Source organism: Pseudochaenichthys georgianus, unplaced genomic scaffold (genome assembly GCF_902827115.2).
Source record: "Pseudochaenichthys georgianus unplaced genomic scaffold, fPseGeo1.2 scaffold_887_arrow_ctg1, whole genome shotgun sequence".
NCBI classification, from domain to species: Eukaryota; Metazoa; Chordata; class Actinopteri; order Perciformes; family Channichthyidae; genus Pseudochaenichthys; species Pseudochaenichthys georgianus.
The window spans coordinates 1-59,107 of NW_027263422.1; the positions used below are offsets into that span (position 1 = coordinate 1).

The window sequence follows — 59,107 nt, forward strand, 5'->3', positions numbered from 1 at the left end:
ACGTAGAAAGTACAGGTATTTGGGTTCAACATGTAAGAAGTAGAAAGTACAGGTATTTGAGTTCAACATGTAAGAAGTAGAAAGTACAGGTATTTGAGTTCAACAGGTAAGAAGTAGAAAGTACAGGTATTTGGGTTCAACATGTAAGAAGTAGAAAGTACAGGTATTTGTGTTCAACATGTGAGAAGTAGAAAGTACAGGTATTTGAGTTCAACATGAGAGAAGTAGAAAGTACAGGTATTTGGGTTCAACAGGTAAGAAGTAGAAAGTACAGGTATTTGGGTTCAACAGGTAAGAAGTAGAAAGTACAGGTATTTGGGTTCAACATGTGAGAAGTAGAAAGTACAGGTATTTGGGTTCAACAGGTAAGAAGTAGAAAGTACAGGTATTTGGGTTCAACATGTAAGAAGTAGAAAGTACAGGTATTTGAGTTCAACATGTAAGAAGTAGAAAGTACAGGTATTTGGGTTCAACATGTAAGAAGTAGAAAGTACAGGTATTTGGGTTCAACATGTAAGAAGTAGAAAGTACAGGTATTTGTAGTTCAACATGTGAGAAGTAGAAAGTACAGGTATTTGAGTTCAACATGAGAGAAGTAGAAAGTACAGGTATTTGGGTTCAACAGGTAAGAAGTAGAAAGTACAGGTATTTGAGTTCAACATGTAAGAAGTAGAAAGTACAGGTATTTGGGTTCAACATGTAAGAAGTAGAAAGTACAGGTATTTGGGTTCAACAGGGGAGAAGTAGAAAGTACAGGTATTTGGGTTCAACATGTGAGAAGTAGAAAGTACAGGTATTTGGGTTCAACAGGTAAGAAGTAGAAAGTACAGGTATTTGAGTTCAACAGATAAGAAGTAGAAAGTACAGGTATTTGAGTTCAACACGTAAGAAGTAGAAAGTACAGGTATTTGGGTTCAACATGTAAGAAGTAGAAAGTACAGGTATTTGGGTTCAACATGTGAGAAGTAGAAAGTACAGGTATTTGAGTTCAACATGAGAGAAGTAGAAAGTACAGGTATTTGAGTTCAACATGAGAGAAGTAGAAAGTACAGGTATTTGGGTTCAACATGTGAGAAGTAGAAAGTACAGGTATTTGGGTTCAACAGGTAAGAAGTAGAAAGTACAGGTGTTTGGATTCAACATGTGAGAAGTAGAAAGTACAGGTATTTGAGTTCAACATGTAAGAAGTAGAAAGTACAGGTATTTGTAGTTCAACATGTAAGAAGTAGAAAGTACAGGTATTTGAGTTCAACATGTGAGAAGTAGAAAGTACAGGTATTTGAGTTCAACATGAGAGAAGTAGAAAGTACAGGTATTTGAGTTCAACATGAGAGAAGTAGAAAGTACAGGTATTTGAGTTCAACATGTAAGAAGTAGAAAGTACAGGTATTTGAGTTCAACATGTAAGAAGTAGAAAGTACAGGTATTTGAGTTCAACATGTAGAGAAGTAGAAAGTACAGGTATTTGAGTTCAACATGTGAGAAGTAGAAAGTACAGGTATTTGAGTTCAACATGTAAGAAGTAGAAAGTACAGGTATTTGAGTTCAACATGAGAGAAGTAGAAAGTACAGGTATTTGAGTTCAACATGAGAGAAGTAGAAAGTACAGGTATTTGAGTTCAACATGTAAGAAGTAGAAAGTACAGGTATTTGTGTTCAACATGTAAGAAGTAGAAAGTACAGGTATTTGAGTTCAACATGTGAGAAGTAGAAAGTACAGGTATTTGAGTTCAACATGAGAGAAGTAGAAAGTACAGGTATTTGAGTTCAACATGTAGAGAAGTAGAAAGTACAGGTATTTGAGTTCAACATGTAGAGAAGTAGAAAGTACAGGTATTTGAGTTCAACATGTAAGAAGTAGAAAGTACAGGTATTTGAGTTCAACATGAGAGAAGTAGAAAGTACAGGTATTTGAGTTCAACATGTAGAGAAGTAGAAAGTACAGGTATTTGAGTTCAACATGTAGAGAAGTAGAAAGTACAGGTATTTGAGTTCAACATGTGAGAAGTAGAAAGTACAGGTATTTGAGTTCAACATGTAAGAAGTAGAAAGTACAGGTATTTGAGTTCAACATGTAAGAAGTAGAAAGTGCAGGTATTTGTGTTCAACATGTGAGAAGTAGAAAGTACAGGTATTTGAGTTCAACATGTGAGAAGTAGAAAGTACAGGTATTTGAGTTCAACATGAGAGAAGTAGAAAGTACAGGTATTTGAGTTCAACATGTAAGAAGTAGAAAGTACAGGTATTTGAGTTCAACATGTAAGAAGTAGAAAGTACAGGTATTTGAGTTCAACATGTAGAGAAGTAGAAAGTACAGGTATTTGAGTTCAACATGTGAGAAGTAGAAAGTACAGGTATTTGAGTTCAACATGTGAGAAGTAGAAAGTACAGGTATTTGAGTTCAACATGTGAGAAGTAGAAAGTACAGGTATTTGAGTTCAACATGTGAGAAGTAGAAAGTACAGGTATTTGAGTTCAACATGTGAGAAGTAGAAAGTACAGGTATTTGAGTTCAACATATAAGAAGTAGAAAGTACAGGTATTTGTGTTCAACATGTGAGAAGTAGAAAGTACAGGTATTTGAGTTCAACATGTGAGATGTAGAAAGTACAGGTATTTGAGTTCAACATGTGAGGAAGTAGAAAGTACAGGTATTTGAGTTCAACATGTGAGAAGTAGAAAAGTACAGGTATTTGTGTTCAACATGTAAGAAGTAGAAAGTACAGGTATTTGAGTTCAACATGTGAGAAGTAGAAAGTAAAGGTATTTGAGTTCAACATGAGAGAAGTAGAAAGTACAGGTATTTGAGTTCAACATGAGAGAAGTAGAAAGTACAGGTATTTGAGTTCAACATGTGAGAAGTAGAAAGTACAGGTATTTGAGTTCAACATGTGAGAAGTAGAAAGTACAGGTATTTGAGTTTAACATGAGAGAAGTAGAAAGTACAGGTATTTGAGTTCAACATGTAAGAAGTAGAAAGTACAGGTATTTGTGTTCAACATGTAAGAAGTAGAAAGTACAGGTATTTGAGTTCAACATGTGAGAAGTAGAAAGTACAGCTATTTGAGTTCAACATGTAAGAAGTAGAAAGTACAGGTATTTGAGTTCAACATATAAGAAGTAGAACGTACAGGTATTTGTGTTCAACATGTGAGAAGTAGAAAGTACAGGTATTTGAGTTCAACATGTGAGATGTAGAAAGTACAGGTATTTGAGTTCAACATGTAAGAAGTAGAAAGTACAGGTATTTGAGTTCAACATGTGAGAAGTAGAAAGTACAGGTATTTGAGTTTAACATGTGAGAAAAAATTAACCCATTTCAACATCTTTGCCTTAAATGAAAGCCCAGCGTTTGCTGGACAAAAATTGGGGTCCAAGCTCCGTGTAATAAGGACACTAAAACCCTGCTGCCCTCTTCAAAGCACACTTTCTTAAGAAACAGGGGTTGATATTGCGCTGTAACACGAGAGCTGCTCTGAGAGCGATGTCGTTCTGCAGACATTTGATGGAAAGGGCGTTTGGACTCTACAAAGGTGCAGGGATGCATCGGTGCGTGTCCCTATCTGACAAAGGTCAATGTGCAGGAATTAAAATGTGTAAAGGTCGTGGTATTTTGATCAGAGAGACGGCGTAACATTAGACACTTCACACACACACACACACACACACACACACACACACACACACACACACACACACACACACACACACACACTCATTAGACTCAATTAGACTCAATCAATCCGTCGATCAGTGTGTCTGCGAGTCCAATTTAGCGCGGTGTCACTGACATTAGGCCGGTTACCCTGATGCGACTGAGCTGTCTCCTTAGATTAGCGTCAATAATCTGAGTCACAGCGTGTTGTGGTTTGATGACACTGGAATACACAATGTTTTAAAGTTGTGAATAAAGCAAATGTACTTTCCTCCCATAGGAATGAATGGGGAATCGACCTGGACCAAGCTCAACATCACCCAACTTTGAAGTCATACTGATTCGCCATACTTTATCGTAGGTGAGAGATTAAACGTTTAAACCGCTCTCCAGACTCTCCGCCTTATTGGACGAGAAGGGTTTTATGATAGACTGAACAGTTCTCCTAAAATCACAGTTTAAGTGTTGGTACATTTCACTGTTTCAGATGTTACAACGGGTGTGTGTGGGACGCCATGTTCGGAGTGATGACTGCAGAGGGTCTTTAAATCCCCTGATCTCAAACCTGCTCTAAAGGCCATGATATCAACTCTTCTTCACATCATTTGAAATTATTCTAGAAGCTAAATGAGTCGGCGATGTCTCGATGCGATCACGATATCAAACTGACTTACACATCTGGCACACAAGTGTCTTTGAATGATAAAAACTCTGGTGTTAAACTTCTGAAGGAGACAGAGGATACTTTCTCTAACACCCTTTTAAAATAAGATAACACCGATGCCTCCATACCGCTGGCAATAAGAGCATCAGGCCCGACAACAAGTGGTGGAACACAGCGACGGGACGTTCTAGGTATAATTATTGATTAAAAACATTGATATTGATGATTTAAAATCCATTGAGAGTATATTTACAGACCTGGAAGTGGTTTGCAATGCCTATAAACATTTCTCCTCGTCTCCATTTGTTCCCCTGACTTCCAGACTGAGACCAGACCTCATGAGTGGAGTTTCCGTACTTCAGCAGCACCTGCAGAAAAACACACACAACAACAACAACAACAACAGATTCTGAGTAAATCCCTTCAACACGGATCATTGTCTCCTGTTTTCCCTCCTCGTACCTGCAGTGATCCCACGGTGAACCCGCTCATGTGGTACCAGAAGACCAGAGTGCATTGTGGTCCGTTGGAGGTCATAACAGGTGTTTGGAGGTCGCTGGTTTGACCGTATCCTCCGTTTGAGCTGTCGGCGCACAGGTACCATCCCTCTGGACCCCCGCTGGCAGAGAAACACGGATTCAAACAGAATCGTGGCCCAAAAATCAAGTCCAAACGTGAAACAGCGCCACCTTATCCTCCGTTAGTGAGCTTCCAACGTGTCTCATTGTGTGTGGTGCTCCCAGGTAAAGCCTAATTGCTCATACGTTGCGTTAAGTCCCAAGCTATTTCACTTTACTTTCCAAATAATTAACTATTATTAGGTATTACCACTTAAACACTTACCATCTGATTAGTTTAACCAACTAACACATATTCAGGAGATGACGGGATGTCTGGGTCTGTGCGGAGCTGCGAGCTTCACACACACATCCACAACGTTTATATGAGATACTACAGATAAGGTTATTCTTTGCCTACGTTTATTATCAGTTTGGAAACCGGAGCTAACAACGGTCTGATCAAAGTTATTGAGCTCGACATCCAGCGAGCTTTAAACATGTGATACGAGTTCTGCTGTAATTGCACTTAACCTTTTTTACGCTTCACTTCTTTAATTCCTCACAAGACGTGCAGCTCTCCCTCGGGTTAAATAAGACTCCACTTCACTCACGCTCTATTGATCTGGGTTGCAGCAGAAGTGAGGAGGAGGAGGAGGAGGAAGAGGAGGAGGTTATGAAGGAAGATATTGACTGTGATTCAGGCGGAGCAATGATCGTACTGAAACGTAATAGTCAGGGTGTGATTTTCTGCTCTCACTGGAACGGAGATACTGTAAGGAAAGTTCGGTCCGTTAAACTGCAGATTGGACGAGTTCATTTTGATTATAGTGAAGTAGAAAGGGATCAAGTTGCTTCTCAATTTGCAAGGAATTGGACAAGTAGAAGTACAGATACTCGTGTTTAAAAATACTCTGGTGCAAGTAGAAGTACTGACTAAACTTCTTTCCTCAAGTGAAAGTAAAGAGGCTTTGAAGTGTCCTTCAGTAAAAAGTACCCCTTACTAGCAGCTGCTTTAAAGAGTACCTGACCTCCCTTTATATCAATAGAACAATAATGTCATTGTTAGCTAATGAATGTTTCCATGGTGACCAACGGCAACATGACAACGTTTCCATTGGTCCCTCTTCTTCAGAGAAGACCAGGAAGTGATGGATACACGGATCGTGTTCCAACCAATAGGCACGCAGTGACTCTAAAGAATAATGACCACGCACCAACACACATTCAGACTAAAGGAACCAGCTGTTTGGGAAATGAGAGAAGTAGAAAGTACAGGTATTTGAGTTCAACATGTAAGAAGTAGAAAGTTCAGGTATTTGAGTTCAACATGAGAGAAGTAGAAAGTACAGGTATTTGAGTTCAACATGTGAGAAGTAGAAAGTACAGGTATTTGAGTTCAACATGAGAGAAGTAGAAAGTACAGGTATTTGAGTTCAACATGTGAGAAGTAGAAAGTACAGGTATTTGAGTTCAACATGAGAGAAGTAGAAAGTACAGTAGAAAGTACAGGTATTTGAGTTCAACATGTGAGAAGTAGAAAGTAAAAAGTCGTCAGAAAAATAAGTAGTGGAGTAAAGCACTGATACCAGAACAATGTAGCTAAGTGCAGTAAGGAAGTATTTGTACGTGGTGTGGTCGTTGATGGGTCTGTGGCTCTGCTCTCCATCGTGGATGCTCTCTCCTTGAACCGGTGACCAGCGAAAAGCATGAGTGGAGACGAGAGAGGAGTCGTTGCTCTGCCAGCCGCAGGTGTCCCCGCCCTCGAAATCACAACGCTCCCTCACTGGAGGAAGAGGAAGAGGAAGAGGAAGAGGAAGGAGAGGGTGGGAGACATTAGACACTGTGTGGTTATTATGCGGAATAAAAAGTCAGAAAAAAGTCAGGATTATGAGAAAGAAGTCAGAAAGATATTAAAATTGTGAAAAAAAATCTGAATAAAGTCAGATGGATTCATCTCCATAATCTTTTGTCTATATAATGTCAGTAGAAAGTGAAAATAAATCCCATTATAATGCCACAGATGGTCAGATGGTGAAACAGTAGAGAGGGAAACATTACACACAGTGCAGTAAACATGAAATCTGTACCACAGTATAACTCGTCCGACCCGTCAGAACAATCCAGACTGAAGTCACACACTTTGCTGTCGGGAACACACTCTCTAAAACTCCCACAAGCAAACTGTCCACCAGGGCAGACGTGGGGCCGAACAGTGGGTGGGGGGGTCGTCACCGAGGGGGTCGTGGTGTTAGCATCCGGGAGATCACCTGGCGGAAAGAACGGCGGAAAACACAGGTGGGAAAAAACGAGCAATTCTTTTCTGACTTTGTTTCAGAATTCAGTTGACTTTTTTCTGCATTTCTTGTCTCATATATTCTAACCTTTTCTAACCTTTTTCTCATAATAGTATTATTGATGGAGTCATTTATTTTTACCGTCGTGTGGTTCACAGTCCAGGAAGGAGAGGTCATCGATGGCGATGTCTCCGTTAAAGTCATCCCCGACGGTTCCTTCTATCACGATCTGACAAAGAGGAGAGGAGAGCAAGAGAGAGGCTTTATAAGCTGTACGACATACACTGCATCTTAAGCAATTTGGACATTGGCTTTAAGGGCAGAACATGTCGGACTTCTGGGCAATAAAGTCTGGGGAATAAAGTCTGGGGAATAAAGGCAGGGGAATAAAGTCAGGGGGATAAAGTCTGGGGAATAAAGTCTGGGGAATAAAGTCTGGGGAATAAAGGCAGGGGAATAAAGTCAGGGGAATAAAGTCAGGGGGATAAAGTCTGGGGAATAAAGTCTGGGGAATAAAGGCAGGGGAATAAAGTCAGGGGAATAAAGTCAGGGGAAAAGTGGGAATTCTGAGAAAAAAAGGCAGGAAAAGTTGTAATTATAAATAGATAAAATCCCCACATGCCCCTGACCCTCTTCCCGCTGCAGTTACCTGGAAAGGCCTGGCGCTGGACAGGTACAGGGTCTTCCGGTGCCAGAGGTTCCCCTGATCTCCGTATCGGACCCACAGCATGTGACCTCGACCCTGAAGAGGCGGTCCTCATGAACACACCCAGGCAGAACACGTGGGACCCGAACATGTGGTAGTGGAACCGGAAGACGCAGTGTTTCCTTCCCCCCCACTGCACGGTGGGTCTGAAAGCCCGGCTCAGCAGAACCGCAGAATCTTTGAACTCCTGAGGGCCCGAGGACTCGATGTAAAGGTAGTGTCCGGCGCTGGTTCCCAACGTGTGGTCCTTCCAGGGTCCGGTGTTCAGGGTGGGGGTCGGGCCCTGGATGAGGGTCCAATCAAACACGTCCCCTCCGCTCTGCTCCTGCTTCCAGCTGCAGAGGCCGTGCTCAAAGCTGCACTGAAGCTCCGGAGCTGTGAGGGAAACGAACAAAGGCTTATTGAAGTTTAAAGAAGATACTGAGAGGAAATCCAATCAGTCTTCCCTTCGCTGGCCGCAGCCTCAAATTCACCGCCAATGTAAACTTCTTTATCCACTCCACTTCTGACTCATCAACTATTACCACCTGTGCGAGGACATCAACTCTGCTTCTAATCAAGGACCCTTTCCGATGATTATCTTCAGCATCTGAGCAGCCGGCAGCTTCCTTTCAGCTCTCAAGACATTCCTCTCAAACATTACAACAGAATTCAGATTCTAGATGGATTTGGAAAAGCCAAAATGTATCAGTACTTTTCTCAAACATTTCAGACTCTTTTGGTTCCAATTATAGACGAATATCGTTAAAATACAAGTCTTAAAGCTTTGAGTGCAGGTTTCGATAGTTCAGGTACTTAATGTGTATAACAACAAAGTTGTTCGCTTGGATCCATGGTTTGTTTTCATGGTAATTGCATCAGCTGATAATTAAAAAAGAACCCTTGAAAGCCCGTATTTACTGTTCATACTGTATATACTTATATATATCTGTTTATTCCTATATTATACTTTTGCACTTCCGGTCGGATGTGACTTCATTTGTTGTCTCAACACTGTCAATAAAGTTGAATGTAATCTGTATATTTACTACATTTTAAAGGAAATATAGTCCTTTTTTTGTGCACTGCAGTTATTTCACATATTTAGGATCCAGGTATAGATAGATTTTGAAATGTAATACTTCCGGAAGTAAACTATGTAGCGCCTCTTAAGGTGAAGAACATTATATTCTGAATATCTCAAATAAAAGTCACTCACAACACCCCTCCTATGTTTATTCTTATATTATACGGTCAGATGCTACTTCATCTCGTTGTCTCAATACTGTCAATAAAGTTGAATCGAGGCGTTTAAGGCAAACAAATGATAAAGCCTCTTGAAGTGAAGAGCCGCGTACTCAAAGTCCCACTCACAGCAGCCCTGCTCGTCCGAAGCGTCTCCACAGTCGTCCGTGAGGTCGCAGCGCTGCATCTGCTCCACACACGCCTTGCTCTCTGCGCAGTGGAAGTGCGTGTGAGCCGGACACTCCTTCGCCGCAGGGGGCATGGAGCAGTTCCTGAAGGTCACGTCGTCCAGAGCGGAGACGCCGTCAAACACCCCGAGGCTGATCTTACCGAGGGCGATCTGGAAAGGCTTGGTGATGCGACCCAGCTGCACGGAGACGAGGTTCCACAGAGAACCCTGGTCGTAGAACGTCTTCCAGATCACCGTCTGGTTCCGCTCTCCGTCCACCCGGAGGTACATGTCTGCAGCGCCCACCGAGAAACCAGAGTTATAGTGCCTGGAGAGGAGGAAGGGGAGATGGAAGTTCAAGTTTAAAAGACAAATATGCAGCGATGTGGGCTTTCTGTGGCGCAGAGAGGTGCAGGATGAGTCTTCAAACCCAGACATCGGTTATAGTGCCTGGAGAGGAGGGGGGGATGGAAAGTTACATGTGACAAATAGGCCAAAATGTGGGAGATCTGTTCGTCTTGTTCCAACAAGCACATCCTCCTCTCACCTCTCTGTTCAACGAATGGATTGATTTCCTCACAGCAGATTCTGTAACCCTCAGATTCCTCTTCTGTTATATTCTTGCTGGATTTAAAACATGAAGGATCCTGACATATATAAACCTCCCTGCTAAAAAGATACCGCTCCAATCGTCCAGTGGGAAATAAAACCTGTCATTACACAAACTTTTAGGGGCCATAAGGCTGTCAGAACGAGAGGGATTTCAGGAGCGTTTCCTCTGAGAGAGAGAAGAGAGAGAAGAGAGAGAAGAGAGAGGAGAGAGAAGAGAAGAGAGAAAAGAGAGAAGCTGAGAGAGAAGAGAAGAGAGAAGAGAAGAGAGAGAAGAGAGAGAGAAGCTGAGAGAGAAGAGAGAAGAGAGAGATGGAGGAGAGGGACAAATACAGAGGTGGGAAGAAGTGGAGTACAAATACTTTGTTACTGTACTTAAATACATGTTTCTGCCAGTACTTTACTCCATGACGACTTTTAACTTTGACTTCTTACATTTTGAACACAAATACCTGAGTAAAGGATGTGTGTACTTCTACCTGGGTAAAGGATGTGTGTACTTCTACCTGAGTAAAGGATGTGTGTACTTCTACCTGAGTAAAGGATGTGTGTACTTCTACCTGGGTAAAGGATGTGTGTACTTCTACCTGAGTAAAGGATGTGTGTACTTCTACCTGAGTAAAGGATGTGTGTACTTCTACCTGGGTAAAGGATGTGTGTACTTCTACCTGAGTAAAGGATGTGTGTACTTCTACCTGAGTAAAGGATGTGTGTACTTCTACCTGAGTAAAGGATGTGTGTACTTCTACCTGAGTAAAGGATGTGTGTACTTCTACTTGAGTAAATGATGTGTGTACTTCTACCTGAGTAAAGGATGTGTGTACTTCTACCTGAGTAAAGGATGTGTGTACCTCTACCTGAGTAAAGGATGTGTGTACTTCTACCTGAGTAAAGGATGTGTGTACTTCTACCTGAGTAAAGGATGTGTGTACTTCTACCTGAGTAAAGGATGTGTGTACTTCTACCTGAGTAAAGGATGTGTGTACTTCTACTCGAGTAAAGGATGTGTGTACTTCTACCTGAGTAAAGGATGTGTGTACTTCTACCTGAGTAAAGGATGTGTGTACTTCTACTGAGTAAAGGATGTGTGTACTTCTACCTGAGTAAAGGATGTGTGTACTTCTACTTGAGTAAAGGATGTGTGTACTTCTACCTGAGTAAAGGATGTGTGTACTTCTACTGAGTAAAGGATGTGTGTACTTCTACTGAGTAAAGGATGTGTGTACTTCTATTGAGTAAAGGATGTGTGACTTCTACCTGAGTAAAGGATGTGTGTACTTCTACCTGAGTAAAGGATGTGTGTACTTCTACTGAGTAAAGGATGTGTGTACTTCTACCTGAGTAAAGGATGTGTGTACTTCTACCTGAGTAAAGGATGTGTGTACTTCTACCTGAGTAAAGGATGTGTACTTCTACCTGAGTAAAGGATGTGTGTACTTCTACCTGAGTAAAGGATGTGTGTACTCTCTGGAAATAGATGGAGACAAAGACAGAGACAGAGGGCAGACGGTGTGAAGAAGCTTTAGATGAAGAAGCGACAGGGTGATTCTCACCAGAAGGTCATGGTACACCCGGAGGCCGACTGCTTGAACCAAGGTCCTCTGAGAACTGCTGCTGGATAAAGACTGCTGCTGTTCTTCAGGATGAACATGAAATGGCCTGCAGAAACACAGGAGGCATTACTATTCACACCATGTAGTTCAGCCAGAAAGGGAATCAGTTACAGACAATCAAGAAGAACATAATCTGCAAAACGCCCTCGCTCATTTCTGTTGTTCTGGATCAGTTTAATCCTCTCGGAAACATCCTTTCTCTTTGGGGGTTTGGTGCACAACAGTGTAAAGTTAGTAAGAATCATGAGGTAAACACACACATGAGGGTGAACCGCCTTCAGAGCTGCGTCTAACTTCTGAAAAACTGCCACCAAAACAGGTCATAATGGATCAAAGTCATTGCTAACCCTATATCGCCGTAGAACATATTTTACAGTAATTTAATCCTTAATTTATTCTACAATTTATATATAACAAGTGCTTTTACTTTACGCGTAGAGTCATCAGCTTTATCAACCCTTTACTCGCAACTCTTAAGCTTTTTAAGGACTAGTTAGCATGTCATAAAGGTGGCTAACGTAAGCTAGCAAACTAGTTAGATAGATAGCAAACGTTATCTAGCTTGTGAAGTAGATAGCTAATATCATATGAGGTTTTGGGCTATTTTCACAAGTAACCCTGTTAGTAACTAACCATTTTTACTTGCCTGACAATCTCCAAATATATAATGTCGCACTAAATAAAACACGGAGTTGTTGCTACTCTACTTAGCTAGTTAGCGTTAGCAGGCCTTTAGCTTGATTAGTTGTACTCCCCTTTACTGTATTTAATAACCCCCCCCCCCCCCCCCCCCCCTATTTCTGTGTGAAACAACATGCTGAATGTACAGGGTACAGTTCATTAAAAAGGATATGTTTTGTTAACACAGAGAAAAATGAAATAAGAAGATTTATATAGAGAATTTTAAACCCATCAGCTAGCTCGCCAATAGCAGCTTTTTGATAGCATATTTTTGATATAGTAAAATACACAGTTTATGGGTCAAATGTAAAAAACTGCTTCCTGTGTTAGCTAGATTATGACGTCGTATGTAGGTAAGATGACAAAATGATTATTATTATTATCTATTTTATTCTATTTCAATTTCGTTTTTTGTGGTTATGGTCCTTTTTTTTGTTTGTTTGTTTTGCCCTGGTAGAATGGTCTCTTTTACTCCCTTTATCGTACATGTGAGGGTGTATGTATGCTTTGTGTATTGGACAATGTCCCACATAAATCATATATAAAAAAGATGACAAAGTGAAAAGTACATTTACATTGGAGGCAGTTCTGTGTTTTGGCGGTGTTTATTCTGCACAGTTTGAGATGTTGTGCTGAAGTTTAACTCAGCTTGAACACGACCAGAAACCTGCACATTGTTCTGAATCTTGAACGGTCACAGTTATATTTTCCAAACCCCCGAACAGATGCTACGTGTCATTTCACACAGACTGAAGCGTGTGAAGAAGATTCCCAGAAACATAACAGGGCCTTCAGTTCATCGTCTCCAAATCCGAGCGTCTTTCACAGCAACAACAGATGGTGCTGCTATAAAAAAACCCTGTTATTAAATTAATTTACAGGCAGATTTCTTGTTAAATCCATAAATCCAACCCTAAATATGTAGTGTTTTCTGGGAATGAGATCGAGAAAGTGGATATATTGATATAAACCTAGCATAGTATTGAGTATTCTAGAGAGGAATAGGGTTTTAATATGCAGAACGGGTACAGCATCAATTTCCTTTCTATTATTCAGCTGGCTGAGAATCCTCCATGAAGAGCTTTATCTCTCATAACACACAGACCAGGGATTTTTCTTCCCTTCCACGAAACCTTGATTCGACCCACAGATATCGTCTTATCAGCTTTTGATAGAAGGATGATGGAATATTGCAGAGGTGGGAAGTAGTGGAGCACAAATACTTCGTTCAGTACATTTTTCTGGTATCAGTACTTTACTCCCCTAATTACTTTTACTTCTTACATGTTGAACTCAAATACCTGTACTTTCTACTTCTCACATGTTGAACCCAAATACCTGTACTTTCTACTTCTTACATGTTGAACCCAAATACCTGTACTTTCTACTTCTTACATGTTGAACTCAAATACCTGTAATTTCTACTTCTTACATGTTGAACCCAAATACCTGTACTTTCTACTTCTTTCATGTTGAACCCAAATACCTGTACTTTCTACTTCTTTCATGTTGAACCCAAATACCTGTACTTTCTACTTCTTACAGGTTGAATACAAATACCCGTACTTTCTACTTCTTACATGTTGAACACAAATACCTGTACTTTCTACTTCTCACATGTTGAACCCAAATACCTGTACTTTCTACTTCTTACATGTTGAACCCAAATACCTGTACTTTCTACTTCTTACATGTTGAATACAAATACCTGTACTTTCTACTTCTTACATGTTGAACACGAATACCTGTACTTTCTACTTCTTACATGTTGAACTCAAATACCTGTACTTTCTACTTCTCACATGTTGAACCCAAATACCTGTACTTTCTACTTCTCACATGTTGAACACAAATACCTGTACTTTCTACTTCTCACATGTTGAACCCAAATACCTGTACTTTCTACTTCTCACATGTTGAACTCAAATACCTGTACTTTCTACTTCTCACATGTTGAACTCAAATACCTGTACTTTCTACTTCTTACATGTTGAACTCAAATACCTGTACTTTCTACTTCTTACATGTTGAACTCAAATACCTGTACTTTCTACTTCTTACATGTTGAACACAAATACCTGTACTTTCTACTTCTTACATGTTGAACTCAAATACCTGTACTTTCTACTTCTTACATGTTGAACTCAAATACCTGTACTTTCTACTTCTTACATGTTGAACTCAAATACCTGTACTTTCTACTTCTTACATGTTGAACTCAAATACCTGTACTCTCTACTTCGTACATGTTGAACCCAATTACCTGTACTTTCTACTTCTTACATGTTGAACTCAAATACCTGTACTCTCTACTTCTTACATGTTGAACCCAAATACCTGTACTTTCTACTTCTCACATGTTGAACTCAAATACCTGTACTTTCTACTTCTTACATGTTGAACTCAAATACCTGTACTTTCTACTTCTTACATGTTGAACTCAAATACGTGTACTTTCTACTTCTTACATGTTGAACCCAAATACCTGTACTTTCTACTTCTCTCATTTCCAAACAGCTGGTTCCTTTAGTCTGAATGTGTGTTGGGGCGTGGTCATTATTCTTTAGAGTCACTGCGTGCCTATTGGTTGGAACACGATCCGTGTATCCATCACTTCCTGGTCTTCTCTAAAGAAGAGGGACCAATGGAAACGTTGTCATGTTGCCGTTGTTCAGCATGGAAACATTCATTAGCTAACAATGACATTATTGTTCTATTGATATAAAGGGAGGTCAGGTACTCTTTAAAGCAGCTGCTAGTTATGGGTACTTTTTACTGAAGTACACTTCAAAGCCTCTTTACTTTGACTTGAGTAAAGAAGTTTAGTCAGTACTTCTACTTTCACCAGAGTATTTTTAAACACGAGTATCTGTGCTTCTACTTGAGTAGGATGTGTTTTTACCTTCAGTGCTGTTGGTGGAGTGGTCCAGGATGGTAGTCTGGAGGAAGTCTGGAGGAACTTCCTCAGAAGAACCTCTAACCCAATCAAAACCATCGCCGAGGGTGAGCTCGTACCATCCACAAGATCCACCCTCAAAGTCACAATCAGAGGCTGAATGAGCAGAAAAAGAGAACATTATTTATATTATTTGGAGACATATTTACTTAATAAAGGCTAAAAAACAGTCTTTGTTTACTCCTGGAATATAGTGACATCATTATGGACCGTCACACTCCTATTGGCTAGTGCTCCAACACATTGCACGTGATGGTTGACCAATCATAACAGAGCTACTTTAAAATAGAGCCACTACATACTGATATACACCTGAACATCAGCTGGAGAGGACTCTTTAAAGTAGAGACACTACATACTGATATACACCTGAACATCAGCTGGAGAGGACTCTTTAAAGTAGAGACACTACATACTGATATACACCTGAACATCAGCAGGAGAGGACTCTTTAAAGTAGAGACACTACATACTGATATACACCTGAACATCAGCAGGAGAGGACTCTTTAAAGTAGAGACACTACATACTGATATACACCTGAACATCAGCAGGAGAGGACTCTTTAAAGTAGAGACACTACATACTGACTATACACCTGAACATCAGCAGGAGAGGACTCTTTAAAGTAGAGACACTACATACTGACATACACCTGAACATCAGCAGGAGAGGACTCTTTAAAGTAGAGACACTACATACTGATATGCACCTGAACATCAGCAGGAGAGGACTCTTTAAAGTAGAGACACTACATACTGATATACACCTGAACATCAGCAGGAGAGGACTCTTTAAAGTAGAGACACTACATACTGATATACACCTGAACATCAGCAGGAGAGGACTCTTTAAAGTAGAGACACTACATACTGATATACACCTGAACATCAGCAGGAGAGGACTCTTTAAAGTAGAGACACTACATACTGATATACACCTGAACATCAGCAGGAGAGGACTCTTTAAAGTAGAGACACTACATACTGATATACACCTGAACATCAGCAGGAGAGGACTCTTTAAAGTAGAGACACTACATACTGATATACACCTGAACATCAGCAGGAGAGGACTCTTTAAAGTAGAGACACTACATACTGATATACACCTGAACATCAGCAGGAGAGGACTCTTTAAAGTAGAGACACTACATACTGATATACACCTGAACATCAGCAGGAGAGGACTCTTTAAAGTAGAGACACTACATACTGATATACACCTGAACATCAGCAGGAGAGGACTCTTTAAAGTAGAGACACTACATACTGATATACACCTGAACATCAGCAGGAGAGGACTCTTTAAAGTAGAGACACTACATACTGATATACACCTGAACATCAGCAGGAGAGGACTCTTTAAAGTAGAGACACTACATACTGATATACACCTGAACATCAGCAGGAGAGGACTCTTTAAAGTAGAGACACTACATACTGATATACACCTGAACATCAGCAGGAGAGGACTCTTTAAAGTAGAGACACTACATACTGATATACACCTGAACATCAGCAGGAGAGGACTCTTTAAAGTAGAGACACTACATACTGATATACACCTGAACATCAGCAGGAGAGGACTCTTTAAAGTAGAGACACTACATACTGATATACACCTGAACATCAGCAGGAGAGGACTCTTTAAAGTAGAGACACTACATACTGATATACACCTGAACATCAGCAGGAGAGGACTCTTTAAAGTAGAGACACTACATACTGATATACACCTGAACATCAGCAGGAGAGGACTCTTTAAAGTAGAGACACTACATACTGACATACACCTGAACATCAGCAGGAGAGGACTCTTTAAAGTAGAGACACTACATACTGATATACACCTGAACATCAGCAGGAGAGGACTCTTTAAAGTAGAGACACTACATACTGATATACACCTGAACATCAGCAGGAGAGGACTCTTTAAAGTAGAGACACTACATACTGATATACACCTGAACATCAGCAGGAGAGGACTCTTTAAAGTAGAGACACTACATACTGATATACACCTGAACATCAGCAGGAGAGGACTCTTTAAAGTAGAGACACTACATACTGATATACACCTGAACATCAGCAGGAGAGGACTCTTTAAAGTAGAGACACTACATACTGATATACACCTGAACATCAGCAGAGAGGACTCTTTAAAGTAGAGACACTACATACTGATATACACCTGAACATCAGCAGGAGAGGACTCTTTAAAGTAGAGACACTACATACTGATATACACCTGAACATCAGCAGGAGAGGACTCTTTAAAGTAGAGACACTACATACTGATATACACCTGAACATCAGCAGGAGAGGACTCTTTAAAGTAGAGACACTACATACTGATATACACCTGAACATCAGCAGGAGAGGACTCTTTAAAGTAGAGACACTACATACTGATATACACCTGAACATCAGCAGGAGAGGACTCTTTAAAGTAGAGACACTACATACTGATATACACCTGAACATCAGCAGGAGAGGACTCTTTAAAGTAGAGACACTACATACTGATATACACCTGAACATCAGCAGGAGAGGACTCTTTAAAGTAGAGACACTACATACTGATATACACCTGAACATCAGCAGGAGAGGACTCTTTAAAGTAGAGACACTACATACTGATATACACCTGAACATCAGCAGGAGAGGACTCTTTAAAGTAGAGACACTACATACTGAACATTCTGGTAACTGACACCATTTAAAACCATTCCCTTTTGTATCCTGGGTGTATTCTGCATTTTGATGTAATTTACTCGATAGCTGTCAGCCGTTACAGCCCCACGCGCAGGTGAATATATTTGTTCTCAGTCTGCGCTCAGTCACTCGTACAAACAGGTTTCTTTTGAAGTGGTTACTTGGCAACGAGGGTCTTACGGCAGCTTTCTTCGTCCTCTCCTCTGAGACAGTGAGGGGTGAAGTCACACACTTTGCTCTCATCGATACACTCTCCATCGCTGCAGGAGAACATGGAGGACGGGCAGGAAGCAGGAGGAAATGGAGTGGTTTCTGAAACAGGAAACAATAGTGAAGGATTAATACAATCTATATTACATTGTTCAGTTGTTCTATCACACGTGCTGCTATATAAGATGGATGGATGGATGGATAGTTGGATAGATGGATAGATGGATAGATAGATGGATGGATGGATAGATAGATAGATAGATAGATAGATAGATAGATGGATAGATGGATGGATGGATAGATAGATAGATAGATAGATGGATAGATAGATGGATGGATGGATGGATAGATAGATGGATAGATAGATAGATAGTTGGATGGATGGATGGATAGATAGATGGATAGATGGATGGATGGATAGATAGATGGATGGATAGATGGATAGATGGATAGATGGATAGATAGATGGATGGATGGATGGATGGATAGATGGATGGATGGATAGATGGATAGATGGATGGATAGATAGTTGGATGGATGGATGGATAGATGGATAGATAGATGGATAGATGGATGGATGGATAGATGGATAGATAGATGGATAGATGGATGGATAGATGGATAGATGGATAGATGGATGGATGGATGTATGGATGGATGGATAGATAGATGTATGGATGGATGATAGATAGATAGATGGATGGATGGATGGATGGATAGATGGATGGATGGATGGATAGATGGATGGATGGATGGATAGGTAGGTAGATAGATAGATCATCTATGTTTCCTGTAGTTATTGAATTGCTCTTTTTACTGAACTGTTAGTGTACAGTTTTATTATTATGCTGCTGTGTTTATTGTATTTCTGTAACTCTGGCACAACGATCTCCTTCGGGTGAATAAAGACGTATCTTATCAAGTGATGTTATCGTTAAAAAGCACTCACGGTGGATTCATGTAAATGAGCTCAGAGTGAGTACATTAGCTGAGATTAAACTCAACTGTAGGAAGAAAATAACTTGTTGTGATTGAAAATAGAACGACTCATTCCTGCATCGCTCTGTTTCTCTGAGCAGCTCTGAGCACGACTGCTGCCCGTCAGCTGTAATGCTCTTCATACATCACACAGAGCATGCTTTTTGGGACACATTGAAGCTAAGGGACTACGTCTGTCACACTGCGGTTCTATTTAACACTCTTTACTCAACAAAGAGCTGCACTGAGAGACATGTCGGCCACTGGTGGGTAACTCAGTGCGATGGACAAGCACACATACAGCCATATTAATGCACACTGTAACGGAGGGGATCTCTGGGGCCATAGATCTCGGCTTCGTTGGTGGCGGAGTGAATGTGGTGTGTGCATCTGTCTGTGTTTCAGTTTGTCTGTCTCTGTTTGCTGGTTTATGTTGAAAAGTCCCCCCTCCCCCCCATGTCTGTGGCTGTTGGTTGTGTGCACCTGGTGCCCTGTGTTGTCTCCCCCCCCCCCACCTGTGTCTAATTGCTGTTTTCTTGTCAGGCTGGGAGTGTGTGTGAGATCCTGGTGGCTGCAGGCTGTGCTCAAGGGAACATGCACAGTGTGAGATCCTTGTCGCTGGTGTCCTTGTGTTCATGCTGTAATAAATGCCCACACCGGGTGATATTTGGAAGTCTGCCTCCTTGCTTGGTCGGCCGCTCAATTGTCAGCTTCACACACACAATGCACACAATACCATGTTTTTATTACTGCACATGTTTTATTCAATTATATTTCTAGGATTACACCATATTCAATGTGAATACTGCTAATTGTATACAATATTTGTATATTTTTTTAATGTTATTATAGTTTTCTTCTAATAGTTTTGTGTTTTTAATCTTTGTTTTATTTTATGTATACACCACGACATCAAGTAGAACTCCTCGTATGTGTCAAATAACTTTATGTCTGCTTCTTCTTCTCTAAACCGGCCTTGAGAGAAAGATCTGGTATCCACAGGTCGTCGCCTCGAGAAAAAAATCAATAAACCTCAACCATAATTTCACTGTCGGAGAGCAGGGACATCTTCCTATACAGCATGAGTAATACCAGCTCGAAATACGTGATACTTTGTGCTTCTCACGGCTGAAATAACAATATATCACTAAGGCAACATGCAGAGATGGTGTCCATGAAGACGGTGCTTTATCAAACGCTCCCGCTGAGCTGAAGCAGACATAAATAAACCCTGCAGGAAAACCCGAAGTAAGCACTATCTTTAATGCTCTGTTATTCTGTTATGAACCCCATCCATTAGTGTCTGCTCCCGTCATCAGTATTCAGAACACGATGTGGATGTGTGGTGATATTTAAGATATGCAAAGGGTCTGAACTGAGGGTGGTGACATGTTATTAATACTTAACTGGTTCCACTTCTCCTTAAGTGGCCACAGAATCAATAAACTCTGCTTATTCTTCAACCCTGAAACACGTGTGTGCCCACCATACAGTTACAGTTTCATGATTGGATTGATATTATTATAAGAAGTGATGCACACAGCTGGGACTGGCCTACGCTCAATGACTTAAAGATGGTTCTAATGTTACTGTTTTAATGTTTAACCGAGCCTTATCTTTGCACTTTTAGCTGCAGCCAGTATTTTATCGCTTTTATGAATAGTTTTTTTGTTTTGTTTTTAATTATTATGTGTTAAATGCCTGTGAAGCACTTTGAATTGCCTCTGTGTCTTAAAATGTGCTATAGAATAAAGTAACCTACTGTATGTTTCCAAAACTCCTCATAAGCAGAATTAAATTCAGTTTTATAAAAGAGAAAAACACACATACTTGAATCCTCTACAGTTGAGTATTATCTCCCATAACTCAGCTACTCACTCTTCTCTGCAGCTGAGCTCACTTACATTAATCCACCATGATCTCCCATGAGTGCTGTTTAACGATAACATCTCTTCACAGGAGTCAGTATCTGATTTTGGGTCTAGAGCAGATTTAAAGTAATCCCATCTGTTAGTGTGTCCCTCTGTTATCAGTATTCAGGACAGGTCTCTGGATGTCTGTTTATGTGTGGTGAAATTTAAAAAGGCCACAGTGTGAACTCTGTGTGGCGACTTATTGTTATTAATATAATATCAGCAGTACCAGGAGCAGTCACACAGCTGGGACTGAAGGACAGGTCATCGACGGCCAGAAACTCAGAGGATTGGCTGTCAGGAGGAAGAGACCCTCGAATCAACACCTGGGGATAAACAGAGAACATTCAAGAAGTCACTTTTTAGTTCCTTTACACACACACAACAGGCTATAAAGGAACTACAGCGCGGTCACATGACTTCACTTCACCACCGCTAAGCTAAAGGTGGCTAATGTTGGGCTATAAAGGAACTACAGCACGGTCACATGACTTCACGTCACCACCGCTAAGCTAAAGGAGGCTAATGTTGGGCTATAAAGGAACTACAGCACGGTCACATGACTTCACGTCACCACTGCTAAGCTAAAGGAAGCTAATGTTGGGCTATAAAGGAACTACAGCACGGTCACATGACTTCACGTCACCACCGCTAAGCTAAAGGTGGCTAATGTTGGGCTATAAAGGAACTACAGCACGGTCACGTGACTTCACGTCACCACCGCTAAGCTAAAGGCGGCTAATGTTGGGCATGATGACGTTCAGTCGTCTCATTTAGTCACTTGTTAGCAACCTCTGTTTTTAAATCCACCACCGGGGTATTTACTGACGTATTTAATGCCACATTTCAGGCCAAAAACTCAGTCAGAAAACCATTGACTTCCAGACCAGGGGACAGGAAGTCTCCATGTCAACAATGCGAGCTATCAAACATCACATTTCCTCTAGCTGTCACATATCAGAGCTCTGATCAAAGTCCAGCTTTATCTGCTCCAGTTATATAACCCCTCATTTATTACCGACCTAAATGGTGCGTAGTATCAGGATGGGTGATTGGAAAAGGCACTCAAATACTCAATTCCTATTGGTCATACTATACAGGTTAGCTAGCTAGTCATTTTGTATTAGTACGTTGCTTCCAAAAGCTCAATTACAAGATGTAAACAGATGCATTATGTAGGATGATTGCAGTGAGTGTGTACATATATATGATCTTGGTATTAAGGATTTAAAACCTGTGTGTTTATGAAACCCAGGCGATGTTCCCTACTCTCAGGAAATGTTGGATATCTTCATATTTAGAGTATTGAGAAGTCTTTAATCACATCACAGATTAGTCTCTAGGACTAAGTGCTTATGAAGCCATAACACAATTAGACGGAGAACAACACCGTCCGAGTAGTCAATCAAACAGCCATTAACTCAGGTGCTTCTGAAACAAGACGGATATTCATGAAGGGAAAGGAGGAGAGTCGACCTCTGTTTACCGTTGAGATCAAACTGCTCTGGTTTCAGACAGAGGGTGAAATAAAGAGCTTTTTGAACATTAAAGCATGGAGACATGTCACAGGAGAGACACCTGAAAATGAGCAGAATATATCCTCTCTAATTAAGATTTGATAAGGTATATCGGACGCTAAATAGTCGGAGAGATAACCTATACATCTCACATAACCATTTGTTTAATTTAGGGTTGTGTTCGTTTGTTTTAGCATCGAGGTGAGGGTCTGAGGACAGAGGGTCTGAGGACAGAGGGTCTAAGGACAGAGGGTCTGAGGACAGAGGGTCTGAGGACAGAGGGTCTGAGGACAGAGGGTCTAAGGACAGAGGGTCTGAGGACAGAGGGTCTGAGGACATAGGGTCTAAGGACAGAGGGTCTGAGGACAGAGGGTCTGAGGACAGAGGGTCTGAGGACACAGGGTCTAAGGACAGAGGGTCTGAGGACAGAGGGTCTGAGGACAGAGGGTCTGAGGACACAGGGTCTAAGGACAGAGGGTCTAAGGACAGAGGGTCTGAGGACAGAGGGTCTGAGGACAGAGGGTCTAATGACAGAGGGTCTGAGGACAGAGGGTCTGAGGACAGAGGGTCTAAGGACAGAGGGTCTGAGGATAAAGGGTCTAAGGACAGAGGGTCTGAGGACAGAGGGTCTGAGGACAGAGGGTCTGAGGACACAGGGTCTGAGGACAGAGGGTCTGAGGACAGAGGGTCTAAGGACAGAGGGTCTGAGGACAGAGGGTCTGAGGACAGAGGGTCTAAGGACAGAGGGTCTGAGGACAGAGGGTCTAAGGACAGAGGGTCTGAGGACAGAGGGTCTAAGGACAGAGGGTCTAAGGACAGAGGGTCTGAGGACAGAGGGTCTAAGGACAGAGGGTCTGTGTTGTTGTATTTGCTCTAAAGTGTCTCTACTGTAGGCTAGTTTTATTGTATGTACAGCACTTTGGCTCCACCAGACATCGTTTATAAATGTGCTTTATAAATAAATCTTGATTTGATTAAACACCATTATTAAAGTCTGTTATAGAAAACTGTGACTGACCTGAAAACGGTGATTACTGGAGAACGTAATGATTGTCCGCTGCCACGTTTCCCTCTGAGTTTCTGAGGAGAGTTTCCACACCTCTGTTTTCTGACCCGCCGCTCGAACCAAGACCTGAAGATCTGCGTCATGTGCTCCGGCATAATACAAAGCCATCTGTTGAGTCAAAGAACTGCACGGTTACCATCAGCTGCTGGGATACAGAGAGGGAGAAGTACACATCCTGTACTCAAGGAGAAGTACACACATCCTGTACTCAAGGAGAAGTACACACATCCTGTACTCAAGGAGAAGTACACACATCCTTTACTCAAGTAGAAGTACACACATCCTTTACTCAAGTAGAAGTACACACATCCTTTACTCAAGTAGAAGTACACACATCCTTTACTCAAGGAGAAGTACACACATCCTGTACTCAGCTAGAAGTACGCACATCCTTTACTCAAGTAGAAGTACACACATCCTGTACTCAAGTAGAAGTACACACATCCTTTACTCAAGTAGAAGTACACACATCCTTTACTCAAGTAGAAGTACACACATCCTTTACTCAAGTAGAAGTACACACATCCTTTACTCAAGTAGAAGTACACACATCCTGTACTCAAGTAGAAGTACACACATCCTGTACTCAAGTAGAAGTACACACATCCTGTACTCAAGTAGAAGTACACACATCCTTTACTCAAGTAGAAGTACACACATCCTTTACTCAAGTAGAAGTACACACATCCTGTACTCAATTAGAAGTACACTCATCCTGTACTCAAGTAGAAGTACACACATCCTTTACTCAAGTAGAAGTACACACATCCTTTACTCAAGGAGAAGCACAGATACTCGTGTTTAAAAATACTCTGGTGAAAGTAGAAGTACTAACTAAACTTCTTTACTCAAGTCAAAGTAAAGAGGCTTTGAAGTGTACTTCAGTAAAAAGTACCCATAACTAGCAGCTGCTTTAAAGAGTACCTGACCTCCCTTTATATTAATAGAACAATAATGTCATTGTTAGCTAATGAATGTTTCCATGGTGACCAACAGCAACATGACAACGTTTCCATTGGTCCCTCTTCTTTAGAGAAGACCAGGAAGTGATGGATACACGGATCGTGTTCCAACCAATAGGCACGCAGTGACTCTAAAGAATAATGACCACGCCCCAACACACATTCAGACTAAAGGAACCAGCTGTTTGGAACATGAGAGAAGTAGAAAGTACAGGTATTTGAGTTCAACATGTAAGAAGTAGAAAGTACAGGTATTTGTGTTCAACGTGTAAAAAGTAGAAAGTACAGGTATTTGAGTTCAACATGTGAGAAGTAGAAAGTACAGGTATTTGAGTTCAACATGTAAGAAGTAGAAAGTACAGGTATTTGAGTTCAACATGTAAGAAGTAGAAAGTACAGGTATTTGGGTTCAACATGTAAGAAGTAGAAAGTACAGGTATTTGAGTTCAACATGTAAGAAGTAGAAAGTACAGGTATTTGGGTTCAACATGTAAGAAGTAGAAAGTACAGGTATTTGAGTTCAACATGTAAGAAGTAGAAAGTACAGGTATTTGAGTTCAACATGTGAGAAGTAGAAAGTACAGGTATTTGAGTTCAACATGTAAGAAGTAGAAAGTACAGGTATTTGAGTTCAACATGTAAGAAGTAGAAAGTACAGGTATTTGAGTTCAACATGTGAGAAGTAGAAAGTACAGGTATTTGGTTCAACATGTAAGAAGTAGAAAGTACAGGTATTTGTGTTCAACATGTATGAAGTAGAAAGTACAGGTATTTGAGTTCAACATGTAAGAAGTAGAAAGTACAGGTATTTGTGTTCAACATGTAAGAAGTAGAAAGTACAGGTATTTGTGTTCAACATGTAAGAAGTAGAAAGTACAGGTATTTGAGTTCAACATGTAAGAAGTAGAAAGTACAGGTATTTGAGTTCAACATGTAAGAAGTAGAAAGTACAGGTATTTCAGTTCAACATGTGAGAAGTAGAAAGTACAGGTATTTGGGTTCAACATGTAAGAAGTAGAAAGTACAGGTATTTGTGTTCAACATGTGAGAAGTAGAAAGTACAGGTATTTGGGTTCAACATGTAAGAAGTAGAAAGTACAGGTATTTGTGTTCAACATGTAAGAAGTAGAAAGTACAGGTATTTGTGTTCAACATGTAAGAAGTAGAAAGTACAGGTATTTGAGTTCAACATGTAAGAAGTAGAAAGTACAGGTATTTGAGTTCAACATGTGAGAAGTAGAAAGTACAGGTATTTGTGTTCAACATGTAAGAAGTAGAAAGTACAGGTATTTGGGTTCAACATGTAAGAAGTAGAAAGTACAGGTATTTGAGTTCAACATGTAAGAAGTAGAAAGTACAGGTATTTGGGTTCAACATGTAAGAAGTAGAAAGTACAGGTATTTGAGTTCAACATGTAAGAAGTAGAAAGTACAGGTATTTCAGTTCAACATGTGAGAAGTAGAAAGTACAGGTATTTGAGTTCAACATGTAGGAAGTAGAAAGTACAGGTATTTGAGTTCAACATGTGAGAAGTAGAAAGTACAGGTATTTTAGTTCAACATGTGAGAAGTAGAAAGTACAGGTATGTGGGTTCAACATGTAAGAAGTAGAAAGTACAGGTATTTGGGTTCAACATGTAAGAAGTAGAAAGTACAGGTATTTCAGTTCAACATGTGAGAAGTAGAAAGTACAGGTATTTGGGTTCAACATGTAAGAAGTAGAAAGTACAGGTATTTGAGTTCAACATGTAAGAAGTAGAAAGTACAGGTATTTGTGTTCAACATGTAAGAAGTAGAAAGTACAGGTATTTGTGTTCAACATGTAAGAAGTAGAAAGTACAGGTATTTGAGTTCAACATGTAAGAAGTAGAAAGTACAGGTATTTGAGTTCAACATGTAAGAAGTAGAAAGTACAGGTATTTCAGTTCAACATGTGAGAAGTAGAAAGTACAGGTATTTGGGTTCAACATGTAAGAAGTAGAAAGTACAGGTATTTGTGTTCAACATGTAAGAAGTAGAAAGTACAGGTATTTGTGTTCAACATGTAAGAAGTAGAAAGTACAGGTATTTGAGTTCAACATGTAAGAAGTAGAAAGTACAGGTATTTGAGTTCAACATGTAAGAAGTAGAAAGTACAGGTATTTGAGTTCAACATGTGAGAAGTAGAAAGTACAGGTATTTGGGTTCAACATGTAAGAAGTAGAAAGTACAGGTATTTGTGTTCAACATGTGAGAAGTAGAAAGTACAGGTATTTGGGTTCAACATGTAAGAAGTAGAAAGTACAGGTATTTGTGTTCAACATGTAAGAAGTAGAAAGTACAGGTATTTGTGTTCAACATGTAAGAAGTAGAAAGTACAGGTATTTGAGTTCAACATGTAAGAAGTAGAAAGTACAGGTATTTGAGTTCAACATGTGAGAAGTAGAAAGTACAGGTATTTGTGTTCAACATGTAAGAAGTAGAAAGTACAGGTATTTGGGTTCAACATGTAAGAAGTAGAAAGTACAGGTATTTGAGTTCAACATGTAAGAAGTAGAAAGTACAGGTATTTGGGTTCAACATGTAAGAAGTAGAAAGTACAGGTATTTGAGTTCAACATGTAAGAAGTAGAAAGTACAGGTATTTCAGTTCAACATGTGAGAAGTAGAAAGTACAGGTATTTGAGTTCAACATGTAAGAAGTAGAAAATACAGGTATTTGAGTTCAACATGTAAGAAGTAGAAAGTACAGGTATTTGAGTTCAACATGTGAGAAGTAGAAAGTACAGGTATGTGGGTTCAACATGTAAGAAGTAGAAAGTACAGGTATTTGAGTTCAACATGTAGGAAGTAGAAAGTACAGGTATTTGAGTTCAACATGTGAGAAGTAGAAAGTACAGGTATTTTAGTTCAACATGTGAGAAGTAGAAAGTACAGGTATGTGGGTTCAACATGTAAGAAGTAGAAAGTACAGGTATTTGGGTTCAACATGTAAGAAGTAGAAAGTACAGGTATTTCAGTTCAACATGTGAGAAGTAGAAAGTACAGGTATTTGGGTTCAACATGTAAGAAGTAGAAAGTACAGGTATTTGTGTTCAACATGTATGAAGTAGAAAGTACAGGTATTTGAGTTCAACATGTAAGAAGTAGAAAGTACAGGTATTTGTGTTCAACATGTAAGAAGTAGAAAGTACAGGTATTTGTGTTCAACATGTAAGAAGTAGAAAGTACAGGTATTTGAGTTCAACATGTAAGAAGTAGAAAGTACAGGTATTTGAGTTCAACATGTAAGAAGTAGAAAGTACAGGTATTTCAGTTCAACATGTGAGAAGTAGAAAGTACAGGTATTTGGGTTCAACATGTAAGAAGTAGAAAGTACAGGTATTTGTGTTCAACATGTGAGAAGTAGAAAGTACAGGTATTTGGGTTCAACATTTAAGAAGTAGAAAGTACAGGTATTTGTGTTCAACATGTAAGAAGTAGAAAGTACAGGTATTTGTGTTCAACATGTAAGAAGTAGAAAGTACAGGTATTTGAGTTCAACATGTAAGAAGTAGAAAGTACAGGTATTTGAGTTCAACATGTGAGAAGTAGAAAGTACAGGTATTTGTGTTCAACATGTAAGAAGTAGAAAGTACAGGTATTTGAGTTCAACATGAGAGAAGTAGAAAGTACAGGTATTTGTGTTCAACATGTAAGAAGTAGAAAGTACAGGTATTTGAGTTAAACATGTAAGAAGTAGAAAGTACAGGTATTTGAGTTCAACATGTAAGAAGTAGAAAGTACAGGTATTTGTGTTCAACATGTAAGAAGTAGAAAGTACAGGTATTTGAGTTCAACATGTGAGAAGTAGAAAGTTCAGGTATTTGTGTTCAACATGTAAGAAGTAGAAAGTTCAGGTATTTGAGTTCAACGTGTAAGAAGTAGAAAGTACAGGTATTTGAGTTCAACATGTAAGAAGTAGAAAGTACAGGTATTTGTGTTCAACATGTAAGAAGTCAAAGTAAAAAGTCGTGAAGTGGAGTAAAGTACTGATACCAGAACAATGTACTTAAGTACAGTTACAAAGTATTTGTACTCCATTACTTCCAACCTCTGATAGTTGATGGTTTCGTTTGAGGGTTTCTCACCTGGCAGGTTTCAGTGGGCAGGAGGAAAGGACTGATCAGGTCTGCAGAGGTTATGTTTCCAGGTGAAAGGGACAGGAAGTGAGCTGAAAGAGAGGGAGACGTGGATTTGAAGATATGCAGAAGTATAAGGTACATGTGTTGAGTCTAAAATAGATGTATAGTGTCCCTAATGTCCCACCTGATGTGTTTGTGTGGTCGTGTTTGAGTCCAGGAGCCTCAGTAGTTCTGATCCATCTGGACTCTGAGCTCTGCATCAAGTCACAGAATCCATCTTCAAAGTCACACCTCTTATATCCAGAGCCTACAAGCACAAAGAAGACATGCTTCAGCCTCTTTGAGTTCATGTTTTCAGATTGCAGGGTTTCTCGTCCAGCCTCTTTATGCTGTCTTTCTACCTCTAAATGAGTCAAAGTGTTACATTTCCATGCAATATCTGATCAAATTGACATTCCAGTCCGCTGAAAAACACCTGCCTATACAATAACTAACCTCATAACATGCTCCAGATTAAAGATTCTGTAAATAAAGCATCATATTAGGCAGGGACTTTAGCATTTGCAGACCATTGACATGCACTAAAACACACTAAAGGAGAGGGAACACCCCAACAAACATAATACGGCCGCTTTAAGATGTGGTTTCTGAACACAATAAAGTAACATCATCTCATCAGAGCATTTCAGCGTGAATCCTGGACTTCACTGCCAAACATGAAACAGAAGACTGAGAAGACTTAGGGATGAGACTGCATTTGAGTTGGTATGCGAGGCAGGGTTATAATGATGCCACACAGAAGAAGAACCAGGATCTTATACTGAAGTTAAAGCAATGATAGATTTACCTCAACAAATCGACTTTTACGTACTTTAGGTATCAAAAGCAAAAGTACTACTACGATTATCATGGTTTTGTTTACATGTAAGAGCCTTTTAGCATTGTGGTTTGTCAATATGGACCAAATGTAGACCCTTGAAATGCCGTGAGACTGGGTTGGCAGGCAGTATAAATACATTGCTTTTAAAATCGTGCTGTGCAACACGAAAAAAAGGGGCAAATCGTGTCGGTGAACACGAATCAATAGATTAAAAATCGTGTTGGTGAACACGAAATGCCGTGAGACTGGGTTGGATTATTACTACAAATCTATAGAATACTATAGAAAAATCTATGGACGAATTCTATAGAAAATTTCTGTAGAATACTACAGGATTTTTGCGGATATACTATAGAAATTGCCTACGTGTTTTACTATAGATTCTGGGAAATAATCTATAGAATACTATAGTATAGAAAATATATACTGTGTAGATGTTTTTTTTGTAGAAAATAGTCTATAGAATCCTATAGAAAACCCCACGGATGCTTTCTATAGAACTGTTCTGGAGAATACCATTCTGTAGAATACTATAGAATTTGTGACCTATATTCTATAGAATCTATTGATGTTTCTATAGAATTTCTGTAGAATATACTGCAGGATATTGGCAAATATTCTATAGAAGTTACCTATGGATTTTACTATAGATTCTGCAAAATAATCTATAGAATCCTATAGAAAATTGCTATTGTTTTCTATAAAATTGTTCTGCAGAATTTATAACATTAATTTACGGGAATTGTCCTTAAAGATTTTACAGGTTTTACAGATGTATCTGCTATTTTTACAGTCAATAACCTTTAATAAAAGTACAGCACTAAAACTTCTACGGTCAAAAAACCTGTAAAAAAAACGGTCAAATGACTGGCAGCAGCGGCTGCCAAACAAAAACCATAAAATTAAAGTAAAAATACTTTAACTGAAATAAAGTGCAAAAGCAATTAGTTTACAGAAATTGTCCTTAAAGATTTTAGAGGAAACTTTCCTCTCTTTTCAAAATCCATTGTCTTAAAATGTTACATTAAAATACCTTAAATAAAGTTCTGATGAGAAAAACAGTTTTTTACATTTTCTTTTATTAGATTTGTATGATCAAACACTAATATAAATACAGAACCTAAAGTTCTAACGGGAGAATACTGTTATTTTACAGCTTTCTAACATTTTCCAATCAAACAGGTTCAACAAAATGACATCACAAAATGTTCTGTAGGAAACAATTACTCTGAAAACTTAAAATATAAAAATATTTGTAGAATTATACAACCATTAAAGAATACAGCATTTCATATTTAAACATCATACTTATAAACAGTAGAAACAAAAAGTAAGTTGAATTTTTTAAGATTACTTTGAAACATTTTCAACTGAAAATAACAGAAATTGCAAAATGGCGACATATGTTCACATTGTCAATGTGAAGGAGCAGTGGGCAGGATTTAGTACGTCTAACAATGGGGATGTAGGTTCCAACCAATGGATAACTTGTTCACTCACCCTCCTATCCCAAGTTTGTAGGATAATGTATATTGGCTGCAAAAAACTTGAGGCCCAATCATGTTTCCTCTGTCCATTCTGCGCTGCTGTAGACGTGGCAGTGCAACCGAGAGGACAAAAAGATCAGAATCAGAAACGTGTTTATTGCCAGGTAGGTTCACACGTACGAGGAGGTGTCGTACATACAAATTAAAAAATTAAAAAACTACACAGATAGCGAACTATATTAAGAAATAGAATGCAATAAATTATAGAATATAAAATATGGGCAGTAAGCAATATTTAAACATTGCATTATTTACCATCCTGTGATCTCCATGCAGAGTCTGCGTTGTGGCTGAGGTAAAGTGTCAGTGGGGGGGGCGGGCCTTGTTGAGGTGCCGAGAGGTTCTGGTCCTGATGGAGAGAGGTTCTGGTCCTGATGGAGAGAGGTTCTGGTCATGATGGAGAGAGGTTCTGGTCCTAATGGAGAGAGGTTCTGGTCCTGGTGGAGAGAGGTTCTGGTCCTGATGGAGAGAGGATTTTGTCCTGATGGAGAGAGGTTCTGGTCATGATGGAGAGAGGTTCTGGTCCTGATGGAGAGAGGTTCTGGTCCTGATGGAGAGAGGTTCTGGTCCTGATGGAGAGAGGTTTTGGTCCTGATGGAGAGAGGTTCTGGTCATGATGGAGAGAGGTTCTGGTCATGATGGAGAGAGGTTCTGGTCCTGGTGGAGAGAGGTTCTGGTCATGATGGAGAGAGGTTCTGGTCATGATGGAGAGAGGTTTTAGTCCTGATGGAGAGAGGTTCTGGTCCTGATGGAGAGAGGTTCTGGTCATGATGGAGAGAGGTTCTGGTCCTGATGGAGAGAGGTTTTTGTCCTGATGGAGAGAGGTTCTGGTACTGATGGAGAGCGGTTCTGGTCCTGATGGAGAGAGGTGTTGGTCCTGATGGAGAGAGGTTTTTGTCCTGATGGAGAGAGGTTCTGGTCCTGATGGAGAGAGGTTCTGGTCCTGATGCAGATAGGTTCTGGTCCTGATGCAGAGAGGTTCTGGTCCTGATGGAGAGAGGTTCTGGTCCTGATGGAGAGAGGTTCTGGTCCTGATGGAGAGAGGTTCTGGTCCTGATGGAGCGCAGCCTCCAGCCAGAGGGTTGTGTTGAAGGCAGAGCTGAAGTCCACAAACAGGATCCTGGCGTAGGTTCCTGCTGTGTCCAGGTGCTGGAGGAGGAAGTGAAGTGATAACTATTAGTAAACCATAATGATGGATGTTATTATCAGGGCATTGATTATTTCATAAGTTTAGAAGGGGGGAACATAGTCTAACAACAGTTAGCTTTTGTTAATTTTACCTCGAGCCAAACTTGTGAGACTTGTTTCTGAAATCCCTTTCTCTTAAAGTGAATAAATAAAACAATGGAGGTGACCCTAAAACTAACCACTGGATTGCTTGTCTAACATGACTTAGTCCATAAGTGAGGTAAGGGTGGGAACAATCAAACGCACCCTCCCAGGCACTACGTGTTAGCGAAGTACAACTGGGATTTTGAAGAGGAAGATATGCTTGGTCAATTCTTAATAATAAAGAAAAACCAACAAATTGAGCACTTGAGTTTTCATTAGCAGCGCCTAGCTACAGCTGCGGAGCTTCGGTCAATACCACTAACAGGCTATTTCCTTAAAATGGTACATATCGATGAATCTATATTTTCATCTTCAGGTGATACATCTGCATAATGTCCCTGTACAATAAGATTCGAGCATGTTGTAATCCAGTGAGGAAATTCAAGACCAGTAAATATTGATTGATTAAACACTAAATAAAATGTTAGTGCTTTCTTCAAACTCAGACTCTCTGCTGCAGCTGTACCTCAAAGACAAAACAATTGTCTTATGATCTTTGTTGAACAAGGTCTGATTGTCCTGTACATGTACAATGTGGGGTATTTTTAAATATTTTACTAAACCACATTCAATACTATGTTAGACACAAGTTAGTTATTACTCACATATCAAAGTCTTTTCATCTGCAAGATGGAAGAATAGCTGGGTGCTGCCTGGAGAGACTGATGAGGGACACAGGCTGGTGTCAGCAGCTTTCCACACAAAGCCATCACATCTTCTCTTCCATAGTCCTCACTGCCCACTGGTGCTCTGTCAAAAGAGTGAACATCACAGCTGTCATGTTAACCCTTTGTTACACAACATACAACCAACATGTGTCAAAAGTGACCCGAATTAGTTTTAATTGTAAATATCTTTGCAATAAATTACTTTAACCATTCAGGATTCCAGGTATTCCTCAATTAACCTGTTTTGGATCAACACCAATTTGTATTTTTACCTTTCTTACTTTTTGAATAAAAATCATGTTTGTATCACTACACTTCTAAGGCACAACATGGGTCAAACATTACCCGTATTATTTTTGCTATGTTATTTCATGCATGGCTGAGTGTTTCTTTACTATACATTTTCAAAAATAATAAATGTTAGCAGTGATTTGGACCTAGCGTGTATGATGTAGTAATACAAAAAGTATTTTAGTTCACACAGTGTGACATTAGCTAGTCATGTTAGCTTGTAATATATAGAGCAGAGCTAACTAGCAAGTTAGCCAAACGTTAGCGGTTAGCTGTTTATGCTATGCTAGCTGTTACTGAACATAAACTAGATTCCGCTATAAGAAAGCTGTGAAACTTTACATTAAACTTGGCGACAACATTGTGACACCCCGCTGCATGTTTATGTGTAATTCTCCCGTTTTGGAGACGAGAGGGTGGGGGGGCAGCACTGCAATAAGCTGTAAGCTAACGTTGGCAGCCACCTGTTAAGCCAGGTTTCCCGGGCGCAACATCTTGCAAGAAACAGCATGTCAGGGCTTCTTAACATTTAACAACCTATTAATGATGAATACCAACTTAACGGGAAGAAACTCAGCTAACTAGAAGAATAAATGTAACCTTAAATAAAAAATAAAACATTCACAAACTAAGGATTATCTAAATACATATTTAACTCATTACAGTTGCAGGACTCACCAGATCTCAAGTCTTCTGTTCTTTGTTGACGTCCCGATGCTCATATTTAACGTGTAAAGCGATCCCGTTATTAATCCATAAAATCCTGCAGCAGACATACAGACAGCTGTAGCTCTCAGGAGGAGACCCACTCAAACTGACGTGGATGTTTCAAATGTGAACGACAGGCGCGGACAGTTCTCATTGGCAGGTTTCTTCGATTACGTTTATATGAACCAATCAGGAGTGTTGTGGACTCATTCCAAACATGCCTGACTTGTCTGCCGTGTTTTGGCTGAATTCTATTTCAATTGCCGTAGCTCTGGCTGTCGGCCAGAATCCGAAAACCATACATTATACTGTAAAACTAAGGCTTATTACTGTATATTGACCAATGGGAGAAAAAAAAACAGCAACATAAATAAAACAAGGATAACTGTGACTTGTTGAGTAAATAACAGTGTGTGTTTTAAACCTTGGTCCTCCCTGCAGAAATGTCTCCACTTTCTATCATTTAATTTTTTTAATGATATTGTCAACTGTAGATGTTTACAATATAGTAAGTTAGGAATTGAATGAGAACATATTTATTTACTTTTGTTTCAACATTGGATATTTTGTGTTTGTGGTGGATTCAATCGAATATTGAGAAAATGATTTATGTAAAAAGGTTTTAATTACATTAAAAAATACTGTAAATATTATATAGTAAATTTACTGTAAAAAAAAAAGGAAATAAACGTTATTTGTGGTTATTGTCAAAATACTGAAAATCATGTTTTGGGTTGTTAATTTATAGTTAATATCTGCCATTTTACAGGATTTTGCAAGTTATTTAAAAAAACATGATAATTACTATAAACATTTACAGTTATTTCCTGTAAAATTACGATCTTTTTTTACAGTGTATAATAGACTGCAAAACAGAGTAGAGTACTGCAGACTCCAATGAGTTGTTTATAACAGACTCACACTAACAATAGATATTGTTATATGTCACTTAGCTTTAATCTCCAGTTGTAACAGATAATTAGTTACATAACAAAAGTTATCAATGTATACATACAGATGCAGTCACAGAAATTCTGGAGCATTTACATCAGACTACAAGGACAGTGACATTCATTCAGTTTAGAGTTCCATTCCAATATGTTGTATGGTTGTATATGGTTATGTATAGGTTACATAATTTAATTGGGCACATAATCCAGTATACAGTTGTAAAGATTTCAAAGGGACCCATACAGCTTTTGCAAAGCAGCTCAGTTCCACAAAATGATGTAGATTACTATGATTTTCTCTATTCCAATTTTAAGACGAGTTTGATAGAATCCTATAGAATTCTGTAGAATGTAGTATAGGTTGCATTAGAGAGAAAATGTCATGCATGTTTTCTTTGAATGCTATAGATTTCTACACATTTCTATAGATTTCTATAGATTTCTACAGATATGTCATGAGTCGGTTCTGTCCTATAGAATTATTTAGATTGTTATAGTTTTAATTATAGAAGTTTATAGAAAAGTACACATTTATAGTATTCTACAGAATGATCTAGAGATTTATATAGTATTCTATAGAATTCTTTAGCATGGCTTACAAATATGACTATGTTCTATAACATGCTATAGATTTCTACAAGATTCTATAGGATTCTATAGGATGTTATATATATTTTTTGCTAAGGGGTAGGCTACTCTTTTACACCATATCAGCAAATCATGTGTTTTTACTTTTTATATGAACAAAAGGTGCTTTTTGCCTCTGAAATATAGTAGAACGACACTGGTGTTTGCTATATATACATGATAATGCAATTTATAACTAAGTCTCGACTTGTTTATCAGGTTGTTCACTCTGAATATATATGGATTTGTGAAGTTATAGGTGTAGGAGGTACTTTAAGACACCTGTAGAAAGATAATCAAGTCTCAAAGTCAGTGAAAATCTGACAAAATCAATATTTACTCACAGTTTTCCTCATCACTGTAATCTCCACAGTCGTCAGTGAAGTCACACACACTTTCCTCGGACACACACAGATCCTGAGAGCAGCTGAACTCCTGAGCCGAACACACTGCGTCACACACTTGGGTCAGAGACACCAGAGAAAAGGCAGCAAACAGCCACAGAAGCATCATCTTACTGTGTGTCCTTTAACTACAGCACATGATCTCCTCCTCTGAGGGAAGCATGTTGTTCTTAAGATAGAAGAAGCAGCTTCAGTCGAGGTACAGCTCGTCTTCAACGTGTACACGTAGCTTAGGAGCTGTTAGCATGTTGTAAAAGGTAATCAATGGCTTTTATGGCTGTTACTCAATAAGGTCACTGTGTGTTCATGTGCTCATTCTCTGAGAGGCTGGACTGAGGCTATTAGCTTTATGCTAACATGCTCACAATGCTATCAAGCTCCTGCTTAGCTTCTATAATGTGTTTAACATACCAGTTCAACATGCTAACATAGCTAATTCTTGCACTATTTCTATTCTATTTTATTTGTATTTACATTTTTGCACATCTCAAAATATTCTCTTGCACTATTTTATCTGTTGTTTTTGTTCCATGTCCTATATATTGATGTTGCTCTGTTGGAGAAGATCTTCATTGTGCAACTCGATTTTGACAAGAAAGCAACTGGACACTTCTAGAATTGTGTGAGTAACACTCTGTCTCCAGCCTTCTCTGTTTCAGTGTGTGTGCTCTGTATCAATGCTCTGGAGTCGATCTGACTGACATGGGATTTTAAATCTCAAAACCGCTCCAGTATCTCAGGCAGAAACTTGGGACAGGTCATCTGACTGAAACCTTAACACTGAACTAACTGACTGCTAGGGTTAACTTTGATTTAAACATTTGTAGAATACTAAGAGCTTTATTGAGTAGGTGTAACTGTATTAAGGGTTAAACTCATAACTTTATAACTTAGGGTTTAATTTCATTGAATTAAAAGACAATAACGAGTCAGGAGGAAGATAGATAGGTACAGGTACCATGTAACAAAACGGTTTCTCTGCATTTGACCCATCCTAGTGTTAGGAGTAGTGTGCTGCCAATATGTACAGTGCTCGGGGAGCAGTGTAGGGAACGGTGCCTTGCTCAGGGACACCTCGGTAGCACTTGGTCTTTCCGGGACTTGAACTGGTGACCTTCCAGTTGCCAAGCCTATACCCTATGGACTTCGCCACCACCGCCCCAGCCAGTCTAGATTTCCTTTTGAGGGCCACCAGCTGCAGAGAGTTAACTAATTAAAGGGGCGTGGCCCCACAGCTGTGAGAACTCAGCAATCAGGTGTCCATTTTAAGCAGCACTTTCCTGGAGCGTCAGACAGGCTAAGACATTAGAGTCCTGCGGGAGTCAAAGAGGAGGCAAATCCTACTTTGATTGAGCTAAGTATCGCTGGTGTTTTATTTTTTATTTTATTTGGTTGTTTAGCCCCTCAGGCTATAATCATGTGTGTTTTCTCCATTCCTGTTTATGTGTCTTCTCGCAATTATCACTGGCCCCGTGTATCTCGTAATCGATATAACCGGCCTGCTCTCATCTATCCCACAGCCAGTCAGCTGTTCCTAAGGCTGACTTCATCTCTGGCTCCGCCTCCCTGCAGACCCTGGATTTCCTTGCTCTCACTGAGACGTGGATTACTCCATCCAACACATCCACCCCAGCAGCTCTCTCCACAGCATATTGCTTCTCCCATACACCCAGACCCACTGGCAGAGGAGGTGGCACTGGTCTCCTGCTCTCTCCCAAATGGAGTTTTTCCCTCTTCAAGCTACCTAACTTCACTCCTTCCACCTTTGAATTCCATGCCGTCACAGTAACCCATCCTATACAATGAACCCTTGTTGTTCTCTACCGTCCACCAGGCGCCTTGGGGGACTTCTTGGAGGAATTAGATCATCTCCTCTCACACATCCCTGAAACTGGCCCTCCCGCTGTACTTCCCGGAGACTTCAACCTCCAGACGGGGAAGATAGACGAACTAACATCTCTGTTAACCGCCTTTGCCTTCTCACTGTCTCCGTCCCCACCAACTCATGAAGCTGGCAGTGTCCTTGATCTCATATTCTCAAGGAACTGCGCTACTTCTAACCTCTCTGTAAACCCGCTCCACACCTCCGATCACTTCTTCATTTCATTCTCTCTACCCCTTTCCAAACATAACAAACTAATCTCTTCTCATCCTGCACCTGTCCGCCGTAACCTCCGTTCCCTCTCCCCCTCTACCTTTGCCTCATCGGTGCTCTCAGCCCTCCCTTCCTCTGACTCCTTCCAACTCCTGCCTCCACACTCTGCTGCAGAAACTCTCCTCTCTACTCTCTCATCCTCTCTGGATTCTCTCTGTCCTCTCACATCTCGGCAGGCTCGTCAGTCCCCTCCTGCTCCCTGGCTAAATGACGCACTGCGTGCTAATAGAACCGTCCTTCGGGCAGCAGAGCGGAAATGGTGGAAATCCAAACACCGTGACGACCTCCTAACCTATCAGGCTCTCCTCTCCTCTTTCTCTGCTTCGATCTCTCAGGCAAAAAGCACTTTCTTTCAAGATCAGATCCAATCTTCCTATTCCAATCCCAAAAAACTATTTTCCATCCTCTCCTCCCTCTTGGACCCCCCCAAAGCCCCTCCCCCTCCTCCCTCTTGGACCCCTCCAAAGCCCCTTCCCCCTCCTCCCTTCTGTCAAGCGACTTTGTTAACCACTTCTACCGTTTCTCACCCATTTCATCAACACTTCTGGTCACTTTCCAAACAGTCTCAAGGAGGCAAGTGTAAACCCTCTCCTAAAGAAACCCACTCTCAACCCGTCTGATGTTATAAACTACAGGCCAGTCTCTCTCCTCCCGTTCCTGTCTAAAACACTTGAACACACTGTCTTTAAACAACTCTCCTGCTATCTCCATCAGAACAACCTTCTGGATCCGCACCAGTCTGGTTTCAAGGCAGGTCACTCCACAGAAACTGCCCTCCTTGCTGTCACTGAGGAACTGCACACGGCTAAAGCAGCCTCCCTCTCCTCTGTCATCATCCTGTTGGACCTGTCTGCTGCATTCGACACGGTGAACCATCAGATCCTCCTTCGCACTCTCCAAGAACTTGGAGTTTCAGGCTCTGCACTTTCCCTCCTCACCTCATACCTCAAAGACCGTACCTACAGGGTAACTTGGAGAGGGTCCGAGTCCGACCCTTGTCAATTAACTACAGGGGTCCCTCAGGGCTCTGTTCTTGGTCCCCTCCTCTTCTCCTTGTACACAAACTCGCTCGGATCAGTCATTAGCCCGCATGGTTTTTCATACCACTGCTACGCTGACGACACCCAATTAATTCTGTCCTTTCCCCGTTCTGAGACCCAGGTCGTCGCACGCATCTCTGCTTGTCTAGCGGACATCTCTTAGTGGATGTCCACTCATCACCTCAAGCTCAAACTTGACAAGACTGAAGTGCTTTTCCTTCCGGGAAAAGATTGTCAGGTCACTCTTGACCTGACTATCAACATCGGCACCTCTGATGTTTCCCCGACCCAGACTGCAAGGAATCTGGGTGTGACCCTAGATAACAACCTGTCCTTCACTGCAAACATCGCTGCTACAACCCGCTGCTGCAGATACACGCTTTACAACATCAGGAGGATGCGTCCCCAGCTGACCCAGAAAGCCACGCAGGTTCTGGTCCAGGCTCTCGTCATCTCACCCCTAGACTACTGCAACTCCCTCCTGGCTGGTCTACCTGCATGTGCCATCCGACCTCTGCAGCTCATCCAGAATGCAGCGGCTCGCCTGGTCTTCAACCTTCCTAAATGTTCCCACACCACGCCGCTCCTCCGCTCCCTCCACTGGCTTCTGGTAACTGCTAGAATCCACTTCAAGACACTGGTACTTGCGTACCATGCTGCGAATGGATCTGGCCCTTCCTACATCTAGGACATGGTTAAACTGTACACCCCAGCACGTGCACTACGCTCTGCATCAACCAAACGGCTCGCTGCACCCTCGCTGCGAAGGGGACCCAAGTTCCCATCAGCAAAAACACGTGGGTTTGCTATCCTGGCTCCAAGATGGTGGAATGAGCTCCCATTGACATCAGGACAGCAGAAAGCTCACACACCTTCCAGACTGAAAACTCATCTCTTTCGACTCCACCTCGAGCGATAGAACTATTAACAAAGCACTTGAAATGTTTTTGCTCTATGAAACCTGATGTACTTTATGATTCTGTTTTCTTCAAGGTTGTGTCTTCCTGGTCGAACGCACTTATTGTAAGTCGCTTTGGATAAAAGCGTCAGCTAAATGCAATGTAATGTAATTGTAATTGTAATGTAATCTTCATTGACATATACTCTGTAGCTGCTGTGCAAATGACAACAAAGCCTTGAAACTTGAATCTTGAAAATGTGTTTAACATCCGAGTTCCGCATGCTAACACAGCTAATTAGCACTAGCATGTCCTTAATGAAGGGGCTAGAGGAGATGACTAATGAATCAAATGCAATGCAATCCATCCAATAGGTGTTGAGTTATTTAAATGTGATTCTTAGACAGACTATTAGCATGGCTACAAACCAGGTTTATACTCTGGTAGATGCCTGTGTATTTTCATAATAACCACTTCTAGGAACACCTACATCAATTGGAGAACTCTGACCATCTGTAAATGTGAAGATGCTGCAGTTAGCCCTCTGTTTCCATCCCGATAAATCACATTACCTCTAACTGTAAGTGTGTGTTGAGGGACCCTCCTTTCCAAACTTCAGCAAGGAACGCCCCATGACTATTGTTGGAGTCGGGAGGCCTGTTAATTTATTCCGGCAATAACTCAGACCTACTAATTGACCTACCAGAAGCTATTGATTCTAAGTTTCCTGCTCGACTCAGATCCACCTGTGAAGAAATATTTTAATGAGATCTGTGCATGGGAGAATGTTAGTATTTTCCCTATGTCTCCTGTTTGTAATTTACACAGGGCAAAAGGCCAAAAGGATCTGCTTCACAAAAGTAGCTGGACTGATCTCTTGGGATGTCCAAAAGGGCCATATTATGGAGCTGCCGGACACTTGCAGTATGGAGTAAGTGGGCTTGCATTATGGTCCTGCTGTACACTCAATAACTTAGCATTAACTGGCTTTGATATATGGAGTAAGTGGACTTGCATATGGTCCTGCTGTACACTCAATAACTTAGCATGAACTGGCTTTGATATATGGAGTAAGTGGGCTTGCATATGGTCCTGCTGTACACTCAATAACTTATTGAGAATATGGAAGCCCACTTCTCAATATTATTAATAATTCCAAAATAATAATAATAGTTTTTATAACTTGTAGATCCCACATCTCAATATGGAAGCCCACTTGCCTGGGGGGTTCCCACTTCAGGACTCCCACATCTCAATATGGAAGCCCACTTCTCAATATTATTAATAATTCCAAAATAATAATAATAATAGTTGTTATAACTATTAAATATGCACTTGGGTCAATTCATAAGTAGCGCCGTGGTGCAGTGAGCAGTGAAAGCTAGGTAAAAGTTATGTGAATGCAGCAGCAGCAGGCTGTAACACGGTGGTACACAACGATGTGTACACTGGGTCATTCAGAATGTGCTATTTCTGAATAAATAGCACATTCTGAACATATGTCAAACAGAGATTCCTATTAAAAGTTATTTATATATACCTATGGGGATTGGAGCGATGTCCCACATCTCAATATGGAAGCCCACTTCTCAATATTATTAATAATTCCAAAATAATTATAATAATAATTATAACTATCAAATATGCACCCATATTGACTTGGGTCACATATAATAATGAATTCAAGGAACTCAAGATTTGATGCACAAGTGGCGCTAAAAGCTTATTGAACAAAAGTATCATATATAGACTCCACTATAAAGTAAAAAGACATTTCTCTATCGTTTTGGCGATCAAAATTGACAAAAAAACACATAAAATCACATCTACAAATCAATACGAAGCTAATGAAACCACTTTCAGACTCCTGAGCGCGTGTTTACAAGTTTTAAAACGTAGCAATGGCTTTTCACATCACACCATTGTGTGAAATATGATTCATATGATTAATATGATGAAATTAATGTGTATAATGTTTTTAAATATTCCCAATGATTGTTCTTATAATGTTTCTTAAATGTTTTTGTATAAATGTATTTGTTCTGCTATATAATATGGAGAGTCTGACAGGAGTTTCGATCCCGTGTCACCCGTGTAGCGACCTGTATCGCCTCAAGCTTATAGCTGTGTTGTCTATTATAAACATTCTGAACGGCACATTTACCAATGTTTTCCACCATCAAAATGTACAAACGACACATCAAATCATATCTACAGATAAAGACGAAGCGAATGGAATTACTCGCAGACTCCTAGTGTGTGGAAATTGAGACGTGAGATCTCTCACATTTCTGGGCTAACCAGAAATGTAAATAGTGCTCAAACAGAAAAACTCGACATGCTAGGAGTCTATGGAGTACTTCCATTCGCTTCGTCTTGATCTGTAGATGTCATTTGAGGCATCGTTTGTCCATTTTGATGGTGGAAAACAAAGGGAAATGTATTTTTCTCATTGAAATTGTTAAAGTGAAGCTGAAAGTGACGTCACTGTTGAGAAACGGAGAGAGCAGCAGAGATAGATCTCACGTCTCGATTTATACACACTATGAGTCTGGCAGTACGTCCATTTGCTTCGTTTTCATCTGTAGATGTGAATTGATGTGTCGTTTGTACATTTTACTGGTGGAAAACAAAGCTAAATGTCTCGTTACTCTATTGACGAATCTATAAAGCACACTTATTCTCCATAAGCTCTCAGCGCCACTTGTGGGGCATTGAGATAAGCACTGGTATTTGGTCCCGGGTTCGAAACCCACCCGAAACTGGTAGTCAAAATAGAATTATTATAATATATATTATAGATATTATACTATATATTGTGGTGCACTTTTTTTTTAATTCAAATATTGCTATATCTGCAATCAAAGTCAGTCCCTCCCAGTACTGGGTACTAGTTAATTCCACTATCCCCACTATATTTAAAAAATAAGTCATATATAAAAAAATAATTTAATAAAGTCTGAGTTAACTTTTTTTGAGATCCATAGAAAAGGGGTGAAAATGGAAAAAAAGTATCCGAAAATAGTGTCCCGTAAGGCGGGTAGAGTCCCTGACAACTCCCCTTACATTCCTCCAGAGTCAGAAAAAGTCTAAGTTAACTTTTGGAAGAACCAGAGGAAGGGGTGAAAATTGATTAAATGTATCCGAAAATAGTGCCTCATATACGGGTAGAGTCCCCTGACAACTCCACTTTCCTCACATTCCTCCAGAGACCAGTTCAAAAACTTAAAGTTTTTGAAGAACCATACTGGGGGGTCTCCAGGCAACACATTTACTGGGGCCAGAGTGCACATGGAGCGGGGAGACATTCCTCCATGAAGTGAGGCAGCCGTTTTTCTTCTGAGTCCTTTCAAAAACCGACTTCCGGTTTCCGATTTTGTGCAGACAGTAGTCTTTTACACCATCAAAATGGTCAAACGATGCATCGAATGACATCTACAGATTAAGACGAAGCTAACCGAAGTACTCCCAGACTTCTAGCGTGTGAAAAACGTGTGCAAAGTATCCGCAAACGGACCAGTGGCTGTGATGCTAGCTTTGTTGCTAGCGGTTAGCATTTTCAATGGAAAAATACATTGAAATGGCTGCCGTTAGCTTAGCGACTAGCGGTTAGCATAATATTAGTATTTCACATATTCACTGTTCACCCTGACATAAATTATAATGTAACCCATTATCCCTCTCTTAATTCAACACAATTGTTTTATATTTAATAATTCCATAATAACTAAACCTATAATAATTAACTTAAAAGTATCCCTCTCTCAATTCAACACATTTTAAATAATTTTCACATTTCCATTAAAAGGTCTCAGGCGGATATCGTACCCGGGTCGCCCAGAGCAATGACTAACGCGTATCTCAGTACGACACAGGGCCACTTAGAGATTACAGGGAAAAAAGTCTACTATATACGAATATATTTCTCAGTATGTATATCATACATACATTTTCATATCTTTTCCGCCATCAAAATGTATAAACGACACATCAAATCACATCTACAGACCAAGACGAAGCAAATGGAAGTACTGCCAGCATGTGAAAAACGTGTGTTTTACATTTAATAGTTAAAAAATGAATAAACCTATTATACTAACTACCCTAAAATACTATAACACTAACTATACAATAATCAACTTCAAATATGGGGAGTCCGAGAAGACAACTTTCCACATATAATTATCTCTTGACTAAATATAAAAAATGTTGCATGCATGCCATAGCATGGATTCGAACTCACGACCATCCGCACCAATGAGCAATGCTGATATCACTGCAACTGCACTGCTTAGAATCTGCCAGCCTTGTGGTGGGGGAGGGGAATACAATGAAATGGCTCTTAGTACTGTGTACACGGTTGCAGGGTCCCCACATTTTGCAAGCAGGTTCCACACAAGTGCAACAACACACTCTCAAAGGCTCGGAGCGCCAAGCACATTTTTTGAATTTTTTTCAATTTGCTCATTCTTCTCCAGCAAAACCCTGTCTGACTCTACGAGTAAATCAGGATTTTGTGAGAAAGTTTGCCATTTGATTGAAAAAAAGTTCTGGGTGTTCTAGGGTTCCCATACTTCAGATCCCTGATCTGTGCCCTATTTAGGCCCTTTTTGGGCCCTGTGAAAAAATTATCTATTTATATCTCTTTTAGGATTTCACGTTTTTTTAATTAAAAATATCTTATAGGAGCGAACGGTAGCAGCTGGATCCCTGAAATTATACACCAGTGTACTAAATATAGCGGGGAACATTTGCTGTGAATATCAATTGCGTTACTCAAATGCTTGATTTTATATCAATATTATTCCAATGAAAAGCTAATTTGTCCAAAAGTGCTACTAATCCGTATCTTTTGATAACAACGTCTGATCGGTTCTGGCTCAATGGCTATTCCCCACCTTTAATTATTCCGCATCCAATGGTACCCTCCGTGAGTCTCTAGGACCTCAGGGGGCGGAGCTAGGGCAGTCAGACGTCAATGGCAGTAATGCATGATGGCATTTGATTGAAAAAAGGTTCTGGGTGGGCTAGGGTTCCCATATTTCAGATTCCTGATCTGGGCCCTATTTAGAAGCCCCCTGTGAACAAAGTATCTCTTTAGCCCTTTTAAAAGTACTTTAAACACTCACGGAGCACTGCAGCTTCTCAAAACATTTTAAGCCGTAAGCTTTGACATTTAGTCGCACCAGAGGCATCCATCTATATCTGCTCTCCGAGACGGTTAAAATGACATCAAGCTCAAAGCGGTCGGACCTTCCTTTGTGCTGTAAAGGGCACCGTACGGCATGAAAGCGTGACCTTTGACCTTTGGAGCTTTGTTACATTTCAAGCCGTAACCTTTGACATTAGGAGCAGCGGAGGCATCAATCTGCATGTACTCTTCGAGCCGGTTCCAATGAGAGCAAGTTCAAAGCGGTCGGAACTTCCTTTGCGCCGTCGAGGGTACTGTCGGCATTGCGAATTTCATTTCATTTCATTTCAAACATTTATTTAGACAGATAGGTCCCTTGAGATCATGGATTTCTTTTACAAGGGAGACCTGCATCAATTTAGTTCCACATGAAATTTAAAAACAACATAAAAACAAACAATAGAGGACATCATAATTACATATTCACCAACACTTACAAACACCCATAGTGTCAGAAAGCATCTCGTGCAGACGTGCCTTAAAAACATTCAGAGAAATAAAATTGCTCAATTTCAATTTGGACTGTAGGCTGTTCCAAGCAAGTGGAGCTGCGCACATAAAAGCCGTCTTACCTAAGACAGTCCTCACTCTTGGCACATCTAACAAGACCACATCCTGCGATCTCAGACAATAGCTGCCCGCAACTTTCTGCTTTACCAGAGAACAGATGTAATACGGGAGTTTTCCCAACATAGCTTTATAAATAAAAGTGTACCAGTGACTGAGCCTCCGTACAGAGAGTGATGGTAAACCTGCCTTGGTATACAGTGTACAGTGATGTGTAAGCGCTTTACAATTTGTGACAAATCTCAGAGCACTGTGATACGCAGCAACCAATTTGCTCAGGTAATTGGTAGGTGCATTCATATACAACAAATCACCATAGTCCAGTACAGGTAAAAAGGTCACAGTGACTAGCCTTTTCCTGGCCTCAAGCGAGAAACAGGATTTGTTTCTGAAAAAGAACCCTAGCCTAACCCTCAGTTTTCTAAGCAGGTTATTGACATGAAGTTTAAAAGAGAGACAATCATCAAGCCAGATACCAAGGTATTTGTAACAGGCAACAACTTCTCAAGTTTTGTTCCTTGCGTAGTTACAATATCTAAAACAGGCTCTGGTGTCTTTTTAGCTTTTGAAAAGAGCATTACCTTGGTTTGATCCACATCTAAAAGAAGCTTTAATTCAGAGAGCTGAGTCTGAATAGTGTTAAAAACAGCCTGTAATTTAACAACAGCCTCTTTAATGGAGGGACCTGCACAATACATCACAGTATCATCCGCATACAAATGTAAAGTAGCTTCATCCACATTATCACCTACGCTGTTAATATATATGGAGAATAAAAGTGGTCCTAAAACAGAACCTTGTGGTACACCATTAGAAATGTTTAACCATTCAGAAGACAGTCCATCAAAATGAACACATTGGGACCTTTCAGAGAGGTAGTTTACAAACCACCCCACTGCATTGCTGGATATGCCTGTGACAGTCGCAGATTGATCTTAGTGTTTGTTATAAACTGTAGGGGCAGGGGAAAGGGTTAAGGCATGTAGTTTAGATTCAAATGAAATGAGAATCTATGATGCATGTGTATTATCCTCGCAACTACAATCGTTAAAATGTCCACTTTTATATTGGTTTGAGGGTGTGGTTCTGCAAGCCTCATTTGCATATTCACCTGTCGCGGCGCGCCCAGAGGCTTTTTAGAGGGCACGTCAACAGGATGCCAGAGGTGGTTCTCACGGGAGGAGGAAGCCTGTGTGTGGTGAATGCGGGTATTCAGCGGGATGGTTACGGTTTCTCAGCATGTGTAAAAATAGGGGAAGTAACTGAAAGTAACCGTATGTGGATATTGCATCGACCGACCTGGAAGCACGTCTCCTTGGAGAGGACGCGCACAGAGAGAGAGATATTCTCTCCGACACAGGGTGAGATCGCTCCTGTGTGCCATGCAGGACCTCGTGTTTCTTTTTTGTGTGGAATATAGCCGTAAAAGGCCTACAAACATTTCTGTTTTTGCCGCCGACGGGCGCAGGAGCAACAGTTTTTTCTCAATGAACAATAGCCTGGATTAGGCAGTAAAGACACTTTTCGTGTATCCCAGAGCGGACTGTTTTGTTTTGTTTGTGTTGTGTGGCTGGAAAACTGTCAATATAATGGATCCATGCATGAAATCTGTCTCTGTTTATTTTGTTTAAAGGAGCAGATTATCCGTTTATTATTTCTGTTTACCTTTATATTCTTATCTCATTCAAGAACCCCTTGTGCATTTAATTAACACAACTAGTTTAGATAGTTGATCGTTACATGCCAATACTGAGTAGCCTCTGCTTTAAAATGCGATGATCAACGGTGTCAAATGCTTTGGAAAGGTCAATAAACAGAGCTGCACAACTCTGCGTATTATCTAAAATAGTAGTAATGTCATTTACCACTTTCATTGTCGCAGTGATGGTGCTGTGTTTCTTTCTGAATCCTGACTGATGTTTAGACAAGATATCATTTATACATAAAAACTCCTTTACTTGTTCACTCACAAGTCGTTCGAGCACCTTAGCCAGAACTGACAATTTAGAGATTGGCCTATAGTTATTTAAAATAGTTGCCTCCCCTCCTTTCAGTAAAGGCAAGACATAAGCAGACTTCCATACTTTTGGAATTGTGTTCGTGCTGAGGGAGAGGTTAAAAAGAGAAGTAAGAGGTGGAGCAATAAAATCTACAGCTATCTTTAAAAAGAAAGGTTCTACGTTGTCCGGGCCAGCCGGTTTCCAAGGATCTAACTTGGATAATGCTTCATGAACAATACCAATAGTTAAAGGAGTAAAACTGAAAGGGTTTTCCAGACCACATTGTTCAGAGTCAAGGATTGGAGCGTTCACAGGAGCCACACAGCCAAACAGAGAGCCACAAGACACAAAATGCTTATTAAAGCAATTTAGCATAATAGCCCTGTCTGATATAATGCCAGATGCTGTGGTGAGGCACGGAGGTAGCTCATTTGGGATATCACCAGTGGAAATCGATTTTATGGCTTTCCAAAATTTCCTAGGATTATTCAGGTTTTCTGTGGTAACCGACAAATAGTACTTTGATTTAGCATTTTTTATTTGAGATGTGAAGCTATTTCTTAGCTGCCTAAAACGTAGCCATTCTACCTCTGAGCCTGATTTCCTAGCCTTAGCCCAAGAATTATCTCTCTCATGAAGGAGACTGGACAGCTTAGCAGAAAACCAGGGATTGTTTCGTCCCTTCACTCTAAATTTACGCAGAGGTGCATGTCTATCTATAATTTTCATAAAACCAAGATTAAAATAAGACCATGCAGTTTCTACATCAGCACACAGATTGATTTTACCCCAATCAAAATCAAACAGATCATGTAAAAAACCCTGCTCCACAAAATGTTTTTTGTCTCTCTTTGTGATGATACGTGGTTTAACCTTTTGGACCTTAGTGTCCCTAATTGTGGCTACAACACAGTGGTCACTCACATCATTAGCAAATACTCCCACAGATGAGTATTTATGTGGAACATTTGTTAAAATTAGATCAATTAAGGAGGATTTATTTGGGGACTTAATATTTGGGCGAGTAGGACTGTATATAATCTGGGTAAAATTCAATGAGGTACACAGGTTTTTAAAATCCTCTGACACAGAAGTTAACCAGTCCCAATTAAAATCACCAAGCAGCACTATTTCCTTGTAGGAAAGTTGTGATAACAGTTTTGCCAATGACGATAAAGAGTTCTTGACAGCAGAAGGGGCCCTGTAGCAGCCCACCACCATGACCTGTTGACCCTTTGTTACCTCAATATTCACGGCTAAAAATTCTAGCTGTTTACTATCAGATTTGGAAACCATATTAGTTACACAAAACTTATTTTTCACATAAATGGCAACGCCACCACCTTTTTTAGGCCGGTCAGTACGATATACACTGTAACCATTTATGTATATGTCAGAGGCCAAATGGATTTATCTAGCCACGTTTCTGATAAGACAATGACATCAGCATCAGTCGAACTCGCCCAAATACGGACAAAATCTAATTTAGGTAACAGACTACGCACATTTATGATGAATTAAACCTAGCCCAGATCTAGATATAAAATCAGCAGGAGTAGCTATTTGACTAATACTGCTCGGTGGACCTGGATTTGGCTGTACATTTCCTGATAGTAACAACAATAAAAATATCAAGCACCTTTTCCTCCTAATCAACACACATACACCAGCAAACTTCGCGAAAGTGAGATTAGAGTTTAAAAAACAATTCTGAAGGACCATCGTGGCAGGCATGTGAGAAAGACAAACATTTTCCGAAATGAATGTCCGCGACAGTTGTTAGGAGATTTTGTAGACAACTTGTCCACTTTCTTAAATCTCCTCGCGTTCCTACACAAGCCGTTATCTTACAGGAAGGAAACCCAAAGCATACAAGTAACCGTTTAACAATAATCCATTTTAATGGTAATATACAATGCAATACAATCAAGTACAGTACAAATTAGATACAGTTTATCTGTGGGATCCCATAATTACCTGTGCCAGCAAGAGGAGAGAGAGAGAGAGACCCTGCTGGGAGTTCCTGTCTAAATACTTCGCTAACCAGAAGGAGGAGTTATCTGTGCCCCCCCTTCCAGACCAGTGATTGGCTGCCCAAATTAGTATCAACAGCTCACATAAATTCCCCAAACCCAGTGGCTCAGCTTCCTTATCACAGGGATCTGAGATGACTGTATGTTAACTCCACACCTTCCCCCTCTTCCTTTTGTCCTCACAAAGCCAAATGTTCACAGGCCCCAAACATAGTTCACAGTTTTCTCACCCAAATCATTTTCCCTTTTTAAGCATCTTGATAGTTTACTAACATGCATACATACAAATATTTCCTCACACAGTGCAACCAGCAATTGTTTGTGCAACACCTCCGAAACTGTACAGGGGATGTCCACTGCGGGCGGCAGAACATACTCGAATCCAGTAGATTTTTCAGGACGACTAGCGATCTTCTCCTTGTCCAGCACAGCCAAGAAAAGGCACAGCAGAAACACGACACCCGCCATTCTGAATGTGACCTCTGACCTCGGTTTTGACCTTGTCCGAGGTTGCAGGGTCCCCACATTTTGCAAGCAGGTTCCAGACAAGTGCAACAACACACTCTCAAAGTTTCGGAGCGCCAACCACATTTTTTCAATTTTTTAAATGTTCTTCCCCTCTGCCAACACAAGCCTGTCAGATGTTAAGCTCCAGACAGCATTTTGTGAGAAAGTTTGACATTTTCTTGAAAAAAAGTTCTGGGTGGGTTACAGTTTACATACTTCAGATTCCTGATCTGGGCCCTACTTAGAGGCCCCCTGTGAAAAAATTATCTCTTTAGCCCTTTTCAAAGTACTTTAAACACTCACGGAGCACTGCGGCTTCTCAAAAGGCCTTAAGGTAAGGTTTTGTTACATTTTAAGCCGTAACCTTTGACATTTAGTCGCACCAGAGGCATCAATTTGCATCTGCTCTCCGAGACGGTTAAAATGACATCAAGCTCAAAGCGGTCGGACCTTCCTTTGTGCTGTAAAGGGCACCGTACGGCATGAAAGCGTGACCTTTGACCTTTGGAGCTTTGTTACATTTCAAGCCGTAACCTTTGACATTAGGAGCAGCGGAGGCATCAATCTGCATGTACTCTTTGAGCCGGTTCTAATGAGAGCAAGCTCAAAGCGGTCGGAACTTCCTTTGCGCCGTCGAGGGTACTGTCGGCATTGCGAATGTGACCTCTGACCTCGGTTTTGACCTTGTCCGAGGTTGCAGGGTCCCCAAATTTTGCAAGCAGGTTCCAGACAAGTGCAACAACACACTCTCGAAGTTTCGGAGCGCCAACCACATTTTTTCAATTTTTTAAAGGTTCTTCCCCTCTGCCAACACAAGCCTGTCAGATGCTAAGCTCCAGACAGCATTTTGTGAGAAAGTTTGACATTTTATTGAAAAAACGTTCTGGGTGGGTTACAGTTTACATACTTCAGATTCCTGATCTGGGCCCTATTTAGAGGCCCCTTGTGAAAAAATTATCTCTTTAGCCCTTTTCAAAGTACTTTAAACACTCACGGAGCACTGCGGCTTCTCAAAAGGTCTTAACGGAAGGTTTTGGTACATTTTAAGCCATAACCTTTGACATTTAGTCGCACCAGAGGCATCCATTTGCATCTGCTCTCCGAGACGGTTAAAATGACATCAAGCTCAAGGCGGTCAGACCTTCCTTTGTGCTGTAAAGGGCACCGTATGGCATAAAAGCGTGACCTTTGACCTTTGGAGCTTTGTTACATTTCAAGCTGTAACCTTTGACATTAGGAGCAGCAGAGGCTTCAATCTGCATGTACTTTTCGAGCCGGTTCTAATGAGAGCAAGCTCAAGGCGGTCGGACCTTCCTTTCCGCCGTAAAGGGCACAGTACGGCATGAAAACGTGACCTCTGACCTCGGTTTTGACCTTGTGGAAGGTCGCAGGGTCCCCATATTTTGCAAGCGGGTTCCACACAAGCTAAACAACACACTCTCAAAGGCTCGGAGCGCCAAGCACATTTTTGGATTTGTTTTCAATTTGCTCATTCTTCTCCAGCACTAGCCTCTCAGACTATTCACATAAATCAGGATTATGTGAGAAATTTTAAATGTTATTGAAAAAAAAATTATGGGTGGATTTAAGTTTCCATACTTCAGATTCCCAGACACCCCCCCCCATAAGTATAAGTACATGGTACAAATATTTGGGAAGTGGCACCCCATATTGAGTTGACGGACACCCCCCCACAACATTACAAATATTTGGTAAGTGGGACCCCATGTTGAGTTGTCGGACACCCCCCCACAACATTACAAATATTCGGTAAGTGGGACCCCATATTGAGTTGTCGGACACCCCCAACTCATTACAAATATTTGGTAAGTGGGACCCCATATTGAGTTGTCGGACACCCCCCCCACAACATTACAAATATTTGGTAAGTGGGCTCTCATATTTCTGCCACCCCCCATGCAGTACAAGTACAACCCTATTAGAAGACCACCACCTAGGGTCCAATAACATGCACCACACGCATATGTTGTGTCCGGCACAAATATGGTGGCGACGGGACTGCAAATTCAGTGGACCATCCCTTGGCCCCAGTATTTGGACGGTGCTGCTATAGCCCTATGGGAGAATTTTCCAAGCCGGCACTATAGTGCTTACCAGCGTTTGGGATTGACAGTATTATAAATGTACCTGGAAGAACTAAGCTGCTGCAATTTTTTTGGGTTTCTCTACTCATTTACATTTGGAGGCTAATTATAACCTCGGGAATCGGTGTCAAGGGGGACGTTGTCCTGGCCGATTTCCCCGTGATTGTTGCTGGGGCAGGTGCCTACGAGCAAGCACGGCCCATGTGAAAACTATAAGAATATTTGGGGCTGATAAATAACCTCGGAATATCGAATTTCATCGATTTCCTCTGTGTGTGATTCTTGGAATTAAATCACCGGACAATTACACACAGCAAATATTCGGAGAAACTTTGAAAGAAAGCATCAGTAAGGTGGAGTTTCTGAATTAGAAGCAATGTCGTAGATTTGTATTGAAACGAATCGCCGAATTTAGGAGATTTTAGAGGATAAATTGCCTAAATCAACAGCATTTCACGCACCAACACACTTACAAAAAATCCTATTACAGACAGCCATTACACGCACATGTTTTCCCCTAATATGCCGTCAGGAATTGTCGGAAGAAGCTTGGATTGGACTAAAGTTATGCCGTTCACATCGTTACTTTGTGAGCATTCACAACAGAATAGTCAGAAAGGACAGATTCTGTTTGATTGGCCGTTAACGGGCACTTTTGAGATGGCCGTGTTGTGGCAGGCATTCAAATTAATTGAACATGAGGCGAATTGCTCCTGGGATGTAACGTACATGAAGGACTGCGTTAAAGCTTGGATGACTATTGCAGAAAAAAGAGGTTACGATGAGCGAAAAAATGAAAAGTCAGTTGGCACCGAGCGAGGCTCCATTGAGCTCAAAGCTCTGATTGATAGAGTTTCTAAATGCGCAGCTAGTTGTCATTTGCTTAGCCTAGAGGCTGCTTTTGATGTTAAATCAGAGAACATGTCCAGAATTAAAGAAAGACACGGAAAGGACGTCGGAGCCATTGCGAAATCAGTTATTTACGATTGGCTGAAAAGACAAGGCAAATCTCCCAGCACAGCTCAGCTAATTTCCATTTTAACAGACGCTGGGTTGCTGGAGGAAAAGCAGGCTGTAGCTCTCTGCGCACAAATAATTCCCACGATAGGACTCTCAAATTCTGGGGCAAGAAACTCCGATGATGATTTATTAATGTCGGCTGCAGCTATCATGAATAAAAATAAGTTGACATATCAGGCAGGACAGTATAGACAACGAGAAATTGACCAGAAGGAACAAAGTGCAGCGGACAGTGGAGACGAAATGCCAGATAGCAGCTCATTACACACCCCGTAGTGATGGGTCGTTCGCGAACGATTCGTTCTTTTTGAACGAATCTTTGAAGTGAACAAGATGAACTGATTCCTCCCACAAAACGATTCGTTCGCTGTTCGCGAACGACGAACTTAAAGAACTGGCGGAAACAGTTCAGAACTGTTTCCTACAGTGTAGCTACTGTAATCAGAGCCTGAGCTCCGACACACACACACACACACACACACACACACACACACACACACACACACACACACACACACACACACACACACAGAAGCGGGACATCCTCCTCAACCTGTCCGCAATAAAGAGGACGGATACCTGAACCGTAGCGTCCAGCTAGCTTAGCGATAAATACACACATCTTTGTATTCTCCTCCCCCTGTCGGCCCTAAAAGCTTCAGATGGTGGATACCTGAGCTCCATAGCGTCCCGCTAATGTGAAAAACACACACAGCGTTAGCGGGACATTCTCCTCCCCCTGTCGGCACTAAAAGCTTCAGAGGGCGGATAGCTGGGCTCCGTAGCGTCCAGCTAGCTCAGCCGCTAGCTTAGCAATAAATACACACAGCGTTGTATTCTCCTCCCCCTGTCGGCCCTAAAAGCTTCAGATGGCGGATACCTGAGCTCCATAGCGTCCCGCTCATGTGAAACACACACACCGCGTTAGCGGGACATTCTCCTCTCCCTGTCGGCCCTAAAAGCTTCAGAGGGCGGATATCTGGGCTCCGTAGCGTCCCACTAGCTTAACCGCTAGCTAAAGGTAAACATAGATGGGTACATACTATAGAATATGAATAAATCGTCACCGATGTAGAGGATATATTTTTGTATTCACTTTGAACTCGCCCAAATGGAGTTTAATGCTTTTGGATTTAAGCACATAGTCCATGCATGGGTTTGAAAGTATAACGTGCTAGCCTGCTGTAATACATCGTATAGTCAGGCACACATTTATGAGAGATTTAACAATGGCCAATTATATTTCTTAAATAATATGTAGCCTATTCCCAGAGCATAATTCATGGGGCAACAAGGTGAGGTGTAAAATGTGTTTTAATATCATAAATGTTACGCCAACAAACTTCTTGTACGGACTTCGGCAGTAGTGAAGACTCACTAAGTACAAAGACGAATCGTTCGCGAACGTGCAAATCACCAGATGTCGTTCGCGAACCGGTGAACGAATCAGTGAACGAATCTTTCAAGTGAACTGAATCAAAAGATTCGTGTCCCCGAAGGGAATCGGAATTCCCATTACTAACACCCCGGCCTCTGGCTCCGCAACGAAAATGTTACACAATCCAAACACGCTGTACGGCACCAGTTTTAAGGACTATGTCCCTCATAGAATTATCACAAGACTACGAACATCTCAGGATAATAATTCTGCTGAAACTGTGACAGCACCGAAAATACTGATAGTAAGGCAAATGTCAGCCTTATGAACGGAGGTACCGTGGGACTTGCCCTTCGCATGTACGGGAGTCCGCTCAATGGAAATGCGATGTCAAGTTCCGATGTCAAGTTCCTGTCAGCGGCTAGACATATGTTACCAGTGTTTACCAGTGTTGCCAGGGGCATGATAACATCCTCCACTGGAGGTTGGGTGTTGCTGCTGTGAATAAGGCCGACTATGGGTGCCGATGGGCGGACGGTAAAGCACCGCAAAGTAGACCCCCTTTAAGTGTAAGGCAAATGTCAGCCTTATGAACGGAGGTACCGTGGGACTTGCCCTTCCCATGTACGGGAGTCCGCTCAATGGAAATGCGATGTCAAGTTCCGATGTCAAGTTCCTGTCAGCGGCTAGACATATGTTACCAGTGTTTACCAGTGTTGCCAGGGGCATGATAACATCCTCCACTGGAGGTTGGGTGTTGCTGCTGTGAATAAGGCCGACTATGGGTGCCGATGGGCGGACGGTAAAGCACCGCAAAGTATACCCCCTTTAAGTGTAAGGCAAATGTCAGCCTTATGAACGGAGGTACCGTGGGACTTGCCCTTCCCATGTACGGGAGTCCGCTCAATGGAAATGCGATGTCAAGTTCCGATGTCAAGTTCCTGTCAGCGGCTAGACATATGTTACCAGTGTTTACCAGTGTTGCCAGGGGCATGATAACATCCTCCACTGGAGGTTGGGTGTTGCTGCTGTGAATAAGGCCGACTATGGGTGCTGATGGGCGGACGGTAAAGCACCGCAAAGTATACCCCCTTTAAGTGTAGCCAGGGGCACGAGAAACATCCTCCATGGAGGTTGGGTGTTGCTGCTGTGAATAAGGCCGACTATGGGTGCTGATGGGCGGACGGTAAAGCACCGCAAAGTATACCCCCTTTAAGTGTAGCCAGGGGCACGAGAAACATCCTCCATGGAGGTTGGGTGCTGCTGCTGTGAAGAAGGCCGACTATGGGTGCTGATGGGTGGACGGTAAAGCACCGCAAAGTATACCCCCTTTAAGTGTAGCCAGGGGCACGAGCAAAATCCTCCATGGAGGTTGGGTGCTGCTGCTGTGAGGAAGGCCGACTATGGGTGCTGATGGGCGGACGGTAAAGCACCGCAAAGTAGACCCCCTTTAAGTGTAGCCAGGGTCACCCTGCATGCGTCGTCAAATGTGATTGAAATGGACAGATTCCTGTACATTTCAATCACTTTTAATGGGAGTCGTCAGTATATGGAGCTTAACCCATAATTCCCGGACGTTCCAGGCCGAATTTGGAAGCTCATATGCGGCCTGCCATGCGCCTCCACCCGTGGAAAGCAAAAAAAAGTAAAGAAAACGGTCAATTATATGTTAAAATAATCAAAATGAAGTTTTTGAAAATTCTTGAAAAACGGCTAAGTGCCAACGGGGGAGGGGGTCAAGTCTTCGGCGCTTCGGAACGAAGCCCCGGAGACTTTTGCACTCCCCCGTTGCAATTTACAACGGAGAGGGGAAACGAGAGCTCCCCTCCTCCGTCCAAAATTTTTATTCATCTTTTCCAAGCTACCATCTGCACGAAATCGGAAACCCGGTTTTTGAGAGCACTTAGAAAAAAACGAGCTATTTTCACATGATGGGGAAATCATGGAGGAATGTATCCGCCTCATGAGCACTTTGGATCGGATGAAATTGTTGCCTGGAGGACCCCCAATCATGGTTCTCACAAAACTTTAAGTTTTCAAACTGGTGTCTGGAGGAATGCAAGGGGAGTTGTCAGGGGACTCTACCCGCCTCAAGAGGCACTATTTTGGGATACATTTTATCCATTTTCACCCCCTTTTTATGGTTCTTCCAAAAAGTTAACTTATACTTTTTCCGACTCTGGAGAAAGGTAGGGGGAGTTGTCAGGGGACTCTACCTGCCTTTTGGAACACTATTTTCGGATACAATTTATCCATTTTCACCCTTTTCTCTGGTTCTTCCAAAAGTTAACTTATACTTTTTTCGACTCTGGAGAAAGGTAGGGGGAGTTGTCAGGGGACTCTACCTGCCTTTTGGAACACTATTTTCGGATACAATTTATCCATTTTCACCCTTTTCTCTGGTTCTTCCAAAAGTTGACTTTAACTTTTTCCCACCCTGGATAAAGGTATGGGGAGTTGTCAGGGGACTCTACCTGCCTTTTGGAACACTATTTTCGGATACAATTTATCCATTTTCACCCTTTTCTCTGGTTCTTCCAAAAGTTGACTTAAACTTGTTCCCACCCTGGAGAAAGGTATGGGGAGTTGTCAGGGGACTCTACCTGCCTTTTGGAACACTATTTTCGGATACAATTTATCCATTTTCACCCTTTTCTCTGGTTCTTCCAAAAGTTGACTTAAACTTGTTCCCACCCTGGAGAAAGGTATGGGGAGTTGTCAGGGGACTCTACCTGCCTTTTGGAACACTATTTTCGGATACACTTTATCCATTTTCACCCTTTTCTCTGGTTCTTCCAAAAGTTGACTTAAACTTGTTCCCACCCTGGAGAAAGGTATGGGGAGTTGTCAGGGGACTCTACCTGCCTTTTGGAACACTATTTTCGGATACACTTTATCCATTTTCACCCTTTTCTCTGGTTCTTCCAAAAGTTGACTTAAACTTGTTCCCACCCTGGAGAAAGGTATGGGGAGTTGTCAGGGGACTCTACCCGCCTTATGGAACACTATTTTGGGGTACTTTTTTCCCATTTCACCCCTTTTTTCTGGTTCTCTGGTTGTGGCGGCCTCGCCCTGGCCGTCCACCCTCTGGGTACCTGACTCCCCTGCCTCCTCCGGGGGGCAGTTGAGAAGGGTTCAATGCCTCCCCCGGAGGATACTGTTATCCCGGCAACCCGCCAGCAGATGAAAAGACCCACCCCTCCGCCTCTCCGCCTCTCCACCTCTTCTGAGGGACGAGGGAACCGCGCGGGGGTCTGCTGGAGGCTACTGCCGGGTGCTCCGTCCTGCGCCTCACCGGTACCCTGACTCCAGCGCGGTGTGGCGGCCTCGCCCTGGCCGTCCACCCTCTGGGTACCTGACTCCCCTGCCTCCTCCGGGGGGCAGTTGAGAAGGGTTCAATGCCTCCCCGGAGGATACTGTTATCCCGGCAACCCGCCAGCAGATGAAAAGACCCCACCCCCCTCCGCCTCTCCGCCTCTCCACCTCTTCTGAGGGACGAGGGAACCGCGCGTGGGGTCTGCTGGAGGCTACTGCCGGGTGCTCCGTCCTGCGCCTCACCGGTACCCTGACTCCAGCGCGGTGTGGCGGCCTCGCCCTGGCCGTCCACCCTCTGGGTACCTGACTCCCCTGCCTCCTCCGGGGGGCAGTTGAGAGGGGTTCAATGCCTCCCCGGAGGATACTGTTATCCCGGCAACCCGCCAGCAGATGAAAAGACCCACCCCTCCGCCTCTCCGCCTCTTCTGAGGGACGAGGGAACCGCGCGGGGGTCTGCTGGAGGCTACTGCCGGGTGCTCCGTCCTGCGCCTCACCGGGACCCTGACTCCAGCGCGGTGTGGCGGCCTCGCCCTGGCCGTCCACCGTGCGCCCTCTGGGTCGTACCCGAAACTGTCGGGTATCCTTTGGGAGAATCAGACTCTGGAGGAACGTGAGGGGAGATTACAGGGATCTCTGCCCGCCTAACGAGTGCCTAAATGGGACACCGCACCATGATGCAAATGAAAACAAACACAGATTTGAAAATAAGCTGAGTGCGTCTTTCGTGAGTCTTTTCACGCTTCCTTCTTTTTTACCCACGATTCTGGTGACATTTTCCGGTACCGAAATGCTCAAGAATACAGGTCGGATGGCGGTCCGTTGTCCGATCTGCAATAGCTCCTACCGTGCCCTGAGCAAGCACCTACAGAGGAACCATGGTGTGCGTAACTTGGAT

At 41.5% G+C, this 59,107-nt stretch overlaps 1 protein-coding gene across 1 annotated transcript; it reads right to left on the reverse strand.

The window, feature by feature from the left end:
* Positions 1 to 4,576: 4,576 nt before the first annotated feature.
* Positions 4,577 to 28,945, reverse strand: malrd1 (MAM and LDL receptor class A domain containing 1; the record flags this gene model as incomplete). Its single annotated transcript, XM_034080104.2, is given in 15 exon segments — positions 4,577 to 4,687; positions 4,782 to 4,938; positions 6,506 to 6,662; positions 6,967 to 7,146; positions 7,315 to 7,402; positions 7,823 to 7,906; positions 7,908 to 8,254; positions 9,233 to 9,600; positions 11,435 to 11,540; positions 15,078 to 15,227; positions 18,029 to 18,160; positions 21,179 to 21,275; positions 23,485 to 23,640; positions 28,602 to 28,684; positions 28,780 to 28,945. Coding segments are annotated over 15 exon segments (2,382 nt in total), but the record flags the coding sequence as incomplete, so codon positions are not given.
* Between the last annotated feature and the right edge of the window lie 30,162 nt (positions 28,946 to 59,107).